The sequence below is a fragment of the Pseudochaenichthys georgianus genome, chromosome 10 (genome assembly GCF_902827115.2).
Source record: "Pseudochaenichthys georgianus chromosome 10, fPseGeo1.2, whole genome shotgun sequence".
In the NCBI taxonomy this organism is placed as follows: domain Eukaryota; kingdom Metazoa; phylum Chordata; class Actinopteri; order Perciformes; family Channichthyidae; genus Pseudochaenichthys; species Pseudochaenichthys georgianus.
The window spans coordinates 39,558,839-39,630,927 of record NC_047512.1 but is presented as its reverse complement, the minus strand read 5'-3'; the positions used below and the strand labels follow the sequence as shown (position 1 = coordinate 39,630,927).

The 72,089-nt window shown below is 41.6% G+C and overlaps 1 protein-coding gene and 1 long non-coding RNA gene across 2 annotated transcripts; both read right to left on the bottom strand.

Moving 5' to 3' along the window:
- Window positions 1–20,945: 20,945 nt before the first annotated feature.
- LOC139434708 (uncharacterized) lies at window positions 20,946–22,341 on the bottom strand. Its single transcript, XR_011644027.1, has 3 exons — window positions 22,303–22,341; window positions 22,014–22,061; window positions 20,946–21,691 (listed from the first exon to the last, which is right to left on the bottom strand). It is a non-coding gene; the product is annotated as an uncharacterized lncRNA (long non-coding RNA).
- Window positions 22,342–38,151: 15,810 nt separating this feature from the next.
- On the bottom strand, window positions 38,152–65,438 carry ccdc71 (coiled-coil domain containing 71). Its single transcript, XM_034093128.1, has 2 exons — window positions 65,324–65,438; window positions 38,152–41,305 (listed from the first exon to the last, which is right to left on the bottom strand). Exon 2 carries the CDS (start codon window positions 41,293–41,295, stop codon window positions 40,225–40,227), a length of 1,071 nt encoding a protein of 356 aa, XP_033949019.1. The 5' UTR covers window positions 41,296–41,305; window positions 65,324–65,438; the 3' UTR covers window positions 38,152–40,224.
- Window positions 65,439–72,089: the final 6,651 nt, after the last annotated feature.

The following is a 72,089-nucleotide window of genomic DNA, read 5'->3' as shown; positions in this document are numbered from 1 at the left end:
CTGTGCCCCACAGTCGGGCTTTCCCAATCAAATGATTGACCGTGAACGCCACACGAGCAGCTTCAGAAGCGAAAGTGTGTGGCTGCAGCGCAAACAGGATAGAACAGTTCGTAAGAAACGGGCTGCAGCCCTCCGGTTCCCCGGCGTAGCGCTGCGGAGTTCCCACCCGAGGCTCCGGGGTAAATCCCATCAGAGGTGATGCAGAAGCGGGTGTCGACGGTATAGGAAGAGGTGCTGGAGCGGCCACTCCTGCCACTAGCTGCTGCACAGTAGCCGTTAGCTGCTGTAGCTGCGCAGATAAATAGGTTAGTGTCTGGTCATGTGAAGAGTTAGCATGATGAGCCTCGGTGGCCAGGGCGGCTATCGAGGCTTCCTGCCTCTGGAGAGCGTCCTCAACTCTCTCGAAACGGTCTCTAGGTGAAGAGGAGTGCGCTGGGTCCATGTTCTGGCCAAATTGTTCTGTCACAATCTTAAGGAGAACCCAAATGCAGCACTCGAAAAACCAAGGAGAATTGGTAATAAACTTTATTGGAGATTCCACTGCATCTGAGGAATACCAACCGAGCACTTTAACGCACCGGAGGACAGCGAGCAGAGGGTGAGTCAGGGACAGGCAGAGAGTCAGGGAGTAAGCGAGGCGGTCAGCGTAGATAGAGGCAGGGTCGGATAACAGGCCAGACAGGATAGTCGAGGGACAGGCAGGATCAGGGAACAGGCAGAGCAGGCAGATCGAGGACAGGCAGGGTCGGAACCGGGTAGGCAATCTAGTTTCAAACGCGGGAAAGACAAGCATGAGGCAAAGTACAATCTGGCAAAGAGTGTGTGTAAGGTGCGGGTTTAAATACTGGCAGAAGCTAATGGGTGCAGAAGAGAAAGAGAGTGAGCTAACAAGTGGGTGTAGAAAACAGGTGAGACAGGTGAATGGAAAACTACTGGTGAATGATGGAGCAGACTATGACAGAATTAGCTTATAGCACGGTCAAAACATATGCTGCTGCCATTTCATCTTGCCACGTAGATTGGTGTCAGCACGGTGTTTAGTCACCCTCTGACAAAACGTTTTCTACGCGGAGCACTCAGAGACTCAGACCTGTGTCACGCGCTTTGACCAAAGTAGCTCTGCTCTTGGCTCTGACATCAGCTAAAAGGGTGAGTGATTTGTCTGCTCTCTCTGTGGCTCCGTCATGTCTCCGGATCCAAGGAGATGGCAGCTTAGCTGTTTTGCGCTCGAACCCGGTCTTTTATGCCCAAGGTTATCACAAGCTCTTTTAGACTGTTGGAGCACCACCCAATGGCGGTGGTGGAAGGTTCACCTCTGCTCCGCGCCGTCCCTTGATGAGTGGTCTGCTATAAGAAGAAGGACTCAGACACCGAGATATGAGATAAGCAATAAGCTGAGTTTACTGGTAAAAGGCGACAGTACAGAAATACGTACAAAATACAGAGTACCCCGTACAAAATACAGAGTACCCCGGACTCAGGTTCTACCACCGTGCGATATACGTATCACTACAGCTAGTCAGAACAAGAGTGTCTAGTATTGAAATGTTACAGTATTTATACACAAAAGCGGGGATGAGTTGTGTTGGTTGCTCCTCCCTTCATATCTTCTAATTCATTGTTCACTCCTGGGCGACCCCCAAGCAGTGAGTCAGCTGGTGTTGATTTCGTCTGGTCCGTCCCCTCTCTTTACAGTGTGTGTGTGCAAGTATGACGTCTCTTCCAAAGAGCACGTCCTGTTCTGAGTGAACAGTCTCTCTTATCAAAGCTTAGTTACATTACAACATTTGATTAGGTCAGCTGAGACCCCCTTGCACCATATGTAAAACTCACACCCTACACAGAGCAGCAGGGAAACAGATAACACCTTATCCTAACTTCCTGTTGTGTCCTCAAACCCCCTTGCAAAAACATCCGTTGATCACTCACACACATTCAAAGGTCACTCCAGGGATTTGACCTAATCAGTCAAACCACATGACATGACATTTTCAGAATACAGCTTTCAGTCAGCAATGTTAATACATTTGATCTCACAATTTCAGACAGATGTTTCACTATATGTTGCTGATATAGGCTTAGTTTGTCGGGGGACACCTTACTTCTTCCTTCTCTCTGTCTATACCTGTGTACTCTCATGTTCCGATTAACCCAGCTTCCCCACATTTCTTTCTTTTTGGTGTCTATATACGCCGGGATCCGGAGTCATGGATGATCCTGCGGTCCTGTATCCTGCATCGCGAGCCCTGGATCTTGTGTCGTGGCTGTGGTCCTGGATCATAGGTCCTGGATGGATATCCTCGTGGATTCATCTTCCTATTATACACACATGCATTTCCAAACATTTGGACTACCTATGTTGCAAATGTATTATCTTTTCAATTTACACACGGCATCTATTGCACGTCTGTCCGTCCTGGGAGAGGGATCCCTCCTCTGTTGCTCTCCCTGAGGTTTCTCCCATTTTTCCCTTTAAACTGTGGGTTTTCTTCGGAAGTTTTTCCTTGTACGATGTGAGGGTCTAAGGACAGAGGGTGTCGTATTGTCATACTGATATTCTGTACACACTGTGAAGACCACTGAGACACATTTATTTATATTGCCCAATATCACATTTGTGATATTGGGCAATATAAATAAACATTGATTGATTGATTGATATGTTGCACATAACAGGTATAGTTGATCAATTATTATTGTGTTGTACAACAATCAAACAATAATGAGAAGTTACATCAACCACTACCCCAGTAGCAACAATCATACAGCATATAGCAGCCGCAATGAGCACACATCATTTATGGAATCTCATGTGATCTCTAAATGAATATAGAAATACGCTGAATTAAACTTTTTAATATAACACTATAGCTGGAAACTGTGAACACCTTTAAGACCGAGAGTGATAACTTTGGATGGCTTCTTTCCTCCTCCTCACACATCAGAGGAAGAAGCCACATTTCATCTCCTCTGTCCTATGCGCACGCTGTCATGCTATATTGCACGCACGGCTGCTTTACGCAGCTCGTCTGTTTGTGCATTACAGAGAGCGCTCAATAACGCAGCCTCTGTCGGCACAGCGCCTGTCACACTGGCTGTGTGAGGCTGTGTCACAGGCGTATGTCTCCTCTGGGGTGGATCCCCCGGAGAACATCAAAGCGCACGGCACAAGAGGATTTTCCTCCTCTACGGCGTTGCACGGAGGAATGACAGTGGAAGACATTTGCACTGCTGCACCTTGGTCTTCCCCTGTTCTTTTATTCGTTTGTATTTGAGGGATGTCTCCCAGTCCTCTCTGACACACTCAGTACTGAGTGTCCTGTCAGAGTGAGTAATGTCGGGGACTCAACTGCGTGCCCTCTCTCCTGCCTGTCGGCACTTAGAGAGCTGCCCTTTTCCCCCTCTTTGATCGTTTTAACAAGTGGGACTTTGGTCTCTACTTTTTATAACGACAGGTAGCCTATTTAGCCTACCTTCATTCCCTTATGGAGAATATTCATTTTTAATGCTATATTCCCTGGGAATGTGATGCTTCATTACGCATGGCGAAATGGACATGGGTTATTAATTGAATAGGTGTGTTTTTGTGCCTCTGGTAACGGACGGACCAGTGCGGCGTAGACTACATCCTGCTTCGCCCTTAACCCAATAGCGATAGCCTTAGAGGGCGAAGCCTTATACGATATAGAACTGGGGTTACGTACTGTAACCCAGTTTCTATGAGTATAGGCCATAGACTGTATATATAATGGACGTAGGGTCCGTGACGTCACCCATAGGATTATGCAGAGTTGCCGAGAAGCCCTTAGTAGGCGGAGTCGGCCACTAACGGCTCGACTGTGACGTCAGAGTTCAACTCTGCCACCGAGCTGGAAGTTCCAGAGCTAGCTGAAGCTACCAAGCTAAGCTAACATGCTCCCCATCTGCACACTGCCATCGGATTTTACGTTTCTAAGGTAAGCGGACATGAAACTATTCAGCAAAACTATAAATAATAATCTAAGTTATTGAGTTTTTAGCATAATACTTCAGAATCTTAAAACCCCTTAATGTTTGTATGCAATTGTGCTAAATTCAACACTGGAATCAAGCAAATATTAATATGTTTGCATGACATTAGTTATTTATATTTTGATATCACTTAACTATAGGTTTAATACATTTAAGTCAAGCTAAGGTACATGTGATGGTAGCTAGTTAGTGCTCTTACCTGTGAGGCCTCCTCCAAACAGCATAATAACCAGACTGTATCATTAAAACTAAGTACCAGTTCTAGATCCTTGACTTTAGACAAACAATTCAAAAGACAACATGTATTTAAAGACCAATCTTTATTTGAATGTGCCTCTTAACCTGAGATATTAGTTATACAGTAATAGTATTGACAATCTAAAAAAACTGAGCAACTCAACAATCAACTTTATGTTTCTTATTGTCTAAAGCATTTATTATTTTCATTTTCCCCCTCTCATATTCAGTGTGGACGGATTGAGACAGCATGGTGTCTAGAGAGCAGCAGAGACTTCAGGGAGAAACCTCCGTGTGATGGATGTCCTGTCTGTTGGTTTGGAGAGGACTGAGGGTCTTTCCTCAGCGAGGAGGACCAGGCCTGATGGAGGAGCCCATGCTGGGCAAAGCTGATACCAACTGCACAGGCCTAGTCTGTCACTTTATTTGACTAAATGTGTTTACTTATACATTTAATAGGTTTACACCTTCTTAAGACAGCATTGTTCTGTTATGTGCTTTTTATTTAAAACATTTGATTAACTTTTGGTTCACATTTCAATAAATTGTATTTGTATTGTATATCCTTTCGTCCATTATTCTTACTGAAAATGTTAGATTACACATTCACATCTGACTGAAGATTGGCCCCATTTATTTGTGACGTTGCAAACTCTGCGGTACAAGGCACAAGCGATGTGAAGCTCATAAAGTGAGGCAAATAGAAATAATCAGCTGATGGAGTGTAGATGTGGAAATAGGTGCATTTGATCAGCTGACTGTTTTTACGATAAAAGTAGTTTCTTAGTGTACTGGTCTTAAAATCTCATAACATCAGCTTTTAATGATCCTCTTGGATGTTCTTCTTGACCCTCAGAGAAGGAGAACATGTCGTGTCTTTCAGGCATGTCCTTTCCTAACAAAAATTACAGGAAACATAAAACATATTATTGCCGAACAAGTGTGTTATTTATGAAAGCGGTGTGTTTGTGTGTTTAGGGGCTGTAGATATAATTATTTTGTAATTGTAATGTTTTTTTTTTATTTCAACAGTGAGCTATTAAGATAATCAGATTATGAATGAACAGTATGAAGTTCATCAACATTGAAATATATGTTATTATCAAAATAATATTGAACTGTTACAAAACGTAGTGCAACTGTAGAAGCTTGCTCTGTTGTCTCACTGAAAGAATAACTTTTACCACGTTTTTTTCAGACAATATTCAGAGATAAATAGTAGCAGTTCTCACTATGTGTTAAATATCTTTGCCTTCAATACATTAAATTAGATAGCTTTTTATTTTGCTGTAACTTTGGAAGTTGTGTTACAATGTTTATTTGATACCCAGTTGGTAATGCAATTAATAAAAACAACACGGTTTGGGTTCGTTCTTCAGATGACTGTGACGTTAACGTGTAAGCTCAATAATGAACTCTAGCTCAACCAACCATATTGTAATATCTAAGTAATCATCTTGAAATATGACATTAATAATTGTAATATACACACATCTTATTGTGAGGTTGATTTCACATACACTACTTCGACGTTAACTTGTCTACATACTTGAGCATAGCCAATTTAAATTAACCTTAGCGATGCATACAGTTCCTCCTACATAATAAAATATCTCTAAGTTACAAGGATGTAACCTTATTTTATCAACCTCAAACAGAAGCCGTTTGTTCAACAGTATTATCCCACTTAACGTCTATTTCGTTTTAACCTTTATATATACAGTCTATTATTTTAACTTGGAGGCTACGATTAGCATCGTTAGCACCGATGTAGCTACCACTCGCTACACGCTAACCCAAGCCTTAACATTCATTACGTAGCTGATTAAAATCATTAACACATAAATAAAGCACTCGAATTTCACTTACCGCAAAACCGCATTCATGCACCATCTGTTTTAACCGCAGAGCGAGTCACAATAGTCCGATATATAAGCATGAAGAACAAACAACCACGGCCGGCTTCAAGTTGTGTTTCCTGGATGAACTGACCAGGCAGAGTCCCTGTAGATTCACAGAGCAGCTAGCAGAGAGACAAGAAGCTAGCAGCAGCAGTCACTTGACAGAGCCGTCACTCAATGTGACCACGCCCTAATTTATGCAAAAACGTTAAGACCTAATATAAATAAAAGGGTTGTGTTAGAAAACAATTCACTCTCAGATCCATAATCATGAAGGTGGAATCTAACGGACCGTCCACACAGCGGCGTGCGTTGACGCTTGGCGGTGGGCGTGTCTGAAGCTTGGGGAGTCAACGTGACCAACAACCAATCACATGAATCTCCCGCCCCCGACATAGCAAAAAAGGAAAAGCCCGGTTCTTCTCCACTATTGCCAAAATGGATGCCGGTTTTGTAGCAAGGGTAGCACGGGCAAGTGTAGTAGCAAGGGTGGCTTTAGTGTATGCAATGTCTCGCAGGAGGCCATGTAGTATGCGTCGCTGTTGGGTACATCCGATACGTCTGCAACGGGGGGAATACCACGTTCTGGTCCAAGAGCTCCGCCTGGATGATGTACTGTGACAGCAGTACTTCAGGATGAACAAAGACGTGTTCGACGAGTTGCTCGGAAAAGTGGGTCCACTGATTTCAAAGGCAGACACCCATATGCGTTTGTCAATCGGACCCGCCGAGCGACTCACCATCTGCCTACGGTACGTTTTGTGTATTTCTACTTCTGTAACCTGACTCTGTAAAGAAAGAGAGAGAACGCATGCCATGGATGAATGATGAATGAAGTCTGTGATTTAGTTCAGATGGATGACATTAATTAAGATAGCTAGGTAAATACAGTATTGCTCCCCTGTGTACATGGCGTGTGTGTGTGTGTGTGTGTGTGTGTGTGTGTGTGTGTGTGTGTGTGTGTGTGTGTGTGTGTGTGTGTGTGTGTGTGTGTGTGTGTGTGTGTGTGTGTGTGTGTGTGTGTGTGTGTGTGTGTGTGTGTGTGTGTGTGTGTGTGTGTGGTCTGTGTGTGTGTCTCTGTGGTCTGTGTGTGTTGGGGGGTGGTCTGGGTGTGTGTGTGTGTGTGTGTGTGTGTGTGTGTGTGTGTGTGTGTGTGTGTGTGTGTGTGTGTGTGTGTGTGTGTGTGTGTGTGTGTGTGTGTGTGTGTGTGTGTGTGTGTGTGTGTGTGTGTGTGTGTGTGTGGTCTGTGTGTGTTGGGGGGTGGTCTGGGGGGGTGTGTGTGTGTGTGTGTGTGTGTGTGTGTGTGTGTGTGTGTGTGTGTATGTGGTCTGTGTGGGGTATGTGTGTGTGTCTCTGTGGTCTGTGTGTGTTGGGGGGTGGTCTTGGGGGGTCTGTGTGTGTGTGTGTGTGTGTGTGTGTGTGTGTGTGTGTGTGTGTGTGTGTGTGTGTGTTTGTGTGTGTGTGTGTGTGTGTGTGTGTGTGTGTGTGTGTGTGTGTGTGTGTGTGTGTGTGTGTGTGTGTGTGTGTGTGTGTGTGTGTGTGTGTGTGTGTGTGTGTGTGTGTGTGTGTGTGTGTGTGTGTGGGGGGGGGGGGGGGGGGGTCTGTGGGCTGTGTGTGTGGGGACTTTTTTTTACTCATGTATATTATTTTTTTCTCAGGTACCTGGCAACCGGTGACTCATACAGGACCATAGCATTCAGCTATCGGGTCGGGCATGCAACCGTGGCTGTCATTGTCAGGGAGGTTGCGGGTGCCATCTGGACCGCGCTGGTCGAGGAGACCATGCCGGTACCACAGACCGAGGACTGGAGAGCTATCGCTGCTGGGTTCCAGGAGCGCTGGAACTTTCCGAATTGCGTTGGTGCCATTGATGGGAAGCACGTGGTGATCCAGGCTCCGGCAAATTCTGGGTCCCTGTACTTCAACTACAAGTCCACCCACTCCTTGGTACTGCTGGCTGTCGTGGATGCCCAGTACCTCTTCAGGGTAGTGGATGTCGGAGGCTTTGGAAGGAGCAGCGACGGTGGGAGCCTGCGGAATTCTGCATTTGGAGAGATCCTCAGAGATGGCAGTCTGCAGCTACCACCTGACACCGTCATCCCAGGAGCAGAGCGGCTCGGCCTTCTTCCCCGTGTGTTTGTTGGAGATGAGGCTTTTCCGCTGATGGACAACCTGCTGCGTCCATTCCCTGGACCTCACCTCACACACGAAAAGAGGATGTTCAACTACCGCCTCAGCCGGGCCAGGTTGGTGGTTGAATGTGCGTTTGGCATCCTCTCATCCCAGTGGAGAATGTTCCGGCGTGTCATCACCACCAGCCCGGAGGTAGCAGAGTTGTGTGTGAAGGCCACCTGTGTGTTGCACAACTTCCTCCGCAGGAAGATGATAGGAAGGACATCACGCACACCTATCGCAGAGTCCACGGATGAAGCTCCAGCTACTCCAACCCTGCGTGATGCACCGAGGATGGGCTCCAACAATGCCACACGCAGATCCATCCAACTGCGGGACACCTTCTGCAGCTATTTCAATGAGGAGGGTGCAGTGCCATGGCAGCATAACGTGGTGTAGGGTCACCATGGCTCTTTTCAGAGCCTCCAAACCAAAAGCTCTTTTAAGAGCTACCCATATTTTCTTTAAAAAGCAAATATTCCATATGAGCCATTTTAAAAACAAACATTCCTAATAAACATGTTTCTTAAATTGATATTATGCATTGCTAACAACTTTTTTCCTTCAGCCCTGTTTTTACATGAACAATTATACAGAAGTCAGCACATTATACATCGACATACATGAAGCTTCTGTATCTTCCGTATGTTGTAACTGACAAACGACATGAACAAGTGAAGACACAGTATAGCCATAACATACTTTAAATAACTTTTATTTATAATAATGTATGTAATATTGTGAGTGAAGTGTGTGCAGTGATGAGTGTAAAACATGTAGTGTGGATCATTACAGATGGCTGTAAATAACAAAAAAAAGTGATTAATCAGTCTTCCTCCTGCTCTGCTTCAAAAAATGCCTTATGAATGGCAAATGTCAGCCTTATCTTCTTTGCCATGGACATCCTTCGCAATGAAGGCAAGAGGCCCGGAGAAACAACTCGTCCTCGTCCTCCTCCACAACTGGACGAGGTTGAGGTAGTGGCATGGAGAGAACAGGAGCGATGTCTGACAGCATCCCTTTCTCAAAGGCGGACATCTCCCTTCCCCTTCTCCTTTTTCCCCGGCCCTCAACATTATCCTCCTCCTCTCCTGTCTGCCCTGCCTCAGCTTGCTGGCTGCTGGCTGGCTGAGTCTCACCAAGGCTTTCATCTAGCTGGCTTTGGCTCTCATCCTCTGGCACCTGGCTGGGATCAGGAGTAGTACAGGGGGGTGGAGGCAGGGTTTGCCGGGGGATATTGCTGGACGTCTCACGGTCAATGAGAAATGGGGTTAAAAAACCCATCACTGCCGTGAAACGCCAGGGCTTATATCCCCCTGACGACCCTGCCCCGCTTCTTTTTGCCTCCTTCTCCCTAGCTTTCTCCTTCCGGGAACCTGTCCCTCAGAGACTTCCACCTTGTCCTGCACAATTCGTCTAATGAAATGAAATAATAAAGTTAATTTGTTGAACTACTTGAAGAATTGACAAAATTATTCCTACATTAATGAAAAGCAAATCCCTTTATCACTGTCATTTGCATAAAAGGTTTTACATTCACACTTTATATGATGAACATTTATGACATTAATGTCTATGGTGCTATTTTATGCTACATTCCATGCTGGCTAAATATACTGTCTATGCCTGCAAGCTGTCCATTCAATGTTAAAATTAAGTACACTGGATATATCAAATCAAGTTTTATTTATATAGCACATTTATAAACGATTTTTGGTCGAGCCAAAGTGCTGTACATATAATAAAACTAGCCTACAGTAGAGACACGTTACAGCTAATACAACAGCACAGTTTGTTCAGAATATCATATATAATATAAACTGCCCAAACTGGCGAAAACCTACCAGTTCCACCCACTGTCTCTGCCACCTCACTCCATGCCTGGCTCCTCCGGTTTGTATCCCGGTAAATGAACAGAGACTATCATATAGCACCGGGTGATTCACTACCGCTATAATTAATTTCTCCTCCATTTTTTGGAATATGAGGAAAAGACCTGCGTAGTCTCTCCCAGCATACACGCGGTATGATTGGCTAGCGCTGTACTGGCAGATTTGCATAAACGGGATTTCATTGGCCGACGCCTCCGTCGAGGCGTCAAAAGTTGAACATTGCTCAACTTTTGACGCCAGCTACGCCAGCAACGCTCCACGCCGCTTCCCAAAATGCAGTTAAAAGCTAAAAGTGACGTCACCCCATTCAAAGTGAATGGGCAGAAGCGTTGTGGACGGGCCGTAACTATATCGATAATAAAAATGTATGGAGCCAGGGGTAGAAACATGTTTTTTTCTGCTGTAAAATTGGGCATTTTAACATGGGGGTCTATGGAAATTGCTCCTTTCTGCAGCCATCGGCCAATATATGAACTGCAGTGTGTGGCACTTCCGTATTGGCGTCCCGGCTATTCCCCAGAGTTTGCCCCTTGGTATAGGCGCAGCCCTCTAAGGTTCGGGCCCCACTGGCTCCGCGAATAGCTGAAGAAAAGCTGTTTGTGTGGGAGTAGATTGTGGGGCCTACTTCCTATTTATACGGAAGTGAGCCCGGAGGTGGGGCCCACGTCATAGGTGGGCGTGGATTAAGTCTGTCAGTGCTGCACACGTGCAGTGGGATTACCCAATAGCGATAGCCTTAGAGGGCTGCGCCTATACTCATAGAAACTGGGTTACAGTACGTAACACTAGTTGTTGTTGTTGTTGTTGTTGTTGTTGTAGGTCAGGTGAGGGTCCCTTAAGAAGTATTTTGATAGTGAGATTTTACCAAATCGGCAGGATACTCCCCACATAGCCTACTAACACAACCTTTGTACTTTTTTTTGTCTTTATTTAGTCACCTGTTAGCAAACAGCTGACTTTATGACACATAAAGGTTTTTGGAAGGTCATGTATTGGCTGTTTACTACTTAATTGTTCCAAACAAACCATTGACTTTGACAAGGGAACAGGAAGTGGTACAATGCTAAATCCTTTCTGTGTTTTACCACTTATTCCTGCACGGAATAAGGGCGGTTATGTTCTAAAGCAGCAATGAAAAATGTATTGTTTATTTGGAGAAAGATGTGCAGTCTCTTTTTCAATAATTTACCCTATAAGTATAATAATGTGTTTTTTAAGTCAACTGAAGAATTACACAAATTAGAGCAATACAAGGTTTAAAAGCACCTTTTATCGTTCTAATTTAGTAATGTCTTTGTTCTGCATTACGACACAGAAACTACCAGGGAAATAATACATTTTCACATCTAGGGGAATTGATTAACCAGCTACAAACAGGCCACAGCATGCGTATAATGAGTGCCATCTGTTGCCGACACCATGAGAAGGTTGCGGGCTCTACCTGAAGCCTGCTGGGTTGGACTCGTCTCCTGAAGTATCTCTTCCTTCATCAGGGTGGAGGGAGCTATTCTTTTAATGATATTGATTAAGAATATGGATCCAGACATTGAGCGATTTTCATGTCGTCAAACAATCACAAACTTCACCTTTTTATGCAGAGCTCTGGAACGTTGAGGAACAAATAGACTCAGACATAGGTCTAAAAATACACTTTATCCTTATCCAGTGCAATACTTGAAACAATTTTCATTCATTATTCTATTATTAGCCCGCCAAGCTAATGTACTGTATGTCACAGACATTATGCTTGTAATAGAAGAATATAACACAATAAATTGGTGCAGACAATTGGCTTAGTGTCAGAGAAAAATAAATTCCTTAGTAAATTATAATTTAAAATAAATAAATTCAAACTAATAGTGCTGCAGATAATGTAATATACCAGGGAAAAAGTTGATAGAAGTTATTACATTGGCATATAAACTCCTTTGAGGTTACTCTTTTGAAAAAGCCTGTTAGCAACAAAAAAAATCCAAGATGGCGCAACTTTCCCATATTGCCCCAATGATGGCTTGGAAACAGGGGCGCGGGAAGGGGGGTGCTGAGGGCGCTGAAGCACCCCCCTAGCGGCAGGCAGGGGAGCCTGTCTACACATTTATTTTATTTTTATTTGATATATTTATTTCATTTAATTGGGCCTGAGATTATGTTATACTATATATTATTATTCAAATGATAATTTAAAACTATAATACATTATTTAGCTTGAGGGAAGACAAATAAAAAATATGTGGAAAAAAAGTTTTTTGTTAGTTTTTAGTCGGCTACTTTTAACGTGACGCACAACAACACAAGTAACTGACATGGCGCAAAAACGTATCTCGGAATTTGTTCTCTCCAAAAACGATAAATCTGCTAAATCCTGTGAATAATCTGTGTACTGGTCAATATCATGTTTGTGGTATTTGAATTATTATGTTATGGTTATTGTAGCTGCAGCCATGCATAATCTGTGTAATATGTAGCCAATAAATTCCACATTGTTGGTAAAATAATATTTTACATCTTTGTAGTGTGTGTGTTTGTGCTCGCGTGCTCTATAGTGGCCGTAATAGTGTTCACTGGAGTCCATTGTGATGCCAATGTGTGTGTGTGGTTTTGCCAAAATTACCATGATGTGGTCAAATAAAGTTTATTCAGCTTGAAATGGCAGCCCTCTTGAAAAACGGTTGCCATTTTGAAAATTCAAGTGGTCAATGGGCGAGGGAGAGAGAGGTGAACATGGATATTTTTGATGCTTGTACACACTTTTGAAAGATTTTTTACAGCTGTTTATTTTTCTTTGTTGTGGAAAATGTACATGACATCATGGACTTTTTGACATTTCTTCTTAATGTGTCACTGTCTCATTAAAATGAACTAACAACCCTGAATCAAAGGCTGAAATCAGCCAGCTGAGCATCCTGATTGGCTCAACGTGCTGCTCCCCACCCACACTGAATGTCACTTATTTCCTCTTTGGCTTTGATATCTGGTTCTTCACCTGCTCCACCTCCCACAGCAGACAGATGATGCCAGCAGGCTGAGCCCGGAGCACGGCTCTGACACCACAGCAGATTTTATTTCAGTCCACTTACTATCAGTAGCGTGGCGTGGGGAAAAAATTAGGAGAAGCCAATAATACGTCCTTTCTTTTGGGTCGGGGGTGTGGTGGTCAATATAATAACGTATAGCCATATGAGTGATTACAGCACCCGGTATCATTTTACACACATTTGTATCAGATGCAGGACTTACACATGCCTGTTATCTAACCGACAGGTCCGCACGCACTCTCCAGCCAAAACTCTAATAAGCATTCATTCACAAACTAAATCAGGAGACCTTTAACGTCTTACGTCTGATTCGCTCCTTTTCCCCTCGCTGTACACAGCTCCAGTTTGCGCATTGGCCTGTCATCAGATTGTATTTGTAATTGCTGCTGTTGCAGAAGTTTAGTACAATTATTTTTGATTAAATACTCCAAATCTCCACCCTCCATAATTGCACTTGCTTCAGTTGCTTGCTACTCTCTAACGGCGGTGAGAGTGGTGCAGTGACGCTATCTATCTTATATCGATTAGATTTATGATTCGAAAATTATAAAAGTAGGGTAGACATGTGGATATTATCCGACTGAACAAAACGTGCATTTATCAAACAGGTTTGTTTTCCACTGACCTTATTTCGAGCTATTTTCCAAAATCCTATGGAGAAATCCCATTGCTTTTTTGTCGAGGGAAACCGAGCGCAGCTTACTTCCGGGTTTTAGGACGCGTCACCATAGACATATAAAGAGTAGACGCCGCATTGGCTGCTGGGGCGCAAGAAATACGGCCGCCATCTTGGACCGGTCATCCTATCCATATTGTACAGCAGTGACCACCAACTGGCGGCCCGCGGGACACATCCGGCCTGCCAGACATTCTCATCCGGGCCGCACGACGGGGGTGACTATGGCGTTAGTTGAGTGGTTATTGCGTTCGCCTCCCACCCATTTTTTTTTTACAACGTTGTGAGTAAGGTGCAGTACCGGAGTCCAACAGAGAGGCAGCAGCTACGGGACAGTAGATTGCGTACTGCGAAACCTTCCCTGCCTTCAAGAAGAAGTGACCCTTCGTTGTGAAGAGTCTGCTTTGTGCGCTCCGCAGCAGTAGCCCCGCTGCGACAGAGTCCAACAGAGAGGCAGGAGCTGCGGGACAGTAGCCTAGAAGCAGGGTTGGGTTGTAACCATAGACTGGTTGTAACGGAATACATGTAACGGCGTTACGCAGAATATAAAAATCAAGTAGGCTAACTGTATTCAGCTGGCGTTACATTTCAAAAATGAGTAATCTGATTACAGTTACTTTCCTAAACCTGAAGTGAATACATTTTGGAATACTTATTGGAATTATTGGTGGAAAAGTTTCCTCACAAAATGTAATATTCATTACCGGCAGAACTGTGTGCACACTGCACTGCGCTGCAGCATGTCTGTGAGCGAGAGAGAGATGCAGCGTGTCTGTGAGGCCCCGCCCCCGCACTCAGTGAGAGAGAGAGATCTCTTTTAAAATATATTGAAAGTTAGAAACGGAGATGGTTGGATAAAATGTGCAAGATAACGTTTATGTAGCATTTCTTTATTGTCGAAATTATGACATTTCATAACGATCAAATCAAAGTGAATGGCCTGCTGCTGCTGAATGCATGGGGCAAGTGACTGGAACAAGTTTTAAAAGTTATTACATCGTTTCAGATAATAAATTAAAGGTCCGCGGTACCTGAGCGTGCTCCACTAGCATTGTGGACTATATAAAAATCACTGGCCCGCGATTGTGTCTATTGGATACATTTTGGCCCTTGGACAAATGTAGTTGGTGATCCCTGTTGTACAGACATTCTACCCATAGACAGCAGAGGTTTCAAGATGCCAGAGGACTGTGCGGCGTATTGCTGTGCAAATCAGCGGACGATTACGAACAGGGGTCGGGGGCAGAGGTTGCGTTAACCGAATATTTTCCGTCAATGACGGATTTTTTCTAACAATGTCATTGTCAGTCATTTTGACAGATTAGAACACAACTCGGAACAGCGCCAAAATGTCCCCCAGCGGCCCACATTATATTACATCCTTAGTGGCCAGGTAGACTGAGGGCGATCGAATGTACTCTACTGTGGTCTGTAACTATTATTTAGTCATTCACACCCCTGTCCAGTTGGTGGTGAGTGTGTGCATATTAAGTAGCTATTGTCTAGTCTTGTTTTTGACCTCGTTGATTACCTCGTTGTTTAACCGGCTTTAGCAATCGCAAAATGTCACGGCAGCTGATCGTCAGAAGCTTTTTTAATAAGCCCAGTAATTGTGATGGTGTGGATAAACGAGGTGAAAAGAGGGATTGATGCGGTGGAGGATGAAGGACAAGCCAGTAAGACTAAAACTGACAGCGTTCAGCCAGCGGCAGAGGGGCAAGCAAGTGGCAAGGAGTTCAAGCGGGAGTACCGGGTTCAGTGGGAGCAAGAGTTTAAGTGGCTGAGGAGGGAAGATGGCAAAATGTTCTGCGACATCTGTAGAAAAGCTAAGACGAGTAACGGATTTGTCCGAGGGTGCACGACGATGCAGAAATCAGCGTTCAGGCTAGGCTACAGCAGATCAATTGAGTTGTTCTTGTAAATGTTTTGTTCATATTTTGATTGTAATTGTCTCATTTAAAACGATGGCATTGTTCATATTTGCCTGTTTGGGCACAATGGTCGTGGTGTTTTTAGCGGCCTCAGCCCCGCTCTGCTGTCAGTGCAGGAACAAATAAATCATTCATGTTCGTGTTGACATGAAAAGTGACCACACGGTCGGTGTCTCTGTTCATCTTTTTTTTTCTCCATGCCGTTAAAAGTTCTGTATGAATCATTAAAAAAAAGAATGAATGAGCATTTGCTGCTCAGTACCCAAACATAAATATGAAATATGTCTCATCTCATCATTAAAACATGAAAAATAAAATGACGGGTAATAGTGGATTATGACGGAAATGTTCCGATCCTGTCCGTCAAAATGACGGACAACGAAAAAGTCTAACGCAACCACTGGTCGGGGGATTACTTTTCACAAGTAAGATTCAACATTATTAATGGTTGTATTTTGTAAATAGAATATTATTGTACTGTATTGATGTCCGCCAGCGAAATCGTAGCCAGCACACATTATGTTTATGGCCAACTGAGACTTTATAAATCATATGCTGCTGTAACAAGTGCATTTCCCCGTTGTGGGATGAATAAAGTAAAATCTAATCTAATCTATCTAGGAAGAAGAAGGAAGAAAATAAGCTTGACCTCCTTCTTAAAATGTTTTTGTGTTGACTCTCAAATCTCCCGTTTTTATTTTGAAGGTTTCCCAAATACAAAGATATGAGAAAGAAGTGGGAAGTTGCTTTGAGGAGGGAAGGGTTCACTGCAAGCGAGTCATCCTTGATTTGCAGTGAGCATTTTAAGCAGGACGAGTTTGACAGGACAGGACAGATTGTCCGACTCAGAGATGGTGTTATTCCCTCCATCTTTAGCTTCCCGGTTCACCTCCAAAGAGTAGGTGTATCATCATAAGGCTATTAGCATTCATAAATGTAAATATTCTATTATCAATAACAGGGCAGGGTGAAATACCTATCCCTGTGTGTGTGTGTGTGTGTGTGTGTGTGTGTGTGTGTGTGTGTGTGTGTGTGTGTGTGTGTGTGTGTGTGTGTGTGTGTGTGTGTGTGTGTGTGTGTGTGTGCGTGCGTGCGTGCGTGCGTGCGTGCGTGCGTGCGTGCGTGCGTGCGTGAGTGCGTGCGTGCGTGCGTGCGTGTGTGTATGTATATATATATATATATTCTTTTCAAGTATTATGCTTTTTCATTTTAGCTGGAAAAGGGCAGGACTACGTCTATACTTCCAGAAAAGCTGAAGAGAGCCTGTCTGTGGCCCCTCAGGACGACCCAGAAGCTTCAACCTCACACTCACAACCTCAGCCTAATGATGTGAGTATTTATATTGTCAACATCATATCATAATGGTCCTAGACAAAGTAAAATCTCTCTTGTTTGCTGCCACTCATATTAAACACACTCACAAATAAACCCATACACACACAATTGAAGATATGTTGAACATGCATTCCTGGCACACACACACACACACACACACACACACACACACACACACACACACACACACACACACACACACGCGCATGATGCTGGCATTGGCTTTGACAGGTGATGACTATAAGAAATAATGTGGGCCATACTCTAGTTGTGTCAAAGTGATGTGTGTGAAGTGAAACATCACTCAAACCATGTTCATCCCTCTTTCTACTAGGATCATAGCTATGTCTTGCCTGCTTCTCCTACTGCTCTTAAGGCCAGAGTCAATGAAGCTTTAGCAAGAGTGGAGAGTTGAGAGTCTCGAGCGAGAGAGGAAGAATGCCATGGCTAGAGAAAAGAGGGCAAAGACCACAGTGAGGAGTCTTTTGGGGGATTTGAGGGAAAAGAACCTCATTCATGAAAAACTCAAAGAGAGGCTTTATTTCTACTCAGGTAAGATGAAATTAGCACTTTGAAATTCATGTACATCTTACTCTTACACTCTTTATTAAACTCCTTTGTTATTATATGAAGGGGACTTATTAATTTTTTCTCATACAATTTCAGATCTTCAAATAGACTTGAAGGCAAAGCAGGGCCATGAGTACTCAAAGGACCACAGAGAGTTTTCCCTCACACTCCATCTACATGGTCCAAAGGCATACAAATACCTCAGAGAGACTAAAAATCTTCCCCTCCCTCATCCACATACATTACAAAGGTAGTCTTAATGTTGTTCAATTTCATTTTTGGAAATTACTACTACTGGTTGTACTCGTATCCTACGGAACACGTGCAGTTACGGTGCTTACAAAATCTTGTATTGTCACATATCCGGTGCCCCTGAAAGAATCCTTTCTAACGTAGCATTCCCTGATGTTAAACATATGTCCCTCCAACTGGCCTGGCCCAGTGATGCTGGGTTTAGTGCGCCACAAGATTACGTTTGGTTGTGCGGCGACAAGCTCTATCAAGTTCTGGCTCCCCTCTGGATAGGTACATGCACTCTAGTGGATTTGAATCCAGCAGTCAATGTACTCACGTCCTTAATGTACACAACACATCATTACCCAGAGTTCCAACACCCAAGGTAAAAAGAGATCTGACGTCCGCTGGAGCTAAATTCATGGGTGGCCTGTTCCCATGGTGGGGTACAGTAAACAATGCCCATAAAATAGATACCTTACACGTCCGGCTAGAGAACCTCACTTACGAGATGACGCAAGGCCTCCAAGCATTGCCCCCATTCATAATAGCCTCTAGGAACATGCTCATGCAGCACCAATTTGCTCTTGACCTTTTGTTCGCCTCAAAGGGTGGCCTGTGTCATGTGATCGGTGACTCCTGATGCATCTCAACGACCTGTTAGCCGGCATGAAAGCGATCATTTTTGGCCTATTAATCAGTTGTACCTGTTTGATTATCCCAATACTGAAGAAATGCGTTTCCAGCATGGTATCCTCAGCTTTCGTTCAGTATGCTGCTATTCCATTACACGACAATCCTTTGCGCCACAGTGAGATAGACCAGCTAGAATCAGAAGAGTCTGATTCCGACACTACAATATAATCACGTGTACCATCCTCTCTTATACTTACATTATATTGGAGTCTGTCCTCCACAAAAACAGCCAGTTTTCTATGATATATTTGTGATGTGTTTACTTAAACCAGCGATGGAGTGTATTCATTGATGTGTTATATCAGTCTATCCTGTCATTTTTTTATTGATCAAGTATGATCAAAAGGGGAGAATGTAGTGGACATTTTTATTATATCCTTATATGCTTAAACCTAATGCTTCTCATTTCCTGAGATGTACTGTTTTCTTCCTTTCTACTCTACTTTGGGTTTATTCCCAAGCGCTTCAAGGCCACAGAGCTGCTTTGGCTACTGGGAGACTCACACACAGTCACACCAGAACTTCCCTACTCTGGGAACCGTTATACTATCTACAGCTCAAGGCCAGGTGTCTAATACCGTGTGAAGACAGATTTCTGAGCTTCCCTCCCTTTGCTGTATATAAGCTTTGTGACTATATTGTACTGTGCACACTCACGCAGACTATTCTATGCTCTGTGAGACCTGTGTCTATTTTTGATTGTATCTTATGTATTTGAAGCTTCAAATAAATAACTAGAAAGACAACTCTGTCTGATTCACCATTTATTTGTTTTGATCACTTTGACTTGTACTCTCCAGCCGTGTTGGGTCCTAGATTTCCATAACAGTATGCATGTATTTCAGCTGGAAATGTGCAACCTAGATTACATTTACCAACACAGACTATATAGAAATATTTGTAAAAGTTGTTCATGCGTTATTAAGTGAATATGGCATTAACCCTCCTGTTGTCTTTGGGTCGGTTTTAATGTATTTTTGAATAAAGGTTTCCTTTAGGTGATCCAGACAGGCTGGACCAGTGGGTGCTGAACATCCGGAGGAATACATGGACCCCCAACGTTTCTTCTCGCCTGTGCAGTGAACACTTTGAGAGTCATCCCTTCAGCACGGACTCATGGGTACAGATCCTTTTTTTTTTTTTAATAACTTGGTTCCATTTGTGAGTGTAAATTGTTGTTACTAATTAAATACATGTTATACATCATACAATGCTAAATAATTGTTATGGCACAGCTTGCACATCAGTGATGAGTAATGTTCTTTTGATTAAAGGCCAAATTAAGATTTTGCCAGTTAAGTATACAAACATAGAAATCGATTTTTTTGCAAACCATCACATTTCTCTTCAATTTATGCAAAGACTCTTTATCATAGATAGAGAATTGACATTTTCCCCACATACTCTATGTTAAAAACAGATGAATTATATTACCTTTTTTTACATTATTTTAATAGCAACATTCATTCATCTGTTGTCATCTTATAACTTATTTATCTTAACAGGCCCTGGTGGCCCTGAAGTGCAAGACACCACAGCATTTCACAAAACACTACAGCATTTCAGAAAACGCCACAGCATTTCACAAAACACTACAGCATTTCACAAAACACTACAGCATTTCAGAAAACACCATAGCATTTCACAAAACACTACAGCATTTCAGAAAACACCACAGCATTTCAGAAAACGCCGCAGCATTTCAGAAAACACCACAGCATTTCACATTGGACGGAAAGGGTATTCCTTTAGGGAGAACACTTCTTGTTTGTGATTGGACAGAGCCAGCCAGAGAAGCACTGCTGTGATTGGTTGTTTTTGCTGCCAGTCAAGAAATGACGCCGGTTTCTCAAACTTACCTACCCCACCTTTAAGTTACTGGTTGTGTTTTTGGCAAGTAGCCCTCCCAACCCTGTACATAAGTTATATCATTTAAATTACTGATACAGTTGTTGCACATCTTTAATTTATTTTGTAGTGTACTTAAGTCATAAAATGATTCGAAACCTTTACTTTTCATAAAATGCAAGATGTATCTTTCAATGTGGCTTGTGTATTTATCACATTTTCAATGTGAAATAGATCTGATTAAATAAAGAGTAAAAGCACAATCTTAAATGTTGACATTTATCATTTTCCTATGCTTATTGTTAATGTAGTGGTGTTATAAACAAAATGTTGTCGTAAAGGAAATTAAGATGTTTTTTATTTGTTGACAAAAGATTTAAAGTTGATGCTCACAACATGTGGGAACATTTATGGAGAAAAATGTTTCTATTGTAAAACAAATATTTATCTGCATACTGAACAAGAGCAGCCATGTTAACAGTGTTATGGCTACAGATGTAATATCTAACTCAACATTAGCCATGACAGTCTGGGCTTAGCAAGGGCCTTAGAATACATACTCTAAAGGCCAAATCCAAAGACAGTGATACTGACATTTTAGCAGTTCACAGTCTTTGGAGGTGGTCTTTCAGGTAATTGGTTAGTGACTTTAAAAAAATATAATTTCCCCTAGGGGTGAAATGAACTCTATCTCGCAAAAACAGCCCAGGACTGTCATGTCTAATGTTGGAGTGGTCAACAATGGCACCATTTAGGCTATGAACAAAAGTAGCCATAACACTGTTAACAAACTTCCGGGCCTTGTCAATTTTGACAGGATTTGCACCAGCCCTCCACCGGCGCCTCTGGGAGAGCATGATCTTCATGCCAGGGTGCCGATGGTGAAGCTGGTGCAGGTCCTCCTTCATCTGGTTCAGCAACTGAACACTGGGCACATCCCCCAAGTCATTGCCGCCACAGTGGATGAGGAGGACATCCGGGACTGCTCTTCCTCGCAGGGAGTAGGAAAAGAAAGGGAGGACACCTCTCCAGCGCAGTCCACCCCAACCGAACCAGCACACCCTCAGGTCGAGGCCAAGGTTGCTGCCGATGGTCTCTGTAGCTCTCTGGGCTCCACGCCGGACATAGCTGTCTCCGATTATCCATACAGTCACTATGGGAGGAAAATAAATGAGAGTAACAAATGCTTCAGATAATGAGGAATATCAAATTAAGTATAAAGGGTTGCTCATTTTGTTCCTTTGACAATAACATACAAAATAACTATGAAATCACACCTGTATGGTTAAAAGTAACAAGAGAGCAAAACCTCAAAAAACAGATTAACAGCACACAGTTTATATATATATATTTATATACTGGTGCTGTTTATCTACAATTGTGCACACATGTATATATACATATATGTATAGTATGTTTGTGTGTAATGTCAACCATCTGAAGTCATGTAAAGTAAGCCAGGACCATCAACTTACAGGTTGTGCAGTTTGGCGTGGAGGTTGCCATCTTCCTTTTTCTTAATGCTGAAATAAATAAAAATGGTTTAATCAATATAAAAGCACCTTTCTTTTTCTACAGTCATATTTCATTAATTACATTTAATTCACGCAACACTGGCCATATCTCTGCTAGTTTACAAAGTTTAGTTACAAATGACATTTATATTTGAAAAACGGTGAAGCACTTAAAAAACAATTGTATAGTGTAGGTTCAAGAACATTTAAATCAAAAGGATAAGTTTTGTAAAGTTACAGGGTATCTTACCTTCAGAATATGCCGGGAACGAGGAGCAGTGACCGCAAGCTGGGTTGTTAGCATCAGAGCCATATAATAGAAGAGTTCAGTCAGACAACTCACGTGTTCCTTTAACATGTTTATTAGAAGCAGCATATAGTTGAATTTGGCGACTAGGCTCGGGCATCATCACTCCATAGATATACATAGCACGATGAGTGATGATTAAATAACTAACCCCCGAGCCTACAGGTGGAAGCTGGGGTGGTGGTGGGGCAGCAAGCAGCAGCGACGTAGAGGTAGCTGCAGCAATAGCAGCAGCAAGCAATGCATGGAGAGAGATATGGCAGGTTAAATAGAGCGGCATATTAAGGAGACTCTGTTTGGTTGGTTGTAGAGTGGCAAGGGGGCGTTATGTATGAATGCAGCATAAGTGCTCGAGTTGACTGCCTGAACTAGCTCGCAGGCTTCGCCCCATTTATGACATCTCCGTTCACTCCATGGATGTATAATAAGAACTGGATACAGCGTGGGAGGCGGGGCCTCATTCATTCCTATGAGAGTTGCTCATTAGCGCATGATGATAAAATGGCCCAACTTTTGAGAGAGTGAAACGTCACAGATTACCCGGCATGCCTGAGAAGTACCCGTATGTGCGCTCATAGCGCATGCGCAACTTTAACCAACATGCTCGTTCACATCAAGCACGGCAATTTGCGTACACGTAACAGCACCGTGCGTTCATGACAGCATGGTAATGGCTTGTTATTATGCAGTTAGCAGCTAGCGGCTAGCTAGTAATTATGCTAATGTACACATCAATCGTTATGTACTTCTATTATGCTGTAACAGGATCTAGTGCTATCCAACAGAGCTTCATTTAGTATGAAATAATTATTGCACTGTATATATATATATATATATATATATATATATATATACACAGTGCAATAAACTTGTTAGTGCAATAAGAAGCTACGTCGGTAATATTAACTTTATTTAATACAACATTTACGGTACAAGATTTACATCATACAGCCCATGTAGTATAATATTTTACAAATGATTACAGCATACATGTGCAATATATCCATTATTACAGCTCCGTGGGCTGGCAGTAAGGTGATATGGGTCCGTTGTTATTGTGCATCCATGGGTAAAGAGAAACTCATGTAGTGCTGAACACGTAACATGAACGTGCCGGGCAGCGCGGTCCCGTGGGTTAGATGCGCGTTCATAATGCCGAGGGAAATAACTCTCAGAATAATGTTATTAGCACATTTTTACAACTTGAGGAACGAATGTTTTTAATAAGGGCTATACAAGTGTTCATACTGGGTTGTTTATTTAGTTTAAAAAAAAGTATCCAACGAGTTATAGACCATTCTTTCCCCATGTAAGTCAATGGGAAAAAGTGTTTCCGGGCCTGGCAACCAAACGGATGTGCAGTACCGCCGTTTGGCCAGCACGAATATTTCCATCTGAGTCCGGCGCACTTCCTGGGGGCTTGGTTCACTCCAATGGACCACTTTTTTACAGCAATGGCGGATCGTGGAGCCTCTCAATCGTTCCCCGGAAGTTAGCGCCAAGGCTAGTAGAGCTGTAGAGTTGCAGCATAATAGACCGTTCGTGACGGACTTTTAAAGGTAAGAAGAAGTTTAAAGAATTATATTGCGGATATTATCAGTACATCTGATCCAAATTAACATGTGTATTAAAGGATGTCAGTGGATTATCTCTAAATTAGTAGATTTAGGGAACGTTTACAGATAACAGATCAAGCTAGGATACCGAAGCAAGTTAGCAACAGCCTTTCAATTGTAAATTCCGTTCTCTTAATGTCATTTCGTCCAACATGTTGAATTAGAGAAGAGGGGCTTCTAAACGGGATTGTATGCGGGGTGGAGGGAGTTAAATATTAGATAAATATAACTTTGGTGCGTGTAAGAGTGAGTGTTTTTAGCAGAGCCATATTGTGTCCTTGTGATTCTGTTGATTATTACCTGTCTGTATAATGTTGCAGCTCAGCTGATTTTGGATTGATGGCAAAGGGAGAGGGACTTAAAGAGCCTGTGACATCATCCCAACAACTGTTGTGCAATGAAATATTGGGCTACTAGTCATCTCGAACCGTCAGTTTAAAAAAGAAAAAGCGATACCGTTCCGTTAAATATCAATAATTTCGAACATCGCGGGAAATTCCTTCGACTCATTTTGAAGTTTTGGGGGAAGCCGGAAGTGACGTCAATGCGGGAACGCTTCACTGTGCGGCGAGAGAGCCAAACACGGACAAAGTGTGTTGTCATGCGTAGAAATGGTGAATTACTGAGTTTTGGCACGTTAATAACGTTGTAATGAAGTTGACTACAGTATATTCATATTCGTCAGTGCTTTCATGTCAATTCGGCGAACATAAACATAGATGATCGTGGTGAAGATGATGATTACATTAGGATTAAAAATCGGTAGTGAGAGCTGCTGAATTTCCTCCCGTAGGATGTGATATAAAAACAAATCGATTATTTTTGTAGTTGTAAACTGAAGTGGATGAAACTACATTTATTAGTGCTTTCATGTCAATTCGGCGAACATATGATAGATTAAATGATCGTGAGGATGATGATTAAAAATCGTTTGTTTGTGCCGGTCTGCATTTCCTGATGAGAAACAAACCGATGCTTTTTGTAGTTGTAGTAAGTACACCAACATGGATTAAACGTGTGTTTTTTTTACCACAATGTTGGGGAAATTAATGGATAAAATGCACGGATTATTATTATTATTATTCCCACTCCGATCGGGACACGAGGTCCACCGTTTCCCCGCAGCGAGGCTCCCCCGTTGACAGTTTACGTGGGCTGGGTGCAGTGGCGGACTGGCCATCGGGACGAATCCCGATGCGCGCGCCGGTACCGAAGTGGGCCGGTCGGATAAGTCACTAGCACATCCCGCATAGGCGGCGCGTGAGGCTCAGGTTTGGGAAGGCTAAATAACTTATTTTACCTGACGCTGTCCGCCTCCGGCGTCTATAGAAAATAGATCAACTCAGTGTGCAGAGTTTAAATATCTCAAGTCATATTACAGGATAAAGGAAATACAGTTTAAACTGCCGTATGCAGAGAAGACGCCGACGTGTCGCACTTATCATTCATATCACACTGATATCACATCATCAATCAGATCATCGATCATATAATATCACAATATATCATATATTTCCTGATCTGAGTCAGCTGAGCCGTATCTGGCCGTGCAACACTCACAGTGTCACATACTGTATGCAGAAGTATTATTTTAAGCAACACATTATGTTGACGAAACACTCGAGTCAAATGTAATTAAAGTCAGATCCACTCGTGTCTCGTTTGTTGTTGTTAGTTTGTTTGCTACTCAAACATATCCAGGGTATGTTGAACTGGCTTCGTAGTAATGAGCACAGGTGGCTAGCAGCGCTAATGTCAAAGACACAGACATTATACATTATATTTGTATTTTACCAGGATGCAGTGACACAAATATTTACATATTTACATTTACTATCTACAGCACCCGCCGCCCCTGACATCCCCCGCTCCCCCCGTTGACAATTTACTAGCGGTACCGAAGTGGGCCGGTCGAGAGTCCCGATTTTTAGTCCCATTCCACCACTGGCTACATGACCATATGATCGCCCATATTGACGCACCTCATTCCTAAACTTCTAACAGATACAACATAAACCGATCCTTCAGCCTCATGAGCTCTCAGACACGTTCAAAATTAAACTGTCATCGCTGTCTGAGCTTGCTGCTGTGTGCACCATCGTGCGTTTACATGCAGAAGCTGGGATCCTGAACGGTGCAGCTGGAGCGCTGTGTCCGCAATGACGTCACACATCAATTGGCGGGACTTGAAGAATCCCCGAGAAGATCCAGAAAATGGTCAACATTGAAGGCAGATTAATGGTTATCAAAGTACAAATATCCAAAATCAGTTCAGTAACGGTTTTCAAGGGGACAATATTTACTCAAATTGATGGGTTTGGATGATGGGGGAAACTCGTGTCACAGGCTCTTTAAGTGAGAGTGAAAACACAAGGTACATTTAATACTACTGTTTTATATAAGTATATGAGCTATGGGCTTTGTAGATACAGGGGCCCTTCTCTTTTTGACCACAGGGCGATGCACGAAGATGGTGGGTATAGCCTCTGCTCTCAGCCTAGTCTTGCCCTTTTTTGTCTTGACAAACGAGTGACTTGAGGTTACTTCACACACAGAACAACTCAGTTTTGTCTGCCCACATACATATTCCATAGTGGTTGAATACACAGTATTAGGAAACACTATACTTACTGGACATGTTATACTCATTACATACCGTATATAAAATATGACCAACTTTATAGAAATTCATATCACATCTGTTACTGATGCCATTTGTCATACTTTGTTAAACTCACAAATAATAAAGTTCCATAACTTCAGCTGGGAACAGAGACCACACCTTATCTCCCCAAGGCAATTTCCCATCCAATAGGTGTGCTATAGGTGTGTATAACCCTTTCTCCTGTCTGTTACTCCCTCTTTCAGCACAAGAACCAGAGGGGGATTCAATGGAGGCTGAATACCTGCACTGAGACCCTGCACCCTGAGTCTCAACTCTCAGTGTTTTTCAAGCCTTTCCCTGTTTTTTTTTGTATTAAACAAAACATTAAGCTTTCCCAATGGTGTGATTTTCGTTTTGTGAAAAAGTGCAAATGCAGTGTTTGTATATAAATCACATATTTTGTTGCTGTTGGTCGTGAAATTGCTCCTGCTTCCTCCGCTCTGTGTCAGTGGGGAAGCCGTACATTCGTACTCCTTTCTCTGAGCGATTGGAGCATCCCCAGGCAGCACAGCAAACCATGGTGGCGACTAGGAGGCAGCACAGCAAACCAGGACAACACGGAGGAAAAGGCACAGACAAACTGCATGATATGCTATTCAATGTTTGTTGAATTTCATGTATTTGCAATGGATGTTCCTAAAACAACACATTTAACATCATCATCATGCTGCTGCTGCTGCTGCTGCTAGTCCTTTGATAGTCACCTGTCGGTCTCCTGTCCTTTCTGAAAGCCATAAAGATGACATTAGTCATTTAGATAACTTGTGTCCTCAATTACCAGGGGATTACTGAAACTACCATGAATTTAAGAAAATGGTAGACATGAATCCAATCTGAATTTTAAAGCATTACTTTAGATCCCCTCCCTCTAAATGTATCAATAAACATTAGAAAGTGATGCTCCTGACTACCATACAAGTTTAAGAAGATAATATTGGTTTTAAAGAATTCAAAGCTATAAATAAACAACAGGCTCTTTAACCAAGGCACTGTTAGTAATATGTAAACTAGTTGTTCACACTAATCCTAATATTATCACTTAATATTAGCAAATTCTATTTTATTTTTTAAAACATATTGATGTAAATACATACACATATCGATTTGTTGTATAAATATTGCAAATCAAAACCTTTATTCACTAATAATTACCAAAAATCGTAGTTCTATCTCCTGTTATCATTGCATTCACATTGCCCACCATGAACTTCCGGGGAACGATCCTCGTCTACATGAACCACGTGACGATAACCGTTTTTGGACTTCCGTTGTTGTAACTCTTCTATTATATGCTCTGGTTAGCATAGGTTGTTAGCTTAATAGAGAGGCGAAGTCAAGCCCATCTACTTCCGGTCCATGGGACCCCGGAAGCGAAAAATTATACATTGAATTCAATGAAGAGAGAAAACGTATCTTTTGATCCCGTTTGAATTGTGCCACGAATGACACATATGATGTTTGTCAATCTTAAACAATCATTTACATGTAAAAAAAGTCACAGTTTGTCGTAAAACTGTTGAGATATAAGACTATGAAAAATACGCAACTAAAAAGACTACAAATCCCATAGAGAACCGCAGTGACGCGTCCTAAAACCCGGAAGTAAGTTAGCATTTGTAGCACTTCCGGTTCCTTCGTCAAAAAAGCAATGCATTTTCTCCATAGGGTTTTGGAAAATAGCTCGAAATAAGGTCTGTGGTTGACACACATTTAAGAGATAAATCACGTTTTGTTCTACGACATTAAATACATCAGCAGTGACCCCACTGGTGATTTTTGAAGAGTTTACGTGTCTGAAAAACGATGGTTGTTACCGTGTGGCTGAATAGGACTACAGAAATTGTCGAGGCCATTGTACGTCATTACGCCTAACATGTAAACACTCCTGCTACATTTGTTTTCTCCTGTGTTCTGCTTGAAAGCAAGTACCTGCCTATCTTTAGTAGCCTATCTGTAGTATCTTTAGTATCTGTATATCTATATCTTACCATTAGAATCTGTATTTTTGAAATTGTCATTTTTAACACCGTAGTTTTACAAATTATAGAACAATTAATCACCAGTGTTTTCCAATTTTACTCGGCAGTTCGTTTCGTTGGCTAACGTTGGCTAACGTTAGCTAAAGCTAGCGCTACTAGTTAGCTACGCAATGGTTTGTTGCTTTGCTCCGGGTTGCAGCCACAGGTCTTCGCATGAAACGTGCTCGTTCTATCGTTTCCCGGCCAATGTTTTCCAAAGGAGAGTCTGGATTCGTGCCATGAGGTACGCTGACGTTACATTTTTGTCCATGTCACGGTGAAATTCAAATGATGGGTAGTGACTGTATCGCCGTTTTAGAGATGGCACTGCTGAAAAGACCGCAACATAAGTAAAGATAATGAATACATCCTATTAAAACCTGTGTGGCTTATATGATAAGTCTAATTAGTACAAGCAGCATAACGTTTCACCATGTAACTAAAGATTGTATTCAGGGAAATCAGTTTGACATATTGAACTAATAACAAATCACCTCTGGCTGGCATAGAACTCTCTGCTCCATAGCTTCTCTTGGACGTAACATCACATGTACATTTTACATTTATATTCAATTTAATATTCCATCCCTCACATACTTTTGTATATATAATAACTTATATTTTGTTTTTCTTGTTATGCTGCTGCAACACAAACATTTCCCAAATTGGGATCAATACAGTAATATCTTAATTAATTAATAAATATAACTATTATAATTAGTGTAGCAGCTGACACCTATTTTTAATATGGATTAATCTACCTTTAATTCTTTAGTTCAATTTTGATCTATAAAAATGTCAAAATAGTGAAAATGTTCACGAGACTTATCAAAGTGCAAGGTTATATCTTTAGATGTTTTGTTTTAGCCTATGTACTGTATGTCTTAATGCTCTTATATGTGACGGTGTGACTTCCATGAAACTAATATTTGATATCTTCCCAACAGACGAGCTGACAGGAAACCTAACACTCTAACAACCACAACATTGCAAAGGCGAGTAAATGTAAATTAAAAACGATTCACAATTTCTTAATTTCTTATTCTTTCTTGCAGTGAGGTGAAGCTGACCTTGCACTTGGTGCCAGTAAGGATGCTCCTCACGCAGGCTGAATGTTACTCCTTCCTTACAGACACAGAAGCCCTTGATTTGCAATGCTTCACTAATTGTCATTTCCCTGGCTCCGTAGGGACACTTTACCTCCAGCACAGCGGGAGACCCTACCAGACCATCTGGAGATGCCCCCAACAATCCTGATTGGGAGAGCCACAAACCTGACTCATGGACCTGCATCTGGGTTGCAGTGGTGAATGCCCTGACGCCCTCACATTCATTCATAGTCCCCCACTGTACAGACAAAACACCATCAAGGGCCTGTTGTTGCCCTAGCACCCTGGCAATAAGGGAAGCAGTCACACGCTTTGACCTCAGGACAGCTCCAAAGTTGTTGGCAGTCAACCTTCCTTTCCTGAACAAATGCCAGTTTGGGTTGGTTCGCTGACCAGTGGTAGCCACCTGAATTGCCCTCTCTTGCTCCTCAGACAATGCCATGCTTGCCACAATTGCCTCAGGTCCCTGATGCCCAACAGATTTGATAATTTCAGGAACAGTAAGTGTTTCCAAGCTGTAGCTTTGACAGCCATGACTTCTAGTTAAATTCAGTGTGGCTAAAATGAAAAGCTTTGTTAAAATATTCAAGCACGCGGAAGTCAAAGTCAAGCTGACTTTGACTTTTTGTATTGTCAAAAAGTCTACATGTATTATACATCCAGAAATATCGTTTCCCACAGTGTGACATGTATACATAAAACAAAACAAAAAGGGCCTAGATAAACGTGGTATACATTAAACAAACACAAAGAGGGCCTAGATAACCGGGGTATACAGTTTAAAATGGTAATAATATATTTGAAGTGTTCAAAGTGCAGTTTCAGTGCAAGTCAGTTGAAACGATCTTAAGTTGGCGTGACGTTGAAGTCGTGCGACCCTGCTGCTGGACTGGCTTGTAGTTCGTTTATAGCATAACGTTAGTATTTTGCTTCTGGCGACTAGATTTATAATTCAAAAATTATAAAAGTAGGGTTGACATGTGGAGATTATACGGCTGAAAAAAACGTGATCCCTCTCTTAAATGTGTGTCAACCACAGACCTTATTTCGAGATATTTTCCGAAATCCTATGGAGAAATTGCATTGAGTTTTTGACGAAGGAACCGGAAGAAGTTTACTTCCGGGTCTTAGGACGCGTCACTGCGGTTCTCTATTCTGGGTCGCGTAAGTGATGACATAGGCGATAATGCTCCAAGACTGGTTGCGACTCGCAATTAAAGCAAAGAAGAAGAAGAAGATCTCATAACTGATTTATTCCCTCCAATAAATATAAGAGATTGCTCCAATAAATTCACTTTTACAAGATGCCTGTGTGCTTTGTACCAGGTTGGAATCACAAAAGTGATCATACCAATTGCTCGTTCTATCGCTTCCCGTCTGATGAAAGGACCAGGAGTCGTTGGACCAAACATATCAGGTAATACACATGTTTTGCATAGAACATAGTCAAGTTAGCTACATAGCTAGTAGCGAGCACGTTAGTTAGCATCACATTACTTAGCCTTGTCATTTGTATTAGCCTTAACATGAAGTAAACCCAAAAGTTAAACAGTAAGAGTAGTCATGATGGTAAGTATTTTGTGAAACATTTGAAGAGTAGCCTATCGCCCCCTCCACCAGGTGCTAAGGGGGCGGGAGGTAGGCTAACGGCACATTAGCATCGGCGATCTTTTCTACTTAATGCTATCTGCTCAAATGGTTAACATTGAACATTAAAAGATCAGGCAGTTCAGGGAGAGTCGAAGGAAGGAAGGCAGGCAGCTTTGCATGACATTCTTCTGGACGTGTTACATTGTGATGATAGTGAGTCAATCTGTTTGTTGGAAAGACAGTAGTTGAGTGATTACTGATAGAAAATTATTAAAAGAGATAATTATTCAAAGTGTTGAGTATTGAGTATTGAGTGTGATATTGTGCATAGGTCATGTGAAATCATCTTTACATACTAGAAAACTGTAGGAGCGGCAACTTGTTTTGAAATTGAATTTTTAATATCCGATAATAAAGTTGATCTGTTTTCTTTATTCTTCTCTCTTCCCAGCTCCATCCATCACCATGCTCTGTTCCTGCAGGTCCTGCTTGCTAATCAATGCTCATATGTTTTTACACAATTACAAATAAAGTCAATGTATTGTATGACATGAAGTTGTGCTTCATTCGGAGTCAATAATAAATTCATTCTGCCTTCATCCATTCTGCCTTCAACTGCACAATGACTGTGGACTGCACCGACATCCATGTAGCTGCCCCCCAGTAAGATGAACCAAGCAAAGAGGGTCACCATCATGCCCAAGGACATCCAGCTGGCCCGCTGCATCTGCGGAGAGAGGGCTTAAACTGACCTGAGACCAGCACACCCAAACACAATGGCTCTTTTAAGAGCCACCTACAGTTTCAAAGAGTTGCAATCCTACGTTATTATAATTATTAAACTGGTTCATGTATCACTTAGTTTACTGAACCGTGATGAATGAAAGAAATTAGTGAGGTAGTGGTTTACTGAAGTTACAAAGACATTAATATATGAGTAACAGGTCAGTGTAAACACAAGCTTCTGTCAATTATGGATCACTCAAACTATTTATATAAAAATATGTAATAAAGTTCTAAAACAAGTATTCGGTATATTCCTTGATAGCTTTTGGAGAAGGTTGTTTTTAAGTTTACTAAAATCTATCGTTTCAACTGTTTCACTTTATAAAAAGGGAACAGGTGAGTAGAGCATCATTGAGTTTCTTATTCTGTCAGTAAATTATCCAAATGAAATGTTTATAATTATTTTATTCAACCCTAAACAAATTGATTGTACCTTTTAATAATGACCTTACATGGTCGGCAAAGTTAAATTAACTTCAGAAAATCAAATCTGTTCTGAGAAAAAACTAATAAATGTTTAAAGATAGGAACTTGCCATCCCACTGAAAAACAGTCCATAGAGATTTAAAGGCGTAGTTGTAGTTCAGTCCAACGTTTAATTTGGATTCATTTCGCCAACAGTCAACTATTTTCATAAAGAATATATATATTTTTCAAAGTCAACTTTATTGTCAATCTTACTCAGTTTGTGTTTATAGACAGAGATCAAAAAGACGTTTAAATAAAATTATACAATTTACAGATGTGTATACAAATATATATATCCTATATACACCATCATGTATCATGTATAATGATGGTGTAAATATAGTAAATATAGAGTTACATGCAGATCCATGTTACAGCAAAAGATGGAATAACTAAGAAGCACGCAGTATAATAATAATTACATGCAACAATTAAATAACTGCTCAGCATCTCCACCACAATCCCAATCTGCTGTGTCCTGTTTTCCTCCCCTCTGCATAACACCCCATCACACATACGAAACACAACGCAGAGTCTGAGGGTGTTAAGAGTATGTTTATTTAAATGTCCTCCTCTCTACTGGCCAACACAGGGAGCATATGCTGGGTGTAGAATTGTTGCAGGAGGAGGAGATTTCCATGCCATGCAGGGTCTTTGGGGATGAGGATGATGATCGACTCCTTCTGGTTCACACAACAAAGTAGCAGAGACTCCGGTCTGTGATGTGCAGCTGCCCTTGGACCTGGTGCCAGTGTGGGTGATTCTCCTTGAGAATATATGACCCACCCTCCTCACGGAGACAGAAGGATGGTAACTGGACTGCCTCCACGATGGTCATGTTCATGTCACCAAAATCCTTGAATCTACACACAGCAAATAAACTCAAATGACACAACGAGATGTAAAAGGAGATCACACATACAGTATAGACTATACTGTATAGTCGATAGAAAACTGGCCGCTTCAATCTGAAGAGCAACTAAAACAAAACACGGGAGTGTACCTTGTTCTTGTGAACACTAATGTTATCCACAGCATACACAGAGACCACAAAGTTCTTAAGGAGAAAACTAGTTACTAAAACAAAACACGTTAGTGTACCTTGTTAGCTAATGTTAGCTAGCTGACATTAACGTTACACATTGCACTCATATTACTCACCGAAACCTTGTAAAGCCGGTCCCGCATGCTGGCTCTTACAGAACCGACTAACTCCCCTTTCGTGTATGTACAGCTCTCAACATGCCCAGACTTGTAGTGATTTTCACCTCATTTTATACTTTTCGCCTCATTCTGAAAGAAACAGGTGAAATTTGCTAACGTGACGGCCGTCTTTGTGATGGTGACGCGTATTGTGCAAGACCAGAGACCTGTAGTTCACTGAGCGGTTTCACACACAAAAATGTGTAACTTCACAGTTTTACGACACATTTTTATTTTTTTTACTTGCAAAATATTCTTTTAAATTGACAAACATCATATGTGTCATTCGTGGCACAATTCAAACGGGATCAAAAGATAACTGTTCTCTCTCCATTGACTTCAATGTATAATTTTCCGCTTCCGGGGTCCCATGGAGGCTCCCGGAAAGGGAGGGACTTCGCCTCTCTATACTGAGAGCATGTTAGCTTAGCTTCTTAGCCTGAGCTAGGTCTGGAACGTCACGCTCGTTGGCAGCAGGTCCCGCCCTGCCCGTCTCGGCTCCGCCTCAGCACCGCCTCTTTGCCCTTATTTGGAGAAGGCGGGAGTTAGACTCTGACGTCACTGTCGAGCCGTTAGTAGCCGACTCCGCCTACTAAGGGCTTCACGGCAACTCTGCAGAATTCTATGGGTGACGTCACGGACCCTACGTCCATTTATATAGTCTATGGTCCGGTATCATGCCTACATATATGACGTTTGCAGAAAAAAAACCCCGTGAAAATCAGTTTTGTATTCAGCGAGTTATGATTGATTAAATGCGCTGACACTTCATTGCGCCTGCCAGACAGATTACACTGTGGAGCGGGTGACCAGTCCAAGATGGCGGCCCCACGGCCGCATTAAGACTTGGTCACATGACATGGAAGCTATAAATAGCTTTTTAATAAAAAAAACTGCTACGTTTTAGTGACTATATTCATATAAAAAAGTTGGTATGTCTTACTCCAATGTAGTAATACAATGCTGCACTGACTTGGAGTCAATGGGTCACATTAAATGGAAGATATTAAAGGAAATCTAGACTTTAAGAAAAAGTTTCAAATCTTCATATAAAGTAGAAGGTGAACTAAGATTTAATAATGTGTCCTATATCGTCCTGTTTACAGAACAATCTGCCTCATTTCAAGGAATAACGTGAAAAAACACTAAAACCCAATAAAAGAGACTTGTCCGCCTTGTAGTATTGCAATAATGCATTGATTTGAAATCCTTGAGTCAAAGAAATATGCTATTGGAGAGATGACTTTTCAACCATGATGATATAAAAGCCATACGATCCATTAAGTTGAAGCTATTGATTCACATTACATGGAAGCTATATAAATGAATTGAGCTTTTTCAATGAAAAATGTATTGAATTTTAACAAAGATAATCTTAGTAAAGCCCTAAAATCCAATCAAAATAGGTTTGTCCAATGTTGTATTTATATCGGATGTGCATTGAGAGTCAATTTGTCAAAGGTTGGTAAGCTATTTAAAGAACTCAAATGATGTCTATTACATTGTTTTAGTAAATCTATTCCCCACATAATAAAACAAGTTGTGCTACAAAAGACACACTTATTATAATTCATCAAGATTAGGGTTAGCAAGGAAGTATTGCAGATAACTTGGCTAAACTTTTAAGAAAAAATAAATTGGGCAAAGCCTGCGAGCTAGTTCAAGCAGTCAACTCGAGCACCAATGATACATTAACACGTGACGCACCTCGTCCCTCTTACAACCAACCAAACACATTTTCCTAAACATGCCGCTCTATTTAAGCTGCCAGGTCTTCCTGCCTCTGCCTCGCTATGCTGCTGTGTTCACTTGCTATTGCTATGGTCATGTTACTGCTGCTGTTTCATGTTGCTGCTGCTACTCGCCTGCCCCACCACCAACCCAGCTCCACCCCAGCTTCCACCTGTAGGCTCGGGATAGTTATCTAATCATCACTCAATGTTCTGTGTACATCTGTGGAGTGATGAGGCCCGAGCCTAGACGCCAAACTCAAACTATATAAATTCAATTCAAAACCTTTATTTATCCAGGTAAAATCCCATTGAGATCAATGATCTCTTTTTCAAGGGAGACCTGCAGCAGTAGGTTCCACAAGAAGACATAAAACATAAACAACAGAACAACAAAAGGACATCATACAGCAAAATGTACAGGGATTACAATTTACATATCTAACCACATGTACAGGTACCAACAGCATCTTATTTTGTAGCATCCAACCAAGCTTTAAAAACATGTAGTGGTACTAGCTTGGTAATTTTCCATTCTTTTTGCAGACTGTTCCATGTTAGTGGAGCTGCACATCTAAAAGCTTTCTTCCCTGAGACAGTCCTAGCACTTGGCACATTTAATAAAACCACAGCATGCGATCTCAGGCAATAAGTACTTTCAATTTGCAGAGAAATCAGGGAGCAGATATAAGATGGTAGTTTATCCAACATGGCTTTGTAAATTAAAAAGTACCAATGACTGAGCCTCCGTACAGTAAGTGATGGCAAAACCGCCTTGGTATACAGGGTACAGTGATGCGTAAGTGCTTTACAATTTGTCAAAAATCTCAGTGCACTGTGATACGCAGCATCTAACTTGCTCAGGTAAGGCAGGTGCATTCATATATAACAAATCACCATAGTCCAGCACAGGTAAAAAGGTCACAGTGACTAGCCTTTTCCTGGCCTCAAGCGAGAAACAGGACTTATTTCTGTAAAAGAAACCTAGCCTAACCCTCAGCTTTTTAAGCAGGTTATTTACATGAAATTTAAAAGTGAGACAATCATCAAGCCAGATACCCAGGTATTTGTAACAGGTAACCACTTCAAGTTGTATTCCTTGCGTAGTTACAATATCCAAAGCAGTCTCCGGTGTATTTTTAGCTTTAGAAAAGAGCATTACCTTGGTTTTATCCACATTTAGAAGAAGCTTAAGCTCAGCGAGCTGAGTCTGAATAATGTTAAAAACAGCCTGTAATTTAACAACAGCCTTGTTAATCGAGGGACCTGCACAGTACATAAGGGTATCGTCCGCATAAAAATGTAAGGTTGCTCCTTCGACATTTTCACCTAAACTATTAATATAGATAGAGAATAATAGCGGACCTAAAACTGAACCTTGTGGTACACCATTAGTGATGTTTAACCACTCAGAAGACAGCCCATCAAAGTGAACACATTGGGACCTTTCAGAGAGGTAGTTCACAAACCACCCCACTGCTGGATATGCCAATACTGACCAGCCTCTGCTTCAAAATGCGATGATCGACGGTGTCAAACGCTTTGGATAGGTCAACAAATAGAGCTGCACAACTCTGCTTATTATCTAAAATACTCGTAATATCATTCACCACTTTCATTGTGGCAGTGATGGTGCTATGTTGCTTTCTGAAGCCTGACTGATGTTTAGACAGGATGTCATTTGTACATAAAAACTCCTTTACTTGTTCACTCACTAGGCGTTCCAGAACCTTAGCCAGAACTGACAATTTAGAGATGGGTCTATAATTGTTTAATAAGGTGGCCTCCCCTCCTTTTAGTAGTGGTAGGACATAAGCTGACTTCCATACTGTTGGAATTGTGTTTGAGCTGAGAGAGAGGTTAAAAAGAGTAGTGAGAGGTGGAGCAATAAAATCTGCAGCTATCTTTAAAAAGAAAGGTTCTACGTTGTCCGGACCAGCCGGCTTTTTAGGATCTAGCTTGGTTAAAGCTTCACGAACAACATCAACAGTAAAAGGGGTAAAACTAAAAGGGTTTTCCAGACCACATTGTTCTGTGTCACCGACTGTGGTGTTCACAGAAGCAGAATTAGAAACAGAATGAAACCGAGAGCCACAGGACACAAAATGCTCATTAAAACAATTTAACATGGTAGCCCTGTCCGATATAGACCCAGATGCTGTGGTAAGGCACGGAGGTAGCTCATTACGGATATCACCGGTGGATATCGATTGTATGGCTTTCCAGAATTTTCTAGGGTTGTTCAGATTCTTTGTGGTAACTGACAGATAATACTTAGATTTAGCACTTTTGACATGTTAAGTGAAGCTATTTCTTAGCTGCCTAAAACGCAGCCATTCTACCTCTGAGCCTGATTTCCTAGCCTTTGCCCAGGCCTTGTTTCTCTCATGTAGGAGACTAGATAATTCAGCAGAAAACCAAGGATTGTCTCGTCCCTTCACTCTAAATGTAAGCAGGGGTGCATGTGCATATGATGCTTCTAATAAACATGTCAAAGAAACACGTGAGGTGTCTGACTGAATTACATTTATTAAATTAAATAAATTCGAAACTGAAGGATAGGCCCTTTATGAACAATGTTGTAGATGGGGGGGAAAGACAACCATGTTTCTTTTCAGATCGATTTTATTGAATAAAAACAGTTTTCAAAGAGCATGTATGAAATACAATATTAAGTGTTGCACAGACAAGACTAACAGAAAGAAGGGAATTGTCAGTGGGAATGGACATGACTCGTACAGACAGATCGGTGGGGGGAAACGAGTGACTCTTCCAGAACGTAATATTTACCAGAACAGCTAAACAGAAGAGCAGATTGCCAATTTCTGAATAATGCATGAACTTCACACCAGCAAGCTAAGATTTCCTATTCAAATCTGATTATTTATTTTTTTGACTACTTGAAGATTTGGTGGTTTAAGCAAATAAATATATTTTTTATAATTTATCTTCTCTTTTTGGAAAGAAACTAAAACTGACATTACAAATCCTATATTCCATGTGTCCTTACTGGCTTTTTCCAGGGCTTTCATTCACATTAAATGGTCTTGATATCAGCAAAATGTCAGAGACAAAGCTAGTAAGTGGACTAAGAATTACAACATTGCTAAGACATATTTTTAGGGGACTTCACAGGAGTTTTTCACAAATGTTGACATAAAAGTTAATGGTTTGGCATGTTTGTCCCAACCTGCAGAAGGCAGCAGCGCCATCAGCCCCTTAATGAACACCTCACAGGAAGTCAGTGCTCCCAATTGCTCCAATTTTAACTACAAAAACAGAAACATGATGACATTCTTGTGCCAGTCATTTAACTCGGCACCAATGTTGTGAAGTTAGCACCTGTAGAGAAAACCAGTGTGGGTGTTCTCACCACCGACTCACACAGGGATAAGTTATGATGGGAGATTAAACTTCTCTGATGCTGCCGTTTCAAATTGAAATGCTCAGGAAACAAAAGTGTAGCTCAAGTTAACGAATATCACCGCACAAGTTTTTTATTTGGCCAAACAAATGATTTACATCTAGGCTCCAAATTGAGTTGCCTTAAAAAGTACAGAAATGTATTCAGATAATGCAATAACAAATATGGAAGGGGGCTTGGTCATACCATGGAATTTTGAGAGAAAAATATTTGTAAATAAATAATTTGTACTCGTTTTTAAAAAATAATTCAGCGATCCAGCCGAATAAGGAGAACAATTATGCAATTAAAGAATTCTTAAACATTCAATATTTTGATTAAGATTTGAAGATACATTTGGTCATTCAAATGTTTAACGAGGCCAAAGTCCTTTTCCATATTCCATAGTCATGTGATGTTACTGTAAGAAATCAAATCACCCAACAGTTTAAAATACTTAACCAAAAAGGAACACTTTGTGAAGGAGTGAAGTTCAAACAAATCATTCAGGTATCTCTGTATGGGCCACAGGTTTGATTCCCTGCTGTACTCGTTGTCAGAGCCTCCTGATTTCCAGTGGAAACACCAACAATACAAAAAAGGAAGACAAACTAAACACTTCTCTTTATTTTCCCCGCCTTTAATTTATTTGCTTTGCTGTGAACAACCAACCAACCACCACTTCTGCTCATCTGAAGAAATGTCTCGCTCTGCTCATACACCAGTTCATCCTGGCAGTCAATAGAATATTGACAGCACTGTTTGGAGCACTACAAGTAAAAAAGGCTTTCCAACAAACGGCACTTTACATGAAATTAGTTATAAATACTCTTCAAAAGAACTTTTAGCACCCAATACCCTTTTAAAAAGGGCAGAAAATTTACTTTTGACTTAAGAGTCACAGCGGATGCTGCATCCCAAAAATAATTGACAACATTGGAGCAGGTGGTCAACTCAAAGCAGAATGATGGTTGGTTGAAGGAGGTTAGTGTAAACTAAAGTAGACCGTAAATATGTACCAGCATTCGACCAACAGTAAGTTCCCAGTTATCAAATCCCAAATCTTTACCAAACTTCAAATGCTTTGTAAAGTGTCCCCGTCAGGAACCAGGACTTCAGACAGACCGACTTCTCTACCTCCAAAAACTCAGCAAAGATAATGAAAGCGCATGTAAGACGTCTGCTATGAACACTGAGGCTCAGCCAGGTACAGGCTAATGATGTAAAACACCAACATCTGTTAAAGGAAACAATGTGTGTTGATTTGGGGTAAATTGTCATTTAATCTGGTATCTGAAGTCTCTTAGCAAATGGTTGAGTGGTTGGATTTGAATCACAGGAGATAGGTTGACCTGTAAGAGCTTCTGTGCTTTTCGGCGGGCATCAGCCACAGAGCGAGATTCATCCACCTTTATCACTTTCCATCTCAAACTGTTTTTGTTCTTCCAACCGTTTCTCTGACGGGTCGGATGGTTTAGTTCCTTGGGGCCACGACCATTTCGATGAAGGCCATCGCTCCTCCAGCCATTGCTGGTCATCGCTGTGTGAGTCTCTGGGAATGCCCGTCCGTTTGTGTAGAAGACCGGTGCAGAATCTCCAATAAGGGCGCCATCCAATCGGATTGGGCAGGACAGGCTCTTCTGGCTGAACAAGGCCACAGCTTTGGTGGGCGCCCCACCACCATTCTGAGAAGGCTGCAAAGGTATTCCTGAAAGCGCTGGAAGGGACTGTTGCTGTAAAAAACCAACAGAGGGAGCCTCAGATGATGAGTCCCAGGAAGTGTGTATCTGGAGTCTGGCTGTATGAAAGCGAGTCAGGCCCTCAATGTTGGTCAGTCTGAGACAGGGTCGCAACTGCAGCTCTTGTGATATTTCTACAGTCCGACTAGGTGTCCTGCTACCGATGATGGCCCGATGATCTACTCGAAGATCTGGAGGACGAACCCCTTGAATCTTGGGGATGTCGGAGATGTTCCATGACGGGTGCACCTCGCTCTTCTTGGCCACGGCCTTTCTTCCTCGTCTCTTGGCGGTGGGTCTCATATTTCGGTTGGATGGTTTCAGCATGTCTTGAGTCAGCGGTTGGTTTGTGCTGGAGCGGTAGCTGTATACATCCTTGCTACGAAGAACAGTGGGCTTATGGCCCTCCTCAGCCAGCTCCTGCAGGAAGGTTACCAGCTCCTCACTGCTTGAGAGGTCACGGGACATCGGACTGAGGATCTTCAGAGCATCCAACAGGACATTGTGCCCCGCTGAAGAGATCCGGGTCCAGGAATGAACCGCCCTCCGTTCTTCATTGGCAAATGCCAATGGCCTGCCAACGGTGGGACCTCGCGCCGCGTCAGCCATGTGTCTATTCCTGGAGGAAATACAAGAAGACTTCCTCAGTTAGTTAAACGGAATCACAAAAAGGAACATTAAGAAGTTCTTTGTTTTGTTTTTTTTCTACAATATAGAAAGGGCTTCCTACCCTGCATTCTCCCAGGCTTGGCTAGCCCAGGGGGGGGGGGGGATCTCTCTCTCTCTCTCTCTCTCCTCTCTCTCTCTCTTCTCTCTCTCTCTTCTCTCTTTCTCTTCTCTCTCTCTCTCTCTTCTCTCTCTTCTCTCTCTCTCTCTGAAAAATGTATAATTTAATTTATTATATATAATTAATATATTTTAGGGCCGGGACTTTAACGCGTTAATTAAGATTAATTAATTACACAAAAATTAACGCATTTTAATCGCACAGCGGAACGTTTCTCACTGGATGAGTTTCAGGCGTACCGATTATACTGGAGCACCAACTAACGTTCATGACTTCAGCATGGGACTTCAAACAACAACAAACCACGGTGAACAATAGTCAAACATGAACGAACAAGCTGATGAGACCGCTTTGGTCGGCCCGTGGATGGGAAATTTTGTTTTAAAAAACGGACGGATGGAAGCGTCGATAAGAGCACGGTTGTGTGCAAATTATGCAAAAAATAATTTGCATATCACCGCAGCACATCAAGCCTAAAGTATCACCTAAATGCAAAGCATGTAGCAGCTAGCGTGGACGTTAGCCCGACTCCGAGTGCAAGGAACCACACCCTGACCCAACCCACACTCAACCAGATGACTGGTTTCAGGGCCAGGATAAGTAAGTCCACGTCTGAGAAAATAACCAACTCCCTGGCTCACTGGATTGCACTCGACTCAGGGCTCGACATTAAGGACTGCCCGATGGCCCGGGGCCATCTAGTATTTAGCTCGGGCAATGAAGCCTCACCTGCTGGTTGCCCGATCGGACAATCTATTATGCCAGTATCATGCAGCTCGCGGATCCAGTAATGAGTGACCCGACAGTAAAACTAAACATATCTATAATTAGTTTAGGTAGTTTGAGAGGTCATTAAAATAGCTACGTGTGATATTCTAACCTGAAGTGTGTGTTTTGTTCCGCTCACCGCTGCATGTGGTTATGCAGAGCTGCGTGTCGAGTCTCGACTCGTCAGCAGCAGCTGATCTCTCTCTCTCTCTCTCGTCAGATTAGACTTCACTCGCGTTTATGTCCATATCGATCAGATGCAGCTAGTTCTAGCTAATGATATGACTACCTGCTTATTAAAAGACAACTACACAATAAGTGTCGCTATGCAACTGGATGAGGCCACAAAGTATAGCGCAGCATTATGCATTTGTTTACATGCCCACCGGAACCCCGAGGCATTACCAACAGATCAACGCACAATCAACCCATCCAGGACATCTCTTTCTCCACATTAAGTGTTAGACATTAGAGTTGACTATTCTTGTCTGTCACATACTCTTCTTGTCTGTCACATAAGTGGCGCAACTGAAGCGGTATTGCTCTAAAAGGGAAATTATTTTGACCGAAGATATTTAGATTTGCCGGCTAACGGGAACTCTGACGTGTGCTTCGCGGATGCGCTCGGCTCCTCTCGACTGCTGCTCGGGTCTGCTCGGTCAGCTTCCGGATGAGGAGGCATTCGTTCGACCAACTTACAGTAGTTAACATTACAAACATTTTTAACAGGGGCCATAATAGTGTAAATAATGTTTGTTTTGGCAGTTATAACTGAATGTAATGTTTTCTACTTTTTTCTATCTGGGAAGGCATTTGCCTTCATCAGATGGAAAGTGTTTTGACCAACAACTTAAGTATTTCTTATAGCTATGCCGGGCATGCAAGCGAGCAAACACAAACAAGAACAAACAAACAAGTGAAATGAAGAATAAAATTGAAATTGTACAATATAATATTGTGGTGGTTCATCTTATAATTCAGTCTAGAGAATGCACCAGACAGCATCTAAGACCTGCACAAATCAAAATGTTCTAGGGGGACGGAGGCCCCCAAACCCTTCGTGCCATTTCGTCCGCGTGCATTTTTCAGGGCAATCTCTATTGGGCTCACGGCCATCTGTAAATTAGCTTAGATGGGCCAAAATCCTTAATGTCATGCACTTGGACTTTAGACCACTTGGAGTAAAATCCATGTGAAAATTGCTTCTCACTGTTCTCAGGTCAAATATGTATATTTGATTAAAAATGCGATTAATTTCGATTAATTAATTACAAAGCTTCTAATTAATTAGATTAATTTTTTTAATCGAGTCCCGGATCTAATATATTTGAATATTATTTCACATTTCATTTGCAATGTTCAATAAAAAAAGTTCTGTTTGAAAGGATGTACTTGAATTATTATTATATATTATCATTATGTCAGTGGTCTAAAATGGTCTTACAATGGTGCCGACAATATTATCGTTTATCGCAATAATTTCCGGGAAAATGTATCGTCCAACAAAATTAATTATCGTGACGGGCCTAGTTGGAGCATTGCCATTAGCGCTTTAACATTGAAAGGTGACACCTTTGCTTTGGTTACCTTAAACTCAGAACAACCATAGCTGACCAGTTTGAGCTTAACAAGTCCGTATGCATCGTTTGGAATTTAAGAAACGTAGACGCCTCTCTTTAAACACACATCTTATAATCAGTTTTATCTTCTTCTATAGGGAAACAAATGCACACACGGTCCTCCAGAGACGACATGTAGCAATAGTAGCAACAAAACTCGCACTAATCCGTTTGTTGTTGCATCTATTCTGAGAGCCTTAACTGTTCATATGCAAACAATGTATGGTTCGACTGCTGTGACCTTGACCTGACTTGGAACATGTTAAACTTGATCAAGAAACTGAAGTGTGTTCTGCCTCTGAGTTCACTGCAAGATGTTAATGATACGCGTCACATGATTTATTTTCTTAAACATGAACGTGTACTGCAGCTGTGAACACAAAGGCTGGGGATTTTTTTAAATTGCTAGATTAGTGCTCTGGGAGAAGCTAGGTGAGTGTCAGCAGCAGTGTAACCAGACACCTTACAAAGCCAGAAAATATAAAGAAAAAGCAAAGGTCCAAATCTGCTGAGAGAACAACCCCAGCTGGCTTGTTACCAGTGGGACCATCTCTCACTTCATAAACTTTATCTAAATGAGCCTCTTTAGCTACCATGGCAAACAGTGCCTTTGGGACAGAAGAGATGACGCCCTTAGCTCATTTGACAATGAAGAAAAAGACAATTGCCAAATATTATTTGAAAAAAAGCACCAAAATAGGACAATAGACTAGGGGTGTATTTATTCTGGGACCAAGACTACAATCTCCGGTTAAGTCTTCTGTGTGGCCCCAAATATACTGTCCCACAGACAACAAATTCACCAGAGAACAAATCTGCATAAAATGTTAGCGAAGATCCAAAGCAAAATACAAATAAAAAGTTCGGGCAACCAGTGCCTTTATTGGAGTAACAGCTATGAAAGCTATAAACGAGGGACGACAGGCGTCAAATGGTCCCAGGCCAATTCTAACCCTGGTCCTCCACATGGGGACCTAGTCCCAGTACATACAGCTCTACCAACTGAGCTATACGGCGGCCAACTATTTACTCCTCTTTTGCCCCTTTCACACCAATGCGTTTTCAGCTCCGGCTCGGAGCTGGAGCATGAAAAGTACCGTTTTTTCCTGTTCACACCGCAGAGGCTGCCTCTTAGCTCCGGAATCCGGTTCACTTCCAGCTCGCTTACGTCGCTTACGTCTCTCTTACGTCGAGGCGGGGGCAGGGACATGGGCGGGATCAACCTCCTGAACAACAACAAAATGCCTGCGTTTTATCCAGTTTGTACACAACGATGGAAAACCTCAAACTGAATACGTTTTATTTAGTTGTTGTCGATAGAGATGTCCCGATCCGATCACGTGATCGGGGATCGGAGCCGATCACGTGATTTTGAAAAGATCGGAATCGGGAGGAAAAAAAACGGGGATCGGGATTTTTTATTTTTATTTAATGTTACAAAACAAAAATGACCATGTCCACGTCTTAAAGTCATCCCGAGGACATCATGTATGTGTTGCTTTCTTTGGGCTTGTTTTCATAGACCTGGTTGCTTATTCCTCTCAAATCTGGCAACAGAGTGGGCGCAGTGTCTAATAGTAGCAGTAAGCTAACGAGAGGCTACGTTCAGCTGGTGACTCGGGAGTCGGAACAGAGAAAATGTCAGGAGTTTGGAAGTATTATAAAATTGAAAGCGAAGGCAGTGTAACAGCCAGATGCAATGTTTGCAAGGCGGAGGTTCCGCGTGGTGGAAAGAACGGAGCTACGTTGAACACGACCAATCTAATACGCCACCTGAGAAACAAACACTAACAACAACAGGACGAGTACACAGCGGCCACTCAGGTAACAGCACTGAAACAACCAACACTTCTAAAAGGAAGGAGAAACTGCCCCAGAACAGTGAAAAGGCCAAAGAAATTACAGCCAAGATAGCTGAATTCATCGCGTTGGATGACCAGCCGTTATCGGTTACCTTTTTTTTGTCTTAATGCATTGCATAAAGATCGGATCGGGAAAAATCGGTATCGGCAGATTGTCAAAATCAAATGATCGGAATCGGATCGGGAGCAAAAAAAGGTGATCGGGACATCCCTAGTTGTCGATGTGAGGGATTTCCGCGCGGTTTGGATTTTATGAAGCAGGCACGTAAACGGTGACGTCATGACGGGCGGTGTGAACAGAGCGGGAGCAGAAAAGGGAAACTGGAGCTGAACCAGAAAAGCTCCCGCTCGGAGGTAGAAAGGGAAAAGCGCTGGTGTGAAAGCCACATTTGAGTAACATTTCACATAAACTGTAATGCTCAAATATTTCAGGGAAGTTAGTGAGCCTTGCAATAGTGTATTTTTTCAAATGTATAGAGTTAAAAGGAACTAATCCATTCTCATGTGGCTAAATACCAGAAAACCATCAATAGATTTGTAAAGAAGACCAGGAAAATAAAAAAAACCTAAAATCTATCTGAAATCTCCCATAAATTAACCAGGGAACCCAGGGAAGCTAAATAGCTTCCTGGTAGAAAAGACTGTCACAATTTTCGTACTTCGGCACTTGCAAATGCTATTTTGAGTGCATAAGAGCGATCTGCTTTTTTTTTTAAACTGCGAGGTTTGGCACAGAGCCATGCGGTGAAAAGAGCTGGTTGGTTTAGTTGTCTATGGCAGGGGTCGGCAACCCCTGGCACCGTAACCAGTGGCACACTAGGAATTAGTGGAATAAGTGTGCAAAATATTTACATTTTATTTTCAGATCCTGAACGAGACCGCCGCCAGAGTGCGTCTCACTGTTACCTGCAGAAGGAAGCCATGCACGCAACGCAGCCCCGCTCTCTTTATCTCCAGGCGACTTTCTGCCGCTTTCCTCCGTGGTGCAGTGCTGATCGTTTCACCACAGAGGAAAGCACTTCACAAATTGCAGTACCCATAAGGAGCTGTACAAATGCCGCAGTTTTTGCGTGGCTGTGTCTTTAGTTGAAAGCCCTGTGGCGATCTGCTCATCGAAATAATATGCTACAAAGAAGCGGACTGGCCATCTGTGTGTTGAACTTTCCTGTCGGCTCCCAGACCGTAGTCGAGGAAACAGGGGGGGACGACTCTCTGTCGTCTCCCAGGGCAGAACCAACAAACTTCAGGTTCAATAACCCACTTTAGCTTAAATGACTGGAGAGAGGCGAGCTCTTCTTGGGAGGCCGTTGCATTTATTTAGCTGTTCTTCTGTTTCACAAAATACCTGTTTTTCCTGCTGCCTCGTTTCACTTCCAGAAACATACGCACGCACACACACGCTCGCTCTACCACGCACGCACACACACACGCTCGCTCTACCACGCACGCACACACACACACGCTCGCTCTACCACGCACGCACGCACACACACACACGCTCGCTCTAACACGCACACACGCTCGCTCTAACACGCACACACGCTCGCTCTACCACGCACGCACGCTCGCTCGCTCTAACACACACACACACACACACACACACGCTCGCTCTACCATGCACGCTCGCTCTACCACGCACGCTCGCTCTAACACGCACGCACTCACACACACGCACGCACACACACACACACTAGGGCTGTCCCGAATACCATTTTTCGGGCTCCGGATATTCGGTAGTAATCAGCAGCGAATATTCGGTGCGGAGAGATTTGTATTTTTTTTTTTAATACATTTTTTTTTCACATTTTTTTTTTTTTCCCAAAAGGTTTCATAACACGCTCCGAATCCGAGACACCTGACAACACGCTGTTAAGCAGAAGCGCAGATAGAGCATACTATTACGATTTATATGTATTGTATCAGTACTCGCAAACATTAAAACTAAATGTGTCCTCTGCATTTAACCCAGCGCAGCACCCGGGGACCAAATCTGGTTCCACATTCCGTCTATATCATTTTACAACCTGAACAGTCAAACAAAGATACAAAACACATATTTCAGCTGCCAGCTTCATGTTGCTGGCATTGTCGTGGACAACGGCTACTCGCTTATAATTCGGAATGGCAAAGGCGTCCGCCACTTCTCCAAGCTGTTCTGCAATATTTACTCCCGTATGGTTTACTTCCATTACTTTGGTTTCCAAAACAAAGTTACAGAGTTTCCACTCCCGAGTTATGAAATGACAGGTGACAGCCATATACGCCTCCATACGCACCGAGGTGGTCCAAATGTCCGTTGTAAAACTTACGGCAGTTGAGTTTTCAATCTGAGTTACAATTTGGTCTCGGTGATCGCTGTACTTCAGAGACATGGCATCTAAAATACTGGAGCGTTTGGGGACAGTGTAGCCGGGCTCCATCTTCTTCATTAATTTTCTGAAGCCTTCGCCTTCGACTATGTAAATGGGTCTCATATCCATAGCGATGAAATGTACTATGGCATCTGTTATCTCTATCTTTCTTTTCTCCGTTATCGTTTTTTTTAACTGTAGGGTCTGCTGTATTGTTGAGGATGTTGATGGCTGGGATGCGTGGGGATGCACCTTTGGCCACAATGTATTATTAGTAGGGTTGGGTATCGTTTGAATTTCTACGATTCCGATTCTACTTTTCGATTCCGGTTCTTAACGTTTCTCGATTCCGATTCTTTGAGGGGCAGGGTAAAAAAATGATACATGCTTCTTCCACCAAAAATATTACATTTATTCGAGAAACTTTTACACAGGTTAGTTTAAAGTAATATTCACATGAATCAGTCTGTTTATATTCACTGCTATGTAACTTTAACCTGAGAACCACTGAAGCTACAACAGTGCAACAGTTCAACTTTTAAAAACAGTTCTTGTTGAGAAAAACAAGCATACCTGCCTCTCAGGCATACCGGGAAGAAAGGTTTGAACATTTTGAAGTAAAATGCTTCAATCTGGTGCACACGCAGAATTACTAGAGACTAGATCTAGGGGGTACAACTCTAAACACTCATATGAAGAAGATCGGTTTACATTTTAATAATTAAATAACAAATATCCTACATGTAACGCATTTTATTTTTGTTGTTCATTCATATCTTATTTTACTATTTTATTTATGCATATTTTTTTATCTCCAGTTTAAAACGATATGTCTGGTTTACTGTCCTATAGTTTACATTGGAATGATTTCAAACCTGTTTTATCCCAATAATTATAAAAGAGTGCCTTGGAAATATGTGTTTACATAAATTGTGATCAAAACGTTTGAGACCCACTGAGATAACTTAGACTAAAGTGAACCATCTGAACCCTCAGAGTCCTTTACCTCACTGAGCTGAAGTTATCAGCCTCTCAGTCTGACTGGAGAGGACTCTCCCTCCACATCATTGTAGAAACATCTTCTTCTTATATCCGTTAGAGCAGCTAGCACCAGATGCTAATAACAACAGCGCCGGTTCCAGTGCACCCTCCCTTTCTCCCTTGCTCACGCGCACTTTGGCTGTGAGCTGCGGTTGCCAGATAAGCCAACATCCCCCATTTTCATCACTTGCAGCGCCCATCGTACAGGGCAAAGGAAAAGTGTAACCGGGATGAAAAGGATGTTACATTTACTTAATTATGAATATTGTTACATCAAGGCCGAAAATTAGGATGAGCACCAACGGTCAAAACATTTGTTTTCCCTCCCAGAGCTGTCAGCGCAGCGCCTCCACAGATCTGGCGCCCTAGGCGAACATTTATAATGCCAGTGCGACGGGCCGGCCCTGGTCTCAGGTTACACTGTAGGAAATGTAGATACAACGCTACATTTCCCGCCCCGCTGCAGTCATGCAGTAGGCTACGGAGAGCGGCGAGAAACATTTCCTCAGGAATCGAAAAGCGGAACCGAAATTCACATTTCTAAATGATGCCGTTGGAATCGAAATGTTGGAACCGGTTCCAAACCGGAACCGGTTCTCGGTACCCAACCCTAATTATTAGGCTGAGCTACTCAACTTTATGCCAATAATTGCCTTAGCCCCAGATGTTCCCACATTACTCCTATTATTTTCACTATGCTGATAAAATTAAAAAACTAATATAAAAAAACAATTCGGTTGCTTGCTTGCAACTATTTTCCAAGCAAAGTAAGTGCACGTTTTTATCATGTTTAACGTTACTGTTTACACGGCGGATAAAGCAGCTTCATCATGGCAACTTCACAACAGCTAAGCTAAGCTAGGCTACAGCATCCAGGTGACTTTTCAGAGTTGTTGTGCCACCGTGGTAGGCCAGTTTCTTATCACATATTTGGCACACTGCCTTCTTTTTACCGTCGTCCAATTTAAAATGGTCCCACACAGCTGAAGTCTTCGGCATTTTATGGGTGAAACGAGGTGAAGCGAGGTGAAGCGTGCCGTTTGCGTTCGTGACTGTGAACAGTGAACGCAATGTCAGGAGCACAGGCTGAGATTGTATATATTTCCGCATTTTAACAGTGCAATTCAAAAGTATAAATATAGTATAAGAATATGGCAATTCGCCTTTATTAATAGCATACATTTAGAAAAATATATTAATTTGTTTGAAAAATATTTTATTTTTAAAAATATTTTTTTCTTTGAAAAAAACAAACAAAAAACGAATATCCGAATAATGAAATTGAAACCCGAATAGTTGGCCAACGAACGAATATTCGAATAGTCGAATATTCGGGTACAGCCCTAACACACACACACCAGGGTGGGAATTTCACGACGGCCACGACTGCCCCGCACTTTGGCCGTGATGCCCTGTTAAAAAAAATGCAATTCACGGCCAAAGTGGCCTTTGTGCCCCTGTCAAAAGTAAAAAAAAATGTCCTGTGGTATTGATATTTTGACTAGCAATTTAGTTAAATTGTTTCGTTTATCAACGCTACAACATAGCGTTTCGTGAGTCGGTTGTCGTTGTTGGGGGGGAAAGCAAACAGCTGTTTGCTGCGGAGCACAGCGCGAGCAGGCTCCCGTGAGCGGGAGGGCGCTCCTTCTTCACTACAGACTATCGCACCACCTAACCATTCGCCAAAATGTTTTTAATACGAGCGGTAACCGGCCAAGCGCCGGGCAAAAAACAATCTTCTAATAAAAGAAAGTCACCGGAGGAGTTAAAGGAGTGACAGGGAGTTGGCTGCAGTGCCGCGTCCTAAAACCCTTTTATAATCTATCAATTAGATTTATGATTCGAAAATTATAAAAGTAGGGTAGACATGTGGAGATTATCCGGCTGAACAAAACGTGCATTTATCAAACAGGTTTGTTTTCCACAGACCTTATTTCCAGGTATTTTCCAAAACCCTGTGGAGAAATCACATTGCTTTTTGTGGAGGGAACCAGCAGCTTACTTCCTGGTTTCAGGACGCGTCACTGGCTGCACCTCTCAATATGATGCCAGTATAAACAAGGTCTTCTGTCGGCTCTGTACATCAATGCCGACCTATGCTGACAAGTAAGTGAAGAGTAGACAATATAAAGGTATTGGCGAAATGTCCCAGCAGTTTAGGATAATGAAGGTTCTAATCTAATCAATTACATATAGCCATTACATGTCTAACTCCTGATGACAGGAAGGCAGAAAGTGCATTATACAAATAATAATACACATAATAATAGCAGATATTTTTTAACAATGACCACAATATCATTATTTTAATAAACCAAATATGAACAATTGAGGAAAATGAGGAAGAACTGATGATTAAAATGTTGTAGTACAAGTAGTAATGTAGTGCATACATTATTGCAACACATTTTCTTCATTATTAGTCGATTTTTTTTTTGGTGGACGAATGCTCCGGGCCAGTGGTTACAATGGTGTGGCCAGTGACAATACAATGTTACCCTTACTGTGAGGACAGCGCGAGGACACAGACAGGGAGGCTGCTTCACTTCATAAAGGTGGTCAATATTAACAACACAGGAGCTAAAACGCTTAATAACCTTCATTACGTGTTAGAGAAAGAACATAAGAAAGTTTGACAAAGATGAGGCTGTTAAACGGGCAGCGGATCCGCTGTGTGTAGAAAGAGAGAGAGAGAGACGCTGAGCTGCACCGTGCAGCGATCAGCTGATACGGAGCATAGAGAGAGCTGCGGTCCGCGGGGCTCGGCCTCGCCTCCTGTCCTCACAACTCTTATTAATCTGGGGAGCGGACAATTGTTATTTGTTCCTACTCAGAACCGAGTTTTGCTTCCCAGCCCGGCCACTGTGCTACACTTCCCGCCCGCCCCGTCTAACTGTACAGAAAGCGGCGAGATGCATTTCCTTATGAATCGACAAGCAGAACCGAAACTAACATTTCTAAACGAACAATGGCGGACACGGACAATTTGCGAATGAGTTCTGCCTTTTGTAAACTGAATTTATCAATAATTTGTCAATAAAGCGGGGCGAAAAACGTCACTTGTCCGCCGGACAAGTCAATTGAAAGATCTACTTGTCCGATATTGTAAATAACACGTCCCGGACGGTGGGACGTGTACTTTTTCGCACACTGATATATATATATTAGGGCCGGGACTTTAACGCGTTAATTAAGATTAATTAATTACACAAAAATTAACGCGTTAAAAAAATTAACGCATTTTAATCGCACTTATTTTTGCACAGCGGAACGTTTCTCACTGGATGAGTTTCAGGCGTACCGATTATACTGGAGCACCAACTAACGTTCATGACTTCAGCATGGGACTTCAAACAACAACAAACCCCGGTGAACAATAGTCAAACATGAACGAACAAGCTGATGAGACCGCTTTGGTCGGCCCCGTGGATGGGACATTTTGTTTTAAAAAACGGACGGATGGAAGCTTCGACAAGAGCACGGTTGTGTGCAAATTATGCAAAAAGTAATGTGCATATCACCGCAGCTCATCAAGCCTAAAGTATCACCTAAATGCAAAGCATGTAGCAGCTAGCATGTAGCAGCTAGCGTGGACGTTAGCCCAACTCCGAGTGCAAGGAACCACACCCTGACCCAACCCACACTCAACCAGACGACTGCTTTCAGGGCCAGGGTAAGTCAGTCCACGTCTGAGAGAATAACCAACTCACTGGCTCACTGGGGGCTCGACATTAAGGACTGCCCGATGGCCCGGGGCCATCTAGCATTTAGCTCGGGCAATGAAGCCTCACCTGCTGCAATCTATTATGCCAGTATCATGCAGCTCGCGGATCTAGTAATGAGTGACCCGACAGTAAAACTAAACATATCTACAGTATAACTAGTTCAGGTAGTTTGAGAGGTAATTAAAATAGCTACATGTGATATTCTAACCTGAAGTGTGTGTTTTGTTCCGCTCACCGCTGCATGTGGTTATGCAGAGCTGCGTGTCGAGTCTCGACTCGTCAGCAGCAGCTGATCTCTCTCTCTCCCGTCAGATTAGACTTCACTCGCGTTTATGTCCATATCGATCAGATCCAGCTAGTTCTAGCTAATGATATGACTACCTGCTTATTAAAAGACACCTACACAATAAGTGTCGCTATGCAATTGCGATGCAATATTGTGGTGGTTCATCTTATAATTCAGTCTAGAGAATGCACCAGACAGCATCTAAGACCTGCAAAAATTAAAAAATGTCTAGGGGGACGGAGGCCCCCCCAAACCCTTTCGTGCCATTTCGTCCGCGTGCATTTTTCAGGGCAATCTCTATTGGGCTCAGGGCCATCTGTACATTAGCTTAGATGGCCCTGTGCTTAAAAATGCGATTTTTAAAAATGCGATTAAAAATGCGATTAATTTCGATTAATTAATTGCAAAGCCTCTAATTAATTAGATTAATTTTTTTAATCGAGTCCTGGCTCTAATATATATATATATCAGGGTTTCCGCTAGGATTCTTTCTCGCCGGTCAAATGTCCGGGCAGAATTTATTTTACCGGACAAATTTGAAACTTACCGGTTATATTTCAATAATAATAATAAGAGTTGTGTAGCAGAGTTTCCGTTAGCAGGTAATTACCGGACTATGAGCGGATATGCTTCAGTTTAAAACTCAGTTCACGGGGCTCATTTTTATATTGCTTCAGTTTATAATCGTAACAGATCGAAAAATTCAGATTCATTTTTCAATAAATGATTCCACAAACAACAAACAACATAATTATTACATTCAAACAAACTACTTGTAGTAGATAACGTACATTATTCAAAAGTTTACATTAACTTTGAATAATAACACGAGAGAAACGGATCCTCTCTTTTCCCCTCTCCCTCTCCCTCTCTCTCTCTCTCCTGACAGCCCGTCAGTTTCTCAAGCAGCTCCTGCAGCTCGCTAAACAGAGGGCGGGGCTTCAGGTGATTATGCAGAGCTGCGTGTCTCGGTCAGACTCAGCAGCTGATCTGATTTCTCTCGCGTCCGGTTATACTTCACTCGCGTTTATGTCCATATCGATCAGATCCAGCTCTCCTGATCGGCCTTTATAGAGAGCACCGATCAAACTATTAAGAGTGAATATCGGCCGATAATGACTGACGGCCGATCGATCGGAGCATCCCTATTTATCACCAGACATTTTGACCGGCAGGTTTTGAATTTACCGGTTTTCAATAAATGTTACCAGCTAAAAACCGATAATTACCGGCTAACGGAAACCCTGATATATATATATTGCTCGCATAAAATCCCCGGGGTTTTTTGCTTTGTATGTCGGGGGCGGGAGATTCATGTGATTGGTTGTTGGTCGCAAAAAATCTCCAAGCTTTCAGACACGCCCAGCTCCAAGATTTTCAAGATTTTTGAAAAGCTGCTGTGTGGACGTACCGTAAGAGTTAGACCTAACACACTTAGCTATTTTATCTACCTCTGGAACAAGCTAAACTAATTATTATAAATATATGTATTCTTCATTGTCAGGTCACTCATTACTGGATCAGTGAGCTGCATGAGATACTGACAGGCTGTCAGGAGAGGGAGAGAGGGGGGAGAGAGAGAGGGAGAGAGGAACAGAGAGCGCTTCCGCTAATATCTCCCGTGTTATTATCCAAAGTGAATGTAAACTTGAATAATGTACATCATTTCAATGTAATAATTAAGTTGATTGTTGTTTGTGGAAGCTCCAGTGAATGAGCCCCATTAACTGAGTTTTAAACATCACTTTAAATGGAAGATTTAAAATGATGTTTAAAACGTCCATTTAGGCCCCGCCCACTCGATCGGATCGGTGATCGGTATCGGCCGATACTGATTCCGGGCGATCGGCCCCGAAATTGGCGATCGGAGCATCCCTAGTAACTGACGATACGAACCATTTTTACCAAAACAAACACAAGTCTCACAAGAAGCGTCTAAATGAGCCCTGAGCGAAAAAATGCTGATGCACTTAGCACAGAACTCACGGTATAAATTAGGGCTGCTCGATTGTGGCAAAAATCATAATCTCGATTATTTGGGTCAATAATTGATACCACGATTATTAAAAACGATTATCCATTTTCTTTGAAAACATTCATTTATTGAAAAACAAAAAGTGAACAGTATGTTTTTAACAGTTGATTACCTGAACTTCCTGTATAATTCAACTGAAAAACCCAAAAAAAAGAAAAGTTTTATTTCCATTATGTTCTTTTCATAATCGTTGCAAGCCAAAATCGTAATTGCGATTAAAATACGATTAATTGAGCAACCCTAGTACAAATACTTTATTACTTATCGGATCTGCATATACAATATATCAACAAGCTGAGATTCCACAGATTCTAGAAATATAAGTATCATCACTGTGCGATCAAAACTCGCAGCAGGGGAATAATCGATTATTATTCGCCAGGGCTGCCGAATAATCGATTTTGATCATGGTCAGTTTCTGGCAACCCTAATATAAAAAGGGACACCTAGTGGTTAAAGCATATTATTGAATTTCATTATTTTTATTATTAGATATTAATAGGATCCCTATAAAGTATATTCATTACTCGTTATTCTCTACTAATAGTTAATTAAAGACTATTTTGCACATCCCTTTCAAGATTTCAAGATTTTCTAAGGTTTATTGACATATCATATAGGCCTACACAACTATAGTGTGCATTGAATGAAAAACTTGGGTCGCAGGTTCCTCAATAGTGCATTACAAGACATCTATCAATATTTGTGCATATCTCCAGCAATGTTAACTATGTTGAAGCACTTATTTTAACTGATATTATACATAATGTATTATACTCTTATAAGATGTATGTAGATATTTCATCGCCGGCCTTGTCAGGTATTGAACAATCAATAAATAAAGAAAACAGAATTGTTAAATATAAAACACAGAATTTGTGTGATTATACTAAATGAATTACAAATAAACACCACTGCATATTTACAACTGTTACAAATGCTGATGTAACGCAAATGTTCCAACTTGGGATCAATAAAGTATATCTTATCTTAAGCTGATCGATGGCTACTGTCATATGTGCAAAATTTGCCTCTGAAGCTTGACAAGTGCATGTTTCAGGCTTATCAATTAATGTAATGTAATGTTATCAATTAACAACAGGGGTCACAAACATAAGACCAGCTGTTAAATAAAGCTCTTCTGAACCATAATAACCATAATAACCGACATGAAAAAAATATATCGTGATATATATCGTCTGTCGTGATACTGCTTGAAAAATATCGTGATAATATATTTTTCAATATCACCCACCCCTACGTGCGGCAGAGTTTCAGTTTTTTTCACTTTTTTACGCCGGTCAACATGTCAGTTAAAGTTTAAATCTTCTGGACAAAATTAGAAAAGTGCCTGTGAAAGGTCTTCTTAGTTATTTATTGAGCTATTAAAAAATGAATAATGACTATATAATCATATAAGAATAATACACGGAGGACGGAGCCTCTCTTTTCCTCCCCCTCTTCTGAGAGCCCAGCAGCTGATCTCAGAGCATGCTCCCCTCTCCTGCAGGGGGGCGTGGTCAGCTGCAGCTCATTTGCATTAAAAGCTACGTCACAGAATCAGCCCTTGAAAAAACAGGGCTGGAAAAGAGCAAATCGAGCGAAATGAGGGATGGCTAAAATGCATGATCTGTTTGGTATTTTGAAAAAAAAACTTCACATACATGTTTTATATAGGTATGGCCCGACAATATATTTTTCAAATATAGCATGATAGGTCCAATTTAAAAATTAAAATAAAAATCTATATTGATTCTGACTTTTTTTACATCCAACTCACAGGTTTATCATTGCTTTGAGAAAAAAAGATTATTAATTTACCCCTTTTAGAAGTGAAGATATAGTCATTTGTTCTGGGAATGTCATTTTCGAGCCTGAGACCTGGAAAACAGACTTGGGGCTTAACAGGTTAAGGGCACAACACTTAAACAGTTAAAGCATTTATACCTAAAACCGCCAGACGGGGACATTTGTAAACAAATGCATAATATACTTTGCCAAGCAACGCTTATTGGTTAGGTGTCCTTTGATAAGCAGGCAGTCATATCATTAGCACTTAGCTATTTTAAAAACCTCTCAAACTACCTAAACTAGTTATAAATATGTTTATTCTTTACTTTCGGGTCACTCATTAATGGATCAGCAAGCTGCATGAGACTGATTCTGACGGGCTGTCAGGAGAGGGGGAGAGGAAAAGAGAGGCTCCGTTTATTATTATTATCTTGTTATTATCCGAAGTTACTTTATACTTACACTATAATTAGTTTGATTAATATCGAGTTGTTATCAATTTGTTTTAAAGATCAATAAATAACAAAGAATACCTTTGACTGGCACTTTTCTCATTTTGTCCGGAAGATTTCAACTTTAACGGACATGTTGACCGGCAAAAGAAAATTGTAACGGAAACTAGGGCTGTGCAATTAATCGTATTTTAATCGCGATTACGATTATGGCTTGCGACGATTATGAAAACAGCATAATTGACAAAATACGATTATTTTGCTGGGTACGCCCCTTCCTAAAAGCCCACTCGGCCACGTGGGAGTGACATGTGTTGTGAGTGTTCAGCGCGAGCGAAGATGTCAGAACAAGAGCAGCAACTCGTTAAAAAGAAGGGTAAAACTATTTCCACTATTTGCAAGTACTTTGCCATTACATTTCACATCGCTAAAGATATGTGCCCAGTTAGCACTGTTAGCAACCAGGGCTTTAAGCAACTTGTCAACACGTTGGACAAGCATTACGCGATGCCATCTCGGTATTATTTCAGCCGGTCTGCGCTGCCTGCACTATATGACAAATGCCGTGGGGAAGTTGAGAGAGATGTGGCTTCAGCTGACTACTTTGCTACCACAACAGACCTATGGTCTAGCCCAGGGGTGCCCAACCAGTCGATCGCGAGATGTGTCTAAAAATAGAACAACAATATTCTGTTTTATCGTTAATGTCCTGTAACATAATCTTCCTGTGTCAGAATAATGCACTTGAACGCATCAAAGCTTTGTGATTGGCCGGCGTCACCCCATGTGTCGGGGCGTGGCTGAGGGTCTTCAGTACAGGTGGCAATATTGTCACCTGCCTGCGCTCATCTCTGAAACCAGACCATGTAAACAGGCTAGTGTTTCTAGCAAAAAATCTTTAAGAGATGACATGAGCAGCCCTACCAGCATTTGCCATGGTGGCCTAAACATTTTTATTTGGTCTTAAATTGTAGTTCAACATTTATTTCCTGTTACTTCTGGACCATGACGGTTGGCCAGCCTTCAACGTTTAACTGAGTGGAATATGTTGAATATGTTGGCTGGTTGTACCAAAATGTTGGCTATATGTTAAGAAGTTTTCAGTAGGTTGTGACAGTGCACTGCATCATATTTGATTTAATTTATTTTGATCTAAGTTATTTGTATTCATCATATTAATAATATATGTTTAGTATGGTTTTGGAAGTGCGCTCCAACATATTTGTTGATCTCGTTTATTGGTAAAATATTATTTGTTTTAAAGTTCAATAAATGGTCAATGAATAATCGTCAAAATAATCGTGATATCAATTATTGACCCAAATAATCGTGATTATGATTTTTGCCATAATCGCACAGCCCTAACAGAAACTCTGACTCATGCTTGGTGGATTTACAGGTGCGCTATACCATTACTGGGCAGAGGTTGTGCACAACACATTGTAACTGACGTGTATTGAAGATAAGACATCAGTAATTTGTGAAAATACTGAGCCTAACATATTGATTTGATGTGCTCGAAAGCATCTGACTTTTGTTTGCTACTTTGAGATGGCAGTTACATGCTTGTCTCAACTGTTATTCGCTAGAATGTACTAAGCCACAGGTACAACGTAGGCTTATGGACTTGGCCATCTGTTGGGGTTTTATTAATGGCAAAAATGGATATCATGATCGAAACAGAGAATAAAGTTCCCAAACATGAATGAGAAGTATCTCTTTATAGAAGGGTTGAAACCTTCTTGACGGTCCATTGCTTCTTATGCCCAAATTCTTATTGGTCTGACCAAATTATTTTTTATTTTATTATTACCAAATTTTCCTCACAATGACAAAAATGTTGAACTACATAGGAGCACTTCTCTAACAGAACCACCCTTTTTTATTTGTTTTGCATTTGGTAAAGCCTCATCTGCATACATCTGTAAATCACACAAATATGCTGCTGTTTAAACGTATTAACTGCTTCTATATTGATTAATAAAGGCTCCCAGTCTATCTTTGAGTTTGCCTTCTTTTTACAAGCCGATTAACCTCAAACGCCTTGTTTTTTTTTTTTTTTATTGGTCAGTAAAAACAATCAACACGGCCTTGTTTGTAGCTGCATGGCGAACTTATGGCGCGTTTCCACTGCAGCGGGTAGCTCGCTTTAAGCATGCCGAACCGTGCGGGGCCCGTTTTTGGTTGCGTTTCCACTTGGCCTAGTTTTGGACCGGGGCTACTTTTTCACCTTTTTTCTGGCCCGACTAAATCGTGGTTCTAGGGCCAGGAACAACCAGGCTGAGTCGGGCTGAGTATGCTAAACTAGAGAGAGAATCGCTGTCAAGGGGGCTACAACTACAACAAGATGAACATATTTGACCGTGATTTAATTGTAATACACGTTTCAAAATGATGCCGAAGTAACAACATACTGATACCGGTTAGAAAAAACCATGAATTAATGCTTTGACAAGTCTGCAGACAGACGGCAGGCGAAAAACCCTTTTAAAATGCGTGTTTTCTAAATGTAGCTTGGCTAAGCTAACGTTATATATGCTCCGACCGCCCACACTCACAACAACGGCCTATACAGACATAAATAAACCAGCGACTGTATTCGCCATGACACAGGCAGTGTGTGGTTTGTACTTAACTTTTGTCTAGTTTCTGAACAGATATGAGGAGCTGTGAGCTCTGAGTGCTAAGAGCTAACGGCTGTGTTGTTTTTCTGGGGCTCTCATTGAAGATGACGTCACGGCTCCGCCTACACTGCGTTACTATAGTAACTGCCCCAGTTCCTAAACTGTAATGGAAGCGCAGCATTAAAGTGAGCCGGGCCTAATAAGGCCTAACCAAACCGAGCGAGGCCTGCAGTGGAAACGCACCATTATAGGGTACAACAAGGCCAACCAAATCAATTTGCTATTAACAGCAGTAATCTGGCCATCTCGTTATTGTGGGGTTATCTACGTGTAGTTTTAGTTAGTACCATGCTTGCCGCATGCTGCATTCCGTTCTTACCGGAATGTGAGGCTTGCATGAAGTGTTGCAACACATTTTCTTTAAAACAGCATTTGACTCATTGCCAACTAATTTTTGAAGTGGCATGATGTAAATAATAGGACTGCCCCCAATTAGTCTAAATGTTAGTTGGCGAAAAAATTGTCGACACATTTTTCATTTGTCTATTACTCGAAGGAAAAAAACTAGGGCTGTCAAACGATTAAAATTTTTAATCAGATTAATCACAGCTTAAACATTAATTAATCATGATTAATCACCATTCTAACTATGTCCAAAATATGCCATTTCTTTATGTAAATTGTTGTGGGAATGGAAAGATAAATGAAAGAAGGCGGATATATCCATTTAACATACAGTATCTATGTTTATTATAACATTTTTCTGTGTGTCAAAATGAAAGACAACCCACACACCTATCAATCATCAAACCGTGGGGTCTTAATTCATTACGTGTTGATTTCTATCAACGGGGGAGTACTTCAGGAAAGTCGACAGAGGGGGGGGGGGGGGGGGAGTGGAGTAGTGGAGTGGAGTACTTCGTGACCACAGAGTGTGAACGTTGTGATCAGCTGTTTTAGCGCAGTTCTCCAGTGAAGGGGGGGGGCGCGGGGAGTCTCCCTCGCAGTTTTGGCACAATTCCGTTGTACAGACCGACGTTAACAGCAGCCCCCTGTCTGTGCACACGGATACCGACTCTGTCGTTCGGTGATCGAACCGCCTTCTGGAAAAGCTTCACAAGTACGTCGGTACGCAAATGCGCTTTGTGACACAAGTGACGGTACGCATTTCAGATTACGCACATAACCTGCGTACCAGTTATCTGCACCCCTGTACTACAGCAAAGGTATTCTCCGTCGCGACTTCCTGCAACAACACCACGCCGTTATCAAAGATGTTCTATTGAGAAGACGATCACTCCTTGGCAAAACCGTGGCTACTGAAATCAGTCTTACTAACTGCTGTCTGTGCAATTTACTCCGCGTGAGTTGGCAGACTTTATTTTGCTTACTTTAACATCATTTTTCATGGTGGGGCTAAGCCATTTCTTGGTATGGGTGTAGCCTACCCCAGCCATACCCTGGCGCTGCCACTGGTGGCACGTATGGGGCGGGTCATTCTGCACATGCGTTAAATATTTTAACGCAATTAATTCAAAAAATTAATTACCGCCGTTAACGCGATAATTTTGACAGCACTAAAAAAAACACAACAAAATATATCTGTGCGGTGCGTGTGCTTGTACGAGTCTGCCGGAAAACCCTTCAAACTTTAATTCAGAGTTGTGCCTAGTCTTTAAGTTAATTTTGTCGGGTAGGAAGTCCAAAGTGTGGGATCTTTCTGAGCGAGTACAGGACGAGCACCGCAAGGTGACATGCAAACTCTGCAGGCAAAAAAGCCGCCTCCACATCCACGCCATCGGATCGCACCTTCCCGGATAACCTTGCTTTGAGAAAAAAGATTATTAATTTACCCCTTTTAGAAGTGAAGATATGGTAATTTGTTCTGGGAATGTCATTTTCGAGCCTGAGACCTGAAAAACAGGCTCAGGGCAGGTTGAGATGATACTGATATTTGTGGAATCTGAGCTTGCTAATCGCTGGATTGGATGTGCAGTTACGATAAGTAATAAGGGTATTTATACCGCGAGTTCTGTGCTAACTGTGTTCGCAGTTTTTCGCTCAGGCCTCATTTAGACGCTTCTTGTGAGACTTGTGCTTTGTTTCGGTAAAAATGGTTCATATCTTCAGTTAGCTGAGTTTCTAACCGATAAGTGAGTATGACACATTAATAGGTTTATAAATATTAAGAAGCCCTGAGACTAGGGCTGGACGATTTTTTCGGTTGTAACGATTAATTTGCATTTTTACTTTCCTACGGTTTGTGAAATGGCTGAACCGAAAAATCACGATTTAAAAACATTTCTAGACTCTGTAGATTTGTTTTGCTTTAAGGGACTCCGTAGTAGCTTACTCTCACTTTCCAGAACGCGCACAAAACTCAGCCACATTGCCTGTGACTACCCGATCAGCAGCTCTGTGTACACATATATCACTTAAATTATTCAATACATCCTTTGTACTGAAGTATTCAAAAGTAAAAATGACATGTTTAATATAAATGATTTGCTGTGGCCAATTGTTTTCATTGCATTTACAGACCCGTGTAACTCTCTGATACCACCCAATGAATGCATTGACTTGCTTGTAGAACCACGCTACACAAAACAGATAGCAACACCTATAAAAACTATTTTAAAAAAAGGGGGCTACTGTATCGACCTATATAAAGTATATATATTTTTTTTTTCAAAAATACCAAACAGATCTTGCATTTTAGCCATGTCTCATTTCGCTCCATTTGCTCTTTCCAGCGCTGTTTTTGCAGGGGGCTGATTCTGTGAGCTGCAGCTGACCACGCCCCCCTGCAGTAGAGGGGAGCGTGCTTTGAGATCAGCTGCTAGGCTGCAGCGGGGAGAAGAGGGGGACAAAAAGAGATCTCCGACCTCAGTGTTTTTTTCTTATAGAAGTAAGAAGAGAAGTAATGGGGCAGAAACCCTCCTTTTTACGCAGCGGTCCAGACATAGACATCAAACGGTGACACATTCAGTGTGCAGTTACTTTAGCATTAGGGCAGGGATATCTAGATACTTTCCAAGGTTTGACATAATTAATTGTGCTACTTTTAAAGCAAGCAACGATATTTTCAAATGTGTAATCAAAAAGCTCCTCAAAAACACTATCGAAGCAGTTTCTGCCGTTGCTACGTTAGTTCAAACGGTAACAACGGACTACTTTTCTTAGCGGATGCATGTCAATTTAAATCAATACATAAAACTATTTTTTAAATCAATAAAATCATTTTCTAAATCCATAAAAGCATTTCAATTAATATTTGGAGTCATGTCGTTACTTTATTGAGAATGTGGCCATGTGTAATAAGCGGGATAATGTGCACATTGCATAATGTGCCTTCATGCCGATCTAGATCCCTCTGCAAAAAAAAAAAAAAAACGAGAGCCGGCTCCCGTCGTTCACTTAAAAGAGCCGTCTCTGAGACAGACCCTGATACAGACCCACTGCAGTGGTGGAAGCTACATGAAGCTAATTTCCCAAGACTGAGTAATATGGCCAAGAAATATCTCTCCATTCCTGCCACAAGTGCCCCTTCGGAGAGGGTTTTCAGTACGGGGGTAACATTGTAACATGCCAAAGAGCATGCCTCAAGCCAGAGGCAGTAGACCGGCTTGTCTTCCTCGCGAAAAACCTGGAGACAACTTCCTAGAAAGTTAAAGGGATGTTATTTTGTTTGAGGGTATTTTTTTATTATTCATTTCATTATCATTATGTATTATTTGTTGCATTTCATTTTACAAGTTTTTTCAGGGATGGCCTAAAAGAGATTTTTTTTTCAGTTTGATTTAAAAAAAATCTTTGCACATTAATGACAGCCAAGTGCTGTGGTGCTGTTTTTATTTATTTATTTTTATTCTTGAACAACTGATTTGTTCACATAGGCCTAGACTACTCGGTAATCTCATTTATTTGTATTGTATTAATAAAGAAAATATGTATTTCAATGTTGCCTTGGTCTGGTTTGTTTAGAAAAAAACAGAAAAAAATCGAGGTTTAGATCGAAAATTGTCCATTAGTTAGAGATTTTATTTTTAGGCCAAATCGCCCAGCCCTACCTGAGACACACTTTTGTGAAAAAACTACCCGCCAGACCCAGATTAGGGTCCTCTCGGGGATAACAGGTTAAAGAGGTTTTACGGACAAACCCTAACAAAAAGCATTTTTTACAAATCAGCATCATGTGATGTGTCCTTTTGACCTGTTTGCTGCAATATGATCTAAAACATTCTAGTAGCCAACATCAGATGAATTCAGCTGCGTGAAGCAATGCAAATAAACGCAAACGATCCCATGGTCAAACTTGCCCGGGTAATAAAGGCCCAAATTCACTTTGCATTACATGCAGGCTGTCCTGGAACACACAAAACTTGTTTCGCATTTAACTTCACTGAACTACCATTTTACACCTCAGGCTTAGAGTGACCAGATGTTCCGCACAGCGTTTCCACGACTTTTGGTGCGTCCCGCAAATTGAGACGATGTCACGCATATTTCATTTTGATTGGCTAAAACGCTTTTCTAAAATCTGATTTATGTGATATATATTTTAAACGGCATCATGTAAGTTGCGCTGACAGAGGTCCATAGTGTGGACCTCTGTCAGGTCCCCCCCCCCCCCTTGACAGTTCACAAGCGTCCATAGTGTCTCTCTCCTCCCTCCCCCCCCCCACAGTTTACGTGTCCCACATTGTTCCACTTCTGGCTTTCTGGCACCTGGTCACCCTACTCAGGCTAGCTAGCTAGCCAACTGGTCACAATGAGCTCCTCCGCCTTATTTTACACTGGCTCTTTGTTTACTCAAAAAGACATTTGAGATTACAGGTCAACAAAGCTAACACACACAAAATGTTATATTTTAGTGTCACTGCATTTTGAAAAATATATATAAAAACACTAAATAGTTAACATACTAGCCAATAATAGGGCTAGCTGAAATAATAGCGCGAACCTACGTAGTTTACTCTAGAGCGCCCCCTACACGCGCCAATAACACTCAAGTTGAATACACACCAGAACACTTGAAATGGAAGAAGCTCTTCAGTGTTTTGATAAAAGACGTCGCCATTTTTCACAAGGACTTGTGAACTGGCAGCGACAACCCTTGCTCACCAAACACTCTCCCTGCAATCTTTCCTGTGTCTGGGCAGCTAGTTGTGGAGGCTCCCTCACCCCTCTGGCCGCTGCCCCTCAACTCGCGGGACATTATCCGTCTTATATACGGGATCGGAAACATGAAGGATACCTATGTTAATGAAAGTGATCAATAAAAAAGCGGAATTACCTTTTAACTGCGCTGTTTCGGCATCCTCCGGTCTCTGCTGTGCCGACTCTCCACGGTAAAATGGCTGCAACAACAGCGGTGTGGATGATAGACCAGGAAAGAGAGGCGGAGGCAGCCGGGGAGAGAAGCGAGGGGGCGGGCTCTGTTAACCCCGTCGAGAGGTGGGGGTGGGGAACGGACACAAGTGACTGAATATTTTTTTATTGTTTAACTAAGACACAATTATATCTGAAATAAAATCCACAAAAAATCCAAAACAATAATGGTAATTCGTTTTTTCCATATCACAGTTATTTTGAAAGCACACATTGGGTCCTAGAAACCGAACGTAATACGTGACGTCATGACAGGGCGGGGCTTATGTCCATTTTGTTGTTTGTGACAAAAAACTATTTCGCATCTGCAACAAACCAAGCAACCCAGTTTCCTGTATTATTACCAGTAATAGAAAGTAAATACATACATTTGTAATTGTTTTGCATTTGTATGTAGATTATTTTATGCTTCTTATACCTTTACTCCACAACATTTGAAAGGCAAATGTTGCACTATTTACTTATTTTATAACATTCATTACTAGGCTTACTTAGGTTACTTTGTAGATTCAAATGATTAATACGCAATATATAGATCAACTAAAAGGAATTTCAGCGTGTATGAAATGATGCTCAAAGTTCAAAGTCTACTCAACAACAGTAGTTGATGTAGTTAATATAGGCTACTAAAAGCGCTCCATAAACAAAAAGCTGTCAGTACTAAACGCTGCAAAAAGCTCAAAACACAACGGAACGGGGACACTAAGTGTTTTAGTGGTAGCTAGCTTACAGCAGATGTCCAATTATATCAGAAGGGATCATACGATCACATTGTTAATAGCCTACAAGCCAATAAAACATTTTAGATACGTTTTCAGTTAAAGTGACAGTTGGCCAATTTTATAATCACGAATGTCAACAAGCGCTCCGGTCCCAGCTGTGTGCATCACTCTTTAGTGTCCCCGTTTTTTTCTCTCCAAAGTTTAGTATTCGCAGTGCTTAGTTTACGCTGCGTTATTAATAAATGGTGCGCATGTTTCATCAAGTTGATGAATGTGTTCTAAATGCTGAGCATGTGTTGTCAAGTTTGTGAAGATAATTCTTCATTTACATGTGTTTTGTCACATTTGTGTTTTTTTGCCTCGTTTTTTAAACAGCAGTGTTTTTCTCCTCATGTAAGTGTTTTTGGAAGCAGAACATGCTTCTTTTGTTACTGGATACAGTTGATAACTGTTGATACCATTTTTGTGATTTGGGCTTCAGAGATACACATGATGCACATCATGGCAGTCTTTGAAATTAATATTTTGAAAACATTTGAGGAAGTAGGGAGTTTTATTTCATGGTTTTTACTCTCTTTTCTGACAAATTAAAGTGCACTTTATGTTTAACTGGCAAATGCAGCATATAACTTGTTTACACTACAAAATGTGTCGGTGTTGGGATCCCTCCTGGGATGATTCCCAATCAAATTGAGTGTGCTGATGTGGGGGTGTCACCGTCACCCTGTAAGAAAAAACATTTTAATGCCTTTGTATTTGTAAGCTTAACCAAAGATGCTCTTTAGTTAAAGTTGAGGCATTTCAAGTGGTGTCAATGGTGTGCAGACACTTCCTGTTTCAAAATTGGACGTGGTCTAATGTAATTTTACATCTCCTTTAATTCTGCTAACTGATATTCACACAGTTAAGGAATAATTACCTTTAGTAAAACGTGTAAGTGATAGCATTCACAAAAAATAGTTATAATAGGCTGACTAATGTTTGGCTTCAATCCATTTGGTAGTCACATTTAGCCATTTGTTAGCGGCCACCTTTTTTTCAGAAGTTCCTAAAGGGTATACTTACTGATGTGTTTTATGTGGTTTCATGTTGTTATACCAAACATTTACATCTCTTAAGTTTGACAGAGACAATAAAAGAAACATCAACCGCTCCTTTAATTCGGTTTAAAATTGGCCCCATTTCTATTGGTGGACAGCAGAAGAACTGAGGATGTGAAAGAAAAATTACAAAAATTCTATACATCATTTGTATTTATTTGCAATTAATACAAATTCATTGTCATGGAGCAGACCCAGCGCCAGAACAAATCTACAGAGAGGGCATATGATTTTCATGGGAGGGCACACAAAACCGTCATGTGCCGCGGCCAGTGGCGGTGCCAGAGATTTTCTTTTGGGGGTGCTGTGGGGTAGCCTAACGTTTCATAGAGGTAGCTCAGTCATGTAGGGTTTCCCATTAATGTCTCGGCGCTACAGTGGAATTTTCTACTGCAACACTCCCCACATACACAGTGTATCCGCGACTGTTACAATGAAGGCTCGATAATCAGCTCGCGGCATATAGATGTCAGCAGGGGTAAAGTGCTACTTTTTTTAAGTGGGGGGTGGACCTAAGCTCCTCCAGGGGGGTCCTCACCTCCTCTAGGGGGGTCCGGGAGTATGCTCCCCCGGGAAGATATTTTTGTTTAAATATTTAAGTTAAAAGCATCAATCTGGTGCACTTTGAGTGCACAATTAAGAGATCTATACCTCCCAACACCCATATGAAACAGAACTGTAAACCGATTTTCTATTTCTTTATGGATATTTGACAAATCACTCATGTTGGAGATTAATCAGGCCCGGTTCTACGGGGTGCATAAGGAGAAAGAAGAAGAAGAAGAAGAAGAAGAAGAAGAAGAAGAAGAAGAAGAAGAAGAAGAAGAAGAAGAAGAAGAAGAAGAAGAAGAAGAAGAAGAAGAAGAAGAAGAAGAAGAAGGGTTAGTACCCGCGGCCACTGTCGTGGACAGTCCTCCCGCCCGACTCGCCGGCTTTGCCCGCCTCGCCCACAGAGGCGGAGCAGCCGCAGCCGACTTCGTTGCCCCAAACACCGCAACCCCTCGGCGGCCAGCAAGTGCCAGAGTAACTCGGCAAAAGAGAACCTGCCCAGGTATATTTAAAAAAGTACTCAACTCGCCTGTACAGTGGGGTAAGGCGCTCATTTTGCAGCTCATGGTTTAAAAACAGAGATTGGCTGGAATATTCATGTAAAAAAGATAACATCTTCTGCTTTGCATGTAGACATTTCGGTCTTAAAAGGGGAGTGATTTGTAAAATATCCATAAAGAAAAAGTAAATCTGTTTACAGTTCTGTTTCATATGGGTGTTGAGATGTATCCATAGATCTCTTCATTTTGCTCTCAAAGTGCACCAGATTGATGCTTTTAACTTCAATATTTAAAACAAAATCTTCCCGGGGGAGCATGCCCCCGGACCCCCCTAGAGGAGGTGAGGACCCCCCTAGAGGGTGTTAGGTCCACTCCCAATTTATACAAATAGCACTTCACCACTGCACAATCTCTAATCTCAGATGCACCCTGAGTCATTTTGTTCTGGAACCGGGCCTGAGATGAATGTTCAGATTGGAGCCACAAACCACCAGGAGACAGGAGTTTAAATGTCTTTGTTTTATTTATCAGGGTATTCAGTTGGTGGGATGATAGCTGTTGCCAATGTTTCTAGTAGAAAAGGTGAAACAAACTGATAACAGCATTTGCACATTAAAATAATACTTATATTACTTGCACATTAAAGTTAACAAATATGTCTGCCGCAATTATATTAAATTGGAACTAAATTATATTCATTACTACATTGAACAACAAATGTGTTCAATACCATTGAGGTTACTCAAGTGCAAACATCCAAATTACAAAGAGGATTCTACTTACATTAGTAAATCAAAAGACACATGGCGAACAGCTACCAAACACTCAATCCTGGTGTGTGTGTTTGAGGACAAAGAGGAGGAAGTCCTCATCCAGGCCTCTATAGAGAACCGCAGTGACGCGTCGTAAAACCCGGAAGTAAGTTAGCATTTTTAGCACTTCCGGTTCCTTCGTCAAAAAGCAATGTATTTTCTCCATAGGGTTTTGGAAAATAGCTCGAAATAATCTCTTAAAGGGGAAAGGAAACACCAATTACAGTTATAATATTCCGGTAGTTTATTCATTTTACAATGGATATTGATCGTAATATTTATTGTATATGATATTACTCGCCAAAGGAAAATTAATTATCCGCCGGCCGGGTGGGGAATTCCGGGACCAGGCCGCCACCATTAGGGGAGTCCCAAATGGTGATGTCACTGGCTGTGTTTTCGCTCCACCGAAAGTCAACACAACGTAGCAGATATGGCAGCGATGGAGGAATTTTGCAATGAGATCGACATTTTGAACGATGAATTTGACTATTCGTCGGGAGATGACATTGATGTGGAAGCATCTACAGTTACCAGGCATCCCATGGCCTATGCTTATGAACCGATTCGGTCGAATAGAGTGGCATACGATCCGGAATAAAACAATTTAAAAAACACAATGCTAACAGTGAGCCTCTGAATTAGCCCCGAGCGAAAAATGCTAACCTATTACTGCACCGAAAATCACTCCTAGCTCCCTTATTACTTATCCTAGCCGCACATCCAACACATCGTTTATGATCGCAAGGAGACACAGAATCTAACGGTGCCCACCTCAACACTGAAAGATACAAACTCGCGAGGTTATCCACAAAAACGTACATCAAAACAAGTGACGCTAGGTACTAACATACGCCAGGCTAACGGCTTACCTTCCTCATTGTCTGGTCTAAACTGGTCTTCAATGGCATTACAACGATAAAAACGATGATGTAGTTAATCCATAGGTTAATATCCAATGGGGCTGTGTCCCCTTTGAAATGTTCTGATAATCTATAAGCAATACAACTGCAATTCCGTTATCTGCTGTCCGCTCTGTGCTCCGTGTGCTCTGGGTCCTGCAATACCATCCATCAATAGCAATACTAGCCTTTTTAGGGCTGTTTTCGACAGATGAGTGTGTGTATGCCAGTTTAATTAGTTGAGCTATAGAACACCCCCAATTCTCTATTGTGCGTCATAATAATAGCTACCATTTAGTTTGGACGCGATTGCGTTAATTAATAAGGTCACACTGTGTCAGTAAATACATGTGTGAGCTAGTAATCTGGTAGTGCTGCAATATTTACCTCTCTCTCGGCAGCTGAAGCAACTCGTTTGGTGGCTCGAACTTCACGTTTGTTGACACTGTCATTGTCTTGTGCGGCCGACGTGCTGGGAAGGTCGGTGTTCCCGACTGCATACGTTGAGAAATCGAATATTGTGGGAACAGATCCTTGCTTCAAATCCAATGTTTTGTATTGAACCAGGCATCCAGACTGGACTTTGAGCAGCTTCTCATCCTTTAGTGGCAGCCTATGGAAATGTACTTCTTCCTTCTTCGTATAAAATCCATTTGTGCAGCCTGGGGCAATACAATAAACTCCTGACGACGACCGTTTTCTTGTAATGTAAACTACTGGTGCATTGCACGCCATGTTGTTTGTTATTGAGCTTTGGCCCAGGAAGCCGTACCCAATCAGTGACGTCACTGGAAAAGTCCCGGAGCAATGGAAGCGCCCATGGTCATTAGGCACGTATTTCAAAAAGTAAATTCGCCTATCTCGATCGTTTACATTGGAAATAGACTAGATAAATACATTTCCTAATGGTAATATTGTCGCATGGAAAGCAGTTTGAAAAGTGTTTCCATTTCCCTTTAAATAATAATTTAAGAGATAAGTCACGTTTTGTTCTACGACATTAAATACATCAGCAGTGACCCCACTGGTGATTTTTGAAGAGTTTACGTGTCTAAAAAACGATGGTTGTTACCGAGTGGCTGAATAGGACTACAGAAATTGTCGAGGCCGTTGTACGTCATTACGCCTAACACGTAAACACTCCCGCTAAGTTTGTTTCCCCCTGTGTTCTGCTTGAAAGCAAGTACCTGCCTATCTTTAGTATCTGTATATCTATATCTGACCATTAGAATCTGTATTTTTGAAATTGTCGTTTTTAACACCGTAGTTTTACAAATTATAGAATTATTTAATTACCAGAGTGTTTTCCAATTTTACTCGGCAGTTCGTTTCGTTAGCTAACATTAGCTAAAGCTAGAGCTACTAGTTAGCTACGCTATAGAGACCCGCAGTGATGCATCGTATAACCTGGAAGTAAACTTCTTCCGGTTCCTTCGTGAAAAACCAATGCAAATTCTCCATAGGATTTGGGGAAATAGCTCGAAATAAGGTCTGTGGTTGACACACATTTAAGAGAGGGATCACGTTTTGTTCAGCCGGATAATCTCCACATGTCTACCTTACTTTTATAATTTTTGAATCATAAATCTAGTCGCCAAAAGCAAAATGCTAACGTTATGCTATAAATGAACTACAAGCCAGTACAGCAGCAGGGTCGCACGACTTCAACGTCACGCCAACTTAAGATCGTTTCAACTGACTTGCACTGAAACTGCACTTTGAACACTTTAAATATATTAACATTTTAAACTGTATACCCCGTTTATCTAGGCCCTTTTTGTTTTGTTTTATGTATACATGTCACACTGTGGGAAACGATATTTCGATATTTCTGGATGGAACACATGTAGAATTGTTTACAATAAAGCTGACTTTGACTTCCGCGTGCTTGCATATTTTAACAAAGCTTTTCATTTTAGCTACACTGAATTTAACTAGAAGTCATGGCTGTGTCAATTACCAGTCTGATATCGTTTTACAAAGATGACAAGAGGAGTGTAGATAGAGGAGAGAACCACTACAAGTCAGGACACGTAAAACAGTGCAGCCTAGATGAAGGTGTGCTTACCGGTGTTGTCAGGGCTAG

Bases quoted from the DNA above. Each gene is read 5' to 3' on its own strand.
- ccdc71 (XM_034093128.1), bottom strand. From the start codon at position 41,295: ATGGCTGACGCGGCGCGAGGTCCCACCGTTGGCAGGCCATTGGCATTT.